The sequence below is a fragment of the Ctenopharyngodon idella genome, chromosome 2 (genome assembly GCF_019924925.1).
Source record: "Ctenopharyngodon idella isolate HZGC_01 chromosome 2, HZGC01, whole genome shotgun sequence".
Lineage (NCBI taxonomy): Eukaryota > Metazoa > Chordata > Actinopteri > Cypriniformes > Xenocyprididae > Ctenopharyngodon > Ctenopharyngodon idella.
In genome coordinates this window covers 41,883,364-41,955,452 of record NC_067221.1, presented here as the reverse complement: position 1 = coordinate 41,955,452, position 72,089 = coordinate 41,883,364, and the positions used below count along the sequence as shown (strand labels likewise).

Genomic DNA, 72,089 nt, shown 5'->3' with positions numbered 1-72,089 from the left:
TCAACACTTAATCCATAATTATTTTCCCACAAGGTCTGAAGATGATCTGACTCGAATTTGGTGAAAACCGGACAAACGGTCAAGGAGGAGTTTGAAAAAGTAGGTTTTTAAAGAAAAATCTAAATGCCGGACAGGAATTTCAGCCAACTGTGGCAATATTGGGATCTGTGTTTTCGGCATGACCCAAAGAATCTATTAAGACCAGTTTCATTATAATAGGCATGCTGCACCAAATCTAAAGATACCAACCTTGTGGTTTTTGGTCAAACTGTTCAAAAGTAATAAGCAATAAAACTATTTTTCATATCTCCTGACCACTAGGTGGCGCTGTGCCGAAACTGTGCAGGTACTCTCAGGTCATGGTTGTCATAACACACACCAAGTTTGGTCAGAATATGCTTAAGCGTTGTGTCCATTTGATGTGCTCTCTCGTTATTCGAGAACAGTTTGATGAATCAACTTGAATTCCATGTTTCTTTGTCGGCTCGGTCTGAAGATAATCCAGTTCAATTATCGTGGAAATGGCAGCAACGGTCTAGAATGAGTTCGAAAAAGTGGCCAATAATACATTTATTTAGTTAGAGACTCAAGAAAAAATTCAAGATATTGCCAAATACTTTAACAGTAAATAAACAGAAGTAATACTAAAAATATAGCTGCAAGCAGCAATTAAGGGGCCAAGCACAACAGGAGCAATTTGCCATTTACTATCAAAATTTTGACACTTGGCCAATGACCTATGTTTCTGAATTTCCCATGGTGGTTTTGTCTTGATCGGACTAACAGTTTCAAAGATATTGGCTTAAGTTTTTTTAGCGCTAAATCACAATGTTGCACAAACCATTTGGTGAAACCTAGCATGTTTGGTATCGTTTAACTCGGCAAGGATTCAGTGATCCAAGAAAATGAACTCCCGTGAAAATAAGTCAACCACATCCAAAGTTATAAGCATGTATATAATTGTTTTCACCTCTAGGTGGCGCTGGTCCAACTCCTTCAGGGCATCGTGCTGATGACCCATTCCGAGACTGTAATGATATGATCATGTGTTCATAAAATACAGCATTTTACAACAAAATTCAAAATGGCTGACACCCAAAATGGCCGATATGGAAAAATTGGATATCATTCGAACTCGACATGCCGCCCCAAATCTAACGAGACCACTGATAATTTATGATTTTTGGACAAACTGTTCATAAGTTATAAGCAAAAATAGCCGTTTTTTGTATATCCGGACCAGTAGGTGGCGCTGCGCCAAAACCTCAGGTCATGCTTGTGATGACATGGACCGAGTTTGGTCTGAATGAGATAAAGCATTGCGGAGATACAGCCTTACATCTATTTTTGCAAGCGCTACGTAAAATTCGTTCACAAGTTATTCGAAAATGGTTTGACAAATCGAATTGAATTCCATAACTTTATGTCGGCATGGCCTGAAGATGATCTGGTTCAATTTTTGTGAATGAGGGAATGTGGTACGTCATAGATTTAATCGAATCGTCTTGAGCCAAGGAAACAGAAGAAATTTATTTCTAGCCCTTATGGTTCAAATGTTATTAGCTTAAATGTTAATGAAACTTTGGACAGTTGGTGGTGCTAGAGAGATTGAGTTAGAGACTTCAAATACGGTTCTATGGGCTGCCATAGACTCAAGAGCGGAAGAAGAATAAGAATAAGAACACTAATACCTCCGTCCCGTCAGAGCTGATGTGAACCACTGACACTTTCAGTCTGCGTTATGAGGCTTGAAATGAGCCTGTGAGACATTTGTGCTCATTGTGTAATTAAAGTAACAGGCTTTCAGTAATGAGTTCATGGTCACGTTCCGGTATCAGCCGAATTATAAAATCACCAGAATTAGGATGCAGTGAACGTTGGCGAGTGACCAAACATCACTGTGTATGTTATAATCCCATCCAAAACTGAAACACACTCACTCGCTCACGCTGTAGATGAATTGTGTTATTTACACGCGCCCGTGACACATCAGGTAATTATTCTGAGACCTAAACAAATACCTTCTCTTCTCTTAATCTACAGCACACACGCAGCAAACGCCTGCTAATAGATCAGCGCTGACAGCTTCATTAGACTGAACATTAGCAGAGACTTTAACAGCGACTCTATCAGCCAACATGAGCGCGACGAGGAACAAGCTTTATTATAAAGCACACATTATTGAAAATAAGACTGATTAGCTTTATTTTAAATAAGGGAACAAGGAGCCATAAATGTATACAGGCGTATGTGTCACTTTCACAACACTTCTTTTTGTTCTTTCCCTGAAGTCCAATTATAATCTTGATCATTTAGTTTCTCAAGTTTTCTCACTGATGGTTAGAATAAAACTTCGGTAAAACTTTACTTTTTGTATGATGCATTACAAAGGTATTCATGATGTATGTTATAATGCTTTATATCTTTTCATAAATAATTGTAATTAAAGTTAAAATGCACTATAATATTTACAGATTCCTTGTTGCATCTGAAATTGGTTGTTTGTCATGTGTTTTAATGCATTATACATTTTTTTTAAAGCGTAACATAAAATAATGTATTATAACTGCTCGGTAAAAAAATTATTTTCATGATTTATCAAAACATTTTTTCTTTTACCAAATCAACTTAGATAATTAATGTGGTTCAGATAACATAATATTTTGAGTTTCTGTTGATTAAACCAATCACCTTTGTTGTATTAACTCAAATTTTTATTTCAATGAACTAAAAATTTTAAGGCAACCAGGCAACTTAACTTTTTAAGTTAAACCAACAATTCTTTTTTTTTTTTTTTACAGTGTGTGGTTAGAATTATTCATGAGATCATACAGTGCATTATAAGTTGCGTTATAAGGCATTAAATAAAATACTTTTATAATGCATTATATATAAAAGCTTTAAGTAAAGCGTTATTTTAAATGTAAATGAGCTCTGTTGTGATTGGCTAATCTCTGCATGCTGTCATTTAGACAAGGTGCTTCATACTAAATGTAAATGTTGGCCAAATATATATGAGCTCATGATTATGATATATATATATATATATATATATATATTTTTTTTTTTAAATTGAGAGATGACAGAAAATGATTGGGAAAAGAGGATGCAACAGCGTTGGGAATGTGCAGGGAACGTTCTCATAACTTTGGCTAACATTCTGGCAAGTTTCTCAACAAATGTCCAGTAACATTAATAGAGTGTTTGTTCAATGTTATTTAGTCTTTAATAATGTTTTTAAAAGGTTGTTATTTATACACTGTTTGTAGAAGGTTTTTTTAAATGTCAGAGAAAACGTTCTTAGAGCAACATTTCTTTAAACATCCTTTAAACATTGACACCTAACTTCAAATGAATAAGGTTTTGTGTGCTGTTTTAATAAGAACATCCTTGGAATGTGAGGAAGTTTTGTAGCCTGTCCCTAGAGTTATTGTTCCAAACTTTTCTCTTAAATTCATGAAGATTATGCAAGTGTTACAATTAAAACCTTTCAAAATAATGTTCATGAAATAATCACATATTGTCTTAGTATTTGATGAATGTTCTCTTAATGTTGTCAGAAAACATTATTTGAACAACATTCTTTGAACGTCCTTTAAATATCAGAATGAGCTTTATTTGCCAATTGTGCGCAAACACACAGGGAATTTGTTGTGGTTTCCAGGAGCTTTGGGTACATACATGCATACATACATAACACAAAAGGATAGAAAGAACATTTAAATAAGATTAAGAAAAAAAAAAAAAAACATTTTAAAAGAGATTATATCTGGATCAGAAGAATAATGTACAGATGTGTGCATTATGTTCTGTATATACAACTGTATAAATAAAAATATGAGTCACTAACTTTCTGACTTAAACGATGGCTTAAGGTTGGATTCTTTACAGCAAAATTTCATTAACACAACTCAGTGTGATTATTAGTGAAGACAACTGAAGTTAACAAACAGAATCACTGAAGGAAAGAGGAACAAACATTTGAAGTCACCATTGTGGTGATTTATGTTTCCTGTAGTTCTTGACCCTTGATAGTTTTATTAGTTTTTCTCTGACTTCAGTATTAGTGTGTTCAGAAAACACATTTACTGTGTCAGAAGAATATGAGGCAGAAAAACACCAGTAGATGTTGACTTTTGATTAATGGTGACATCAGGAAGTGGTCTGATTCACTGACCACATCTGAAATCTAATCACTGATCAGAAGTGTGTTTTGTTATTAATTTGTTTAAGTATTGTGCTACTGACCATGTGGTACTATTGTGAAAACTTTTTCTGACAAATAAAAACATGTTGTGAGCATGAAGTTAATAACTGTGCTACTTGTACACTCACAGACATCAACAATCAGAATATGAAACTATTGTCACCATTGATGAGGTTTATATGATGAGTGTTGATATCTAAGTGTGCCTCAACTATTACACAACAGCTGAATTTCTACTTTTTTTCATTAATGCTTCAAATCCAGAATTATTTAATTCAGTCATGAAACTACAGAAAAAGCAGTTCTTTAAACCACTTTAATGCAGACATTTGACTGCTATTAAAACAGACGTGTTGATCTGCCTTTTCTTCAGTCTCTTCCTTCAATGCAGAATCATTTTCTGAAAACCTGCAATCACTGAAAGAGAAATAAACTAAGAAAAATCCAACTAAAGTAAACACTGATCAGCAGTATGGTGACCTCATACAAAACATTTTCAACCAAACATCAACATCTAAACCACTGTAAATTCTCAACAAGAACTTTTGTATATGTATGAGAGAAATAAAGTCAGTCTGGTTAGTAATAAGTGAAGCTGGTAATGCTGTTTGTGGAGTTGTTTAATTCTCCTCTGCTGAGATCTATAGAGATTTAGGGCCAGATTTGCGCCAGCGCAAAACCCTCTTTTGGCGGTAAAAAACTGATTTACTGAAGACACACAGTGAAAAATTTGCGCTGAAAAGGTATGGACAGGGTTATTTTTGTGGCTGATCTTATTGCATATGCATTTGTAGGAGTTTCCCTTTCAGATGCAAAATTTATGGGAGGAGAATATTTAAATGAATCACGCAAGGTGATTTACTAAGGTTTGTGCTAGTCAATTTACTGGTATTTGCACCATTATTTACTGCTCAAAAAAAGCATGTCTTAAACCAGACGCTATTTGCCCTGTTCTTGATAGATTGCGTTGGTCATTATGGAAATTATCCGGCTGCGTCTGTGTTCTTTAATTTGCGTGTTGTCAGTAGATCACATGCAGAATTTCCACTCCCATCGGTGCTTTTTTGGGGTTGCGCTCTCACACTAATTTGCCTTGATTAGTAAATCTGGCCCTTAATGTCTTCTTCAGTTGATTTCAACTTTTCTGTGGCTGGAAGTCAGTTGTAGTTTCTGTGCTTGTTCCTTTTTCTAAGAAAATAGCAATGTTTGGGAGTAAAGATATATTCCATTTTTTTAATCAGAATGTGTAATTATCTCAAGATCACACACAGTTTAATCTTGAGTACATCTAGAGTAACAATGCATCCTTCATATCTCCGAAAAGTCTTTAGTTTTATCATATTTATAAAAGATATATAGGCTAAACCGAGTCTTTCTGAAAAAAGCCGAGCTCCTGGAGGCGTGCCTGCCGTCAGTGCCGTGGGCGGAGCTAAAGAGTTGAACGCACTCACCTTTTGTGTAGAGATCATCTGCTAACTGTGACATCATTATAAATAAAAAGGGAACAAAAACGTTTACATTTTATGCGCCGATTGCCAACAAAGCACAGATATCTGATGCAGCTTTACTCACTGCCCACGATCTGCAAATCCAGCGCCGAACTGTATAGAGCCAGAAATATGACAAAATGATCTGAATTTGAATTGTGTAAATTTGAATTATTGACAAGTGCCATTTTATATAGATTTGAATTTGAATTTTTTAAATGAATCCTGGACATTTGAAATTGAATTTTTTTTTATGGCATAATTTTCTACATATGTATTGTGTATTTTTTGTTCTGAATTCTTAGACTGCAAATATATTCACTTCTTAAAAATACAGCTTCAAGTTTTCAACATGAATAACAAATTCGAAACACCAAATTCAATATATTCGAAAATTCAAAACGCAGAAATTCAGATCGTACTGAATGTAGGTCAAAGGTCCAACTTAGCAGACCCCCAGAGATAAATGTCTCGCATACTGAGAATTATTGCTGCTCTGTAATTGGCCAAAATGCAATGTTCGACTTTTCCGAGATCCTCTACTCTTCCCTGTGGAACCCGGGCCACTTTTTGACCTACTTTCAGTACGATCTGAATTTCTGCGTTTTGAATTTTTAGAATATTGAATTTGGTGCTTCGAATTTGTTAGTCATGTTGAAAACTTGAAGCTGTATTTTTAAGAAGTGAATATTTGCAGTCTAAGAATTCAGAACAAAAAAATATGCTGTATGTAACAAAAATACATATGTAGAAAATTATGCCATAAAAAATTTCAAATGTCCAGGATTCAAGTTTCAAAAATTCAAATTCAAATTTATATAAAATGGCACTTAATATTCAATTCTGTTAAATGACACTTGTCAATAATTCAAATTTACACAATTCAAATTCAGATCATTTTGTCATATTTCTAGCTCCATAGAACTGGGACTTGTTTACAAAGTATTCATCACCGAAATCCCGGGAACAAACACACATACGTGCACAACTCTGTTGCTGCCCCGGAAAAACAAACTTCATCCTCTGTTCCCTTAACGCTGGGTTCTTTGGGAAGCTGAAAAAGGTAATCTTTCCCTCACAACCAAAAACACACTCCTTTGGTGACAGGAGCTGCGTCTCATTTCGGAGGCTGCGTCCTTCAGAGATCGCATTTGAAGGCTGAATACTTCATCAAGGATGTCATATTTAAGAAAAGTAACTGTTATAAAATTGACTGATATTCATTGTTGCACCTGAATTGGGACACAGCCATTGTTGAAAAATCTCTCGGCTTCCGTATTCCGAACGAAGCGTGTTGATGGGCGTGCTCTTCCTCTTGTTCTGGGTGATGTGTGTGTGCACACTTATCAGGGAGAAGTGCCTATACAATTAATTCTGCTCTCTTTTGACGTCATACAGGACACACTCGAAAAAACTCTTTGAAACCGGAAGTAGTGTATTTGGCACAGAAATACTCCGTCATTCATCCAACTCGTGTTTTGAAACTTTGGCCATGTTTAGCATGAGAATGACACTCTTTAACAGTGTAAATAAGTCAGAATGCATAAAAAAGCATTACACCCCCCCTTTAACAAGAGCAAGTTAGACAGAAATTAGCATGATAAGAAGATATAATTTTTGTAGTTAATCATAATAACTGTCCTATATTCATAATTTTATTTTTGCTACTGCTGCTTCTCCTGCCACTTCTACTACTTTTGCTGCTGCTCCTGCTTTTACTATTGCTGTTGCGGCTCCTGCTGCTGCTGCTGCTGCTGCTGTTCCCACTCCTATTAGTGCTGTTTTTCCATAGCCTATAGTTTTTTGTTTCCAAGCCTCCCATTCAATCTTTTTCTGGACTTTTTCATACATCTCATCAGTGTAGTGCTGTCCTCCATTCTCCTTCACCATCTTCTCAATCTTCTCCAGCAGCTCTGTGACCTGAGAGCGGTTCTCCATGTCTTTAGTGTTGAATGAGTGAAATCTGCCACCACACTCATAAAGAACAACCAGGAGATCTTTACTTTCACTGATGTGTGTAAATACTGATTTCTCCTCTAGTGTATCAGCGTGAGTGAACAGAATGATGGTGTAAGGAGCAGCTTTTCCAAAGGTCTCCTGAATCTGTTTCACTGTGTTTTTCTCTTCATCTGTGAATTTGACATCTAGTTTGATGACCAGCAGAAACACATGAGGACCAGGGAGAGACATGTAGACACATGTTGCTATTTCAGCTTTTATTTCTTCTTGAAGAATGAAGAAAAACTGCAGCAAAATGTTGGTGTTTTTTTTATGTGAACTCAAAGTTATACTTGGATGTATTAGACTAAAATTGTCTACATACTGTAATCCCAAAGCAAGTTATAGCCATTTATTACAACATTATTATAGGTTCTTTTCAGTGGAAAAACCAGTACACTGTAAAAAGTAATACGCTCTATCTACTCAATAAAATTGTGGCAACAGATTACAAGCAATATTATTAATTAAATTCTACATATAAGAATTGAGTTAGAACTAATCAAATTAATTCCTTAAAAGTCAACCATTTAAAATGTAAAATTAGCAAACACCATTACAAAAACCACAAACTGACATAAAAAGTAAACAGTCAAACTGTCCAACTAAATGAAACACTGATCACCATAATAGTGACCAAACATTTTCAATAAAATCAACATCAACATCTAAACCTCTGTTAAGTCATACGTTTTCTTTCCTTCAGTGATTCTACTTGTTATCTTCAGGTGTCTTCAATGTTGGCTAAATAAATAAATAAAGAGTTCTTAATTCATCTTTGACGTCTGTCTGTTATTCAGATATTTTTGTTTAAATTTTACTTAAATTTTACTCGTTTTAAATGGTTGACATTTAAGGAATTAATTAATTCTAACTCAATTCTATTTGTTTAATCTAATTAATGATATTGCTCGTAATCTGTTGCCAAAATTGTATGGAGTAGATATAGCGTATTACTTTTTACAGTGTATAATGTACAAACCTGATTCCAAAAAAGTTGGGACACTGTACAAATTGTGAATAAAAAAGGAATGCAATAATTTACAAATCTCATAAACTTATATTTTATTCACAATAGAATATAGATAACATATCAAATGTTGAAAGTGAGACATTTTGAGATGTCATGCCAAATATTGGCTCATTTTGGATTTCATGAGAGCTACACATTCCAAAAAAGTTGGGACAGGTAGCAATAAGAGGCCGGAAAAGTTAAATGTACAAATAAGGAACAGCTGGAGGACCAATTTGCAACTTATTAGGTCAATTGGCAACATGATTGGGTATAAAAAGAGCCTCTCAGAGTGGCAGTGTCTCTCAGAAGTCAAGATGGGCAGAGGATCACCAATTCCCCCAATGCTGCGGCGAAAAATAGTGGAGCAATATCAGAAAGGAGTTTCTCAGAGAAAAATTGCAAAGAGTTTGAAGTTATCATCATCTACAGTGCATAATATCATCCAAAGATTCAGAGAATCTGGAACAATCTCTGTGCGTAAGGGTCAAGGCCGGAAAACCATACTGGATGCCCGTGATCTTCGGGCCCTTAGACGGCACTGCATCACATACAGGAATGCTACTGTAATGGAAATCACAACATGGGCTCAGGAATACTTCCAGAAAACATTGTCGGTGAACACAATCCACCGTGCCATTCGCCGTCGCCGGCTAAAACTCTATAGGTCAAAAAAGAAGCCATATCTAAACATGATCCAGAAGCGCAGGCGTTTTCTCTGGGCCAAGGCTCATTTAAAATGGACTGTAGCAAAGTGGAAAACTGTTCTGTGGTCAGACGAATCAAAATTTGAAGTTCTTTTTGGAAAACTGGGACGCCATGTCATCTGGACTAAAGAGGACAAGGAACCCAAGTTGTTATCAGCGCTCAGTTCAGAAGCCTGCATCTCTGATGGTATGGGGTTGCATGAGTGCGTGTGGCATGGGCAGCTTACACATCTGGAAAGGCACCATCAATGCTGAAAGGTATATCCAAGTTCTAGAACAACATATGCTCCCATCCAGACGTCGCCTCTTTCAGGGAAGACCTTGCACTTTCCAACATGACAATGCCAGACCACATACTGCATAAATTACAACATCATGGCTGCGTAGAAGAAGGATCCAGGGTACTGAAATGGCCAGCCTGCAGTCCAGATCTTTCACCCATAGAAAACATTTGGCGCATCATAAAGAGGAAGATGCGACAAAGAAGACCTAAGACAGTTGAGCAACTAGAAGCCTGTATTAGACAAGAATGGGACAACATTCCTATTCCTAAACTTGAGCAACTTGTCTCCTCAGTCCCCAGACGTTTGCAGACTGTTATAAAAAGAAGAGGGGATGCCACACAGTGGTAAACATGGCCTTGTCCCAACTTTTTTGAGATGTGTTGATGCCATGAAATTTAAAATCAACTTATTTTTCCCTTAAAATGATACATTTTCTCAGTTTAAACATTTGATATGTCACCTATGTTGTATTCTGAATAAAATATTGAAATTCGAAACTTCCACATCATTGCATTCCTTTTTTATTCACAATTTGTACAGTGTCCCAACTTTTTTGGAATCGGGTTTGTAGAAGTAAATAGAAGCACTGTTATATGAGAACAGAACACAGAACATATATATGTCCTCATAAGACCTGTCTTAAATGAGTTAAATAACATCTTAAATGAACTTAGAGTTGTGAGAAAATGAGATGCGCGTCAGATCCGTGTCACGTTCGGCAGCGGCAGATATTAAAGTGACAGCAGCCTAATAAACCAGTTGCTGTGATGCAATTCATTAATGTTCATCAAAGAACAATGGTGACAGAGAAAACTGTAGCTTTAATAATTTTTGCAGTGAAGACTGTAAAGTGTTTGATAACGATCCCACTTTATATTAGGTGGCCTTAACTACTATGCACTTACATAAAAAATAAGTACAATGTACTTATTGTGTTCATATTGCATTGCAAAACACTATTGCTGCTATTGAGGTGGGATATGGGTAAAGTTAAGGACAGGTTTGGTGGTATGGGTAGGTTTAAGGGTGGGTTAAGGTGTATGGGACAATGGGTCAATAGTGTAGCTATAAATGAAATTACAGAAATTAATTGCAGCTGTAATTACATTTATTATAATGCACTGTAAAAAGTAATATGCTATATCTACTCCATAAAATTTTGGCAACAGATTACAAGCAATATTATTAATTAAATTCAACAAATAAAATTGAGTTAGAATTAATCAAATGAATTCCTTAGATGTCAACCATTTAAAATGAGTAAAATTTAAACAAAAATATCTGAATAACAGACTTCAAAGATGAATTAAGAACTCTTTGTTTTTTATTGCCAACATTGAAGACACCTGATGATAACAAGCAGAATCACTGAAGGAAAGAGAAACACAAGAATAAACAGAAGTTAAATGTTGATGTTGATTTTATTGAAAATTGTCACTATTATGGTGATCAGTGTTTCATTTAGTTGGACAGTTTGACTCTTTGCTTTTTATGTCAGTTTGTGGGTTTTTGTAATGGTGTTTGCTAATTTTACACATTTTAAATGGTTGACTTTTAAGAAATTAATTTGATTAATTCTAACTCAATTTTTATATGTTGAATTTAATTAATAATATTGCTTGTAATCTGTTGCTACAATTTTATTGAGTAGATAGAGCGTATTACTTTTTTACAGTGTGGGTTTATGTGAAGATTGTTTTAAAGTTCACTTAAATTAAAAGATGTATTTTTAAAGCCTAATAAATGTTGAAATTGAAATTGATTTCTTGCCATAACTTAAAAACATCAACCCAACACATGATACATTTCTGTAATACTGAAGACGTTACCTATGCATTTGAACAGGTAGAAAGTTATATTATAATGAAAGGATTCGTGACATACACTTTTATGTAAACTGAATGCACAAACCTTTGATGGAAACATGATTTACGGTGTGTTACTGCAACAACATCATTAAAAAATTGTAACTACTATTTTTAGAATTAGGTTTTATTTTAGCAAAATCCAGCTATTTCAAGAATATTTTTGTGGTTAATTAGGGCTCACACAAACAAAGAGGTTGAAAACCACTGATTTAGAGCATACAGAGCATATATAATGGTTCTCTATTGCAAGGTTATTAATTTTGGGGCGATTGGGACCCAAAATCATGCTGACAGAATTAAAATGAAAATGGAAACATGATATTAACACATTTTACTGATTTTGTTGCAGTAGTGCATCATGTTTCCACCAAAGGTTTGTGCAATATAGTAGCTATGACAGTTTTAGGACCTTATTATGAAAACTAGCTAAAGCTTATGTCCTATCCTTACTTTGTCCTCACTGGGTCAACTTCCAGTTGTATCCCTGTCCCGCCCACCTACCTGATGTCACACCAATGAGGGCATCCAGTTTTGATTATCTTATCTAGGGCTCAACAAAAAAGTTTTTTAATTTCACTCATCAGGTGAGAGAATAAACTCTGTATAGTTATACACTGTCCCGTTTGACCTCATGTCCCAATCACCCTTAATTCACCCTATATATAATAGTGCAGCAAGTAGTGAAAACAATTGTGAAAATTGTCTTTTGCAACACAAATACAAATAGTGCAAATTATTTTCACAAACTATATAAGAAATATTTACATAAATGGAACTCGTGGCTGCTTTGTCAGAGATTTGCTCTCGTGGAAATCTGTTATTTTGCATCTGTTTTCTTGCACACAAATACGCACATACACGCACAACTACTTTCACTTTGGCCCTGTCCCAAATGGCACACTTCATATACATTTTCGGTCTTGTGGACTTACAATGGCTGCCATGTACGCATGTCCATTAAGTCCATGAGGGTATCCCATTTGTCAATTTTAGGTTTCAGAAGGATACTCGCAAGATCAATATGCACCCTCGATGCGCACTTTTCGCTTCAGTGCGGGCTCGGCAGCAGACTTCTTCCTGACAGTCAAAGCGGCATTACTGTCACAAAAGTGCGGTCTTGTAAGAAGACAGCGAGTGTTTAGGGTACCATTTGGGACAGGGCCTTTGAGTTTGTTCAAATTTCCAAAGAAACATGCTAATTGGTTGTTCAAAAGACCAAAACCTATGTTTACTGGTTGAATAGATAACAGTTCAAAAATCAACAATTGTTCCTGTTTGGCTCAGAGGAACAAACCGCATGGGTTTCTTTGATGAATCAATGCTGTTCAAAACTTGACGACATAATCACAATCACTACAGAGCCTCTGAACGAATGTCTGACTGAGACAAACATGATACCACTGAAAAACTGGGAATCTCCTCTTTACAAAATGCATACAGATTGGATTACTTGTATTAAACATTTAAGAACAATAGTTATTTTTAGCTGTCCAAGCGAAAAATATTAGACCATTCACAGCATTTGATAGCAATCATAAACGTTAGCCTGGTGTGTATGACTCTGTTTGGCAAACAGGTACACTATGTATAGTGGGCGTCCATACGGGTTTTACACAAAAGATTAACATGACGGCACATGCTAGTGGATGAGTTGAATCAACTCCACAGCAACTACATAAATTTATCCACTAACCATTCAGAAACGTCTAAAAGTTGTAACTTCTTCCTGAGTCTCTCCATCAGTGTCGACTCCGGTTTGAACAATGTAAGGCTGAACACCGTTACTGACAATCCTCATTTTGGCTGCGTGAGATTCTCCAGCTTTGTTGTTGTTGACTGACCGAAGCGTGAGCTGTTAAAGCTCCGCCCTCTTCTGGAAAGGGGGCGGGAGCAGCAGCTCATTTGCATTTAAAGGGACACACACAAAAACGGTGTGTTTTTTCTCACACCCAAATAGGAGCAAATTTGACAATCTATAATAAATGATCTGTGGGGGATTTTGAGCTGAAACTTCACAGACACATTCTGGAGACACCAGAGACTTATATTACATCTTGTGAAAAGGGCATTATAGGTCTCCATTAAATACGACTGGCGATCTGGACGAAGGCTTGAGTGGAATATACAGTACCCTTTAATGTGTAACATAAAATACAAATACAAATGTGTGTGTGTGTGTTTCAGGCCCTGGGTGGATCACACTGATTTTAGCTCCAGAATGAGATCACTGCGATCGGACCGAGAGGGAACATTCATAACTCTGGATGATGCATTTCCACTGTGAGGTCAAAGGCCACAGGACTCGAGCGTGTGACTCACTGTCAGAACGGTAAAAAGAAACCACACAAAACAGAAAATGACTTGTTTCATGTTTGTTCAGATGAGCTCTGGAAGTATTTCTGAAGAAGAAAGAACTTTTCTGGCTTTCACATTTGTGTGTGTGTTATAATGAATTATTAAAGAAATTAGTACAAATAAAATACTGTTTTGTGAAAATGAAAAGATATTTACTATATTAGGTCATTTATTATTATTCTTTTATTTCATCACATGACACCACAGGTGTGAGATGACGCTGGAATCTGCTGCATGTTTCATGTGCCTCTTACATGCATTTATGGCAAATCTGAAATTCAGAGAACTTCACTGGAAACATCAGGAGAGGCTGAATTATGTCTGATCTGAGGAAACATCAGGCCTCTAAAACCTCAGAGACCAGCGGAAAACTGAGGATAAGAGAGAAGTTATAGCAGGAGGAAAGAATTTTAAAGAGCATTTTTATCATTTTATGTCAGTTTATCATGCTGGTCAAGGTTTCTTGCACCTCACAGATAGTTATAATTTAGTTTTTATAATATTCTTTCACCCTTTGCAATTAAACAGGCTGTTTTTGCTCCTGAACCTTTAAGACCTTCATTGAATTATAATTATTGAATAATCTGTTTCCGTGTGACATGAGTTACAGCGCTTACTGCAGTTGGACATTTCAGTTCCATTTTTAGTTGGCTAATAAAATATTTCTGAATCTTTTTTGCAGCTTGCTTTCAAAAGAAACCGAGTGAGTGCAAATATATATATATGCATTTATTTATAAAGAAAAACATCTTTCTCAGCGAACAAAAATATGTTCTAAGAACGTTTTGCTATTGTTCTAATTAACTTATGAAAACATTATTTCTGAATGTTCAAGAAGTTTTTTCTTGGTTATGCGAACATTAGGAAAACATTCCATTGTATCATTCTTCAAACATTATGGGAATGTTATTTTTGAATGTTCTCTGAAGTAGTCACGTTTGAACACAGCTGTCAGTCTGAGCTGACCGATGTCATCCTGACCCCTGGCTAAAGCTTACCTAACACTGTAACTTAACTCAGTTCTCCTGTCCGCCCGTGAGACCTTCCCCTGCGGCAGCGCTGTGAATCAATAGACCCTCTGACCTCAGACCTGAAGGCATCATCTATCTGACCCTGTTAAAATGTGTTGGACAGAGAGAAAGAAACAGACTGAAAGAGAAATTTATAAAGTGAAGCGGCAGCAGCAGCAGCCTCGGGCTCTTCAACGCTGCTAAAGACTGAGAAACACTGTGTGGGAGGACAAACACTGACCTACATCAACACTGAGAGTGTGTGTGTGTGTGTATTAGTATGTGTGAGTGCGTGTGTGTTATTGATAATAATCATAAATGTTTCTTGAGCAGCAAATCATCATATTAGAATGATTTCTGAAGGATCATGTGACACTGAAGACTGGAGTAATGATGCGAAATGCTGAACACACATGAACAAGATGAATAAATGAATATCATACAGTCTGACACAAACAGTGCTGATGACACACCGTCTGCCTTCATGAACGATCTCTTCTCATGACATCTGACAGCAATCGTTGTCTCACACATGAGCACACGGCTTGACAGCGAAGAGGCTTCATGTGTGTTTGAACAGAACCGCACCTGTATCGGGACAGCAGCCGGAGCTCAAAACACGCTGTAACTCTGGGATTAAATGATCACTGAGTGCAGTTAAACATCTCGTTCAGCAGAGCTATCTCTCACACGTCACATCTTCATCCTGAGCTTATTAGCAGAATGAAGGAAGATGAAGCTGTGCTGCTTTGCACCAGTAATGAGGAGTAACTAATTAAAAACAATGATACTGTTTTGTTATAAATTCATGTTCCTCATAATCTTGAATCAGAATAACTTCCCCTTCCTCTTTCAGTGACATCTCTTCTCTGATGACGAGGGCGGGGCAACCTGTCACTCACATGAGATCCACCAATAGCAAACCACAACCATCCAATCAATTCCCCACAGACAAAATCAAGCCCCGCCCTACATTTGTTCTTGTTTGAGAAGCATTTAACTCTGATATACGGCACAATAGAGCAGAAAATACTAGCGCAACTTCCCTTTCATGATGACTTTAAGCAGCTTATCCGACTGCTCTTTCAGAAGCACCTTCAGTAGCAGACACACGTGTTGTGGACTTACACCCTGCCAAGTTACCTCCCCAAAAAAGACTACATTAATGAAACAATTAAACATTTAATACACGAGCGGATGACATTTATCTCGCCCTCAGCACATTGCCGAAGCTCTTTTCTCCGCCAGTGAACCGGCCTGTTGTTAGGGCACATTTTATAGCTCAATACGGGATCTCGGCCAAGGATTCTGGGAAAAGAGCTGTATGCCAAGCGTAATGAAGACGCGGATAAATGCAGCACAGCGGAGGGTGGTTCTGGCTGACGGCACGTTTGATTGGGCAGAGGGACGTGATGTAGTTCATGAGTTCTTGTGTTCATATATGTAGAAGAGGAGAGAGACGAGTTCAGCATGACAGTGTCTCTCTGGATGTTTGTCGTTCAGGAGGCTGATTTAATTTGCCTGCCATTAGATTTTAAAATGTTGAAATTCAATCACTAGAATTTTCTTAACACAAATGCACAATATAATCCATTTCATTTTTATTCTTCTGTGTCCCTGTACTGCCAACAGATCCAGCAAATATTCATGAAAACAATCCAGCAAATATCAGTCAGCTTTCATCCTGAAGGTCGTCTTTCTGTATTGCTTGCTATAATTTCAACATTATCCCAGCTTAACAAAAAAATTGTCTAAAAACGTTTTGCTAATGTTCATAAAATGTTATTTACGAATGTTTAAAACGTCCAGTTTTTTTAATGTTTTACAAACGTTTTTTCCGGGTTATTCAAACGTTAAAGGAACATTCCATTTTATCATTCTTCAAACATTATGGGAATGTTACTTTTGAATGTTCTCTGAACGTTCCGAAACAAGTAACATTTAAACAACGTTAGACGAACATCAAACTAAAATGTGAACGATATATAAATAATGTTTTTGTGCTAACATTTTGAGAACATTATTAAAGATAACACTGAACGAACTTTTTATTAACGTTACTGGAAGAACGTTTGTTCATAACTTTGCCAGAATGTTCTGAGAACGTTCACTGTTAGCTGGGATACTGGCTCTTATTACTTAATAATAAAAATGCTAGTCGATGAGTTGAATCAACTCCACAGCAACTACATAAATTTATTCAGAAACGTCCAGTTTCTTTCTAAAAGTTGTAACTTCTTCCTGAGTCTCTCCATCAGTGTCCGACTAAAGTTTGAACAATGTAAGGCTGAACACCGTTACTGACAATCCTCATTTTGGCTGCGTGAGATTCTCCAGCTTTGTTGTTGTTGAGCGACCGAAGCGTGAGCTGTTAAAGCTCCGCCCTCTTCTGGAAAAGGGGGCCGGGAGCAGCAGCTCATTTGCATTTAAAGGGACACACACAAAAACGGCGTGTTTTTGTTCACACCCAAATAGGGGCAAATTTGACAAGCTATAATAAATGATCTGTGGGGGATTTTGAGCTGAAACTTCACAGACACATTTTGGAGACACCAGAGACTTATATTACATCTTGTGAAAAGGGGCATAATAGGTCCCCTTTAACTTAAAATCTCAGGGCAACTTGAAGTAGATATTTTAGCTCAAAGGGATTCAGCTGACAAAAAATTTGGGAATCCCTGGATTACATCACTCATCATGATGCATGAATATGGTAATCGTAAATATGGTAATAAGGTTAAAAAAAAAAGCTTAACATTATGAATTTGTATGAAATGATTGCACCGTCTAATTGTGGTTGACAATAGAACTGAAAAACAACTTGCTGTAGTTTCAATTAGTTCTTTGTCTGATTGAACTGACACACATTATGTGAAGAAAAACAACAGAAGATTGAATCCAAACCTCATTCAACCCAAATAATACCTTGAAGCGTTAACTTCTGCTCTGGTTTTCTTGTTTCAGCATTCAAGAGTCAGAAGTGAGGGAAAAGCTGAAACGCTCCCAGCATCTTCAACTTGATTTTTCCCTTTCGAAAGTGTCAACAAGCTTCCAGCTGCTTCAGGAAGGGAACGTTTTACCAGCTCAGCGGATGCAAAAAAATCAGGAACAGCAACTTGAAATTGTCCTTGAGGCGTTTGAGTTAGTGATGATTGATTGGTTGAAAATAAACACAGCGGCCTAGAAAGACGCTCACTTCTGCTGCCGTCTGCGAAGGGTGAATGTACACTTCAAAACATATTTCTGTGTATTTGAATTGCATATAACATTTACATTCATTTGGATTACACAGTTTTAACACAAACTAACAACTTAATGTGATGCATATTTGTCAGTCATAAATGAAATGCATAGTTTATTATAAATTATTTGATTTAAATAACCATATTTTCAAAATGCACATTTTTATAGGACTTTTAAAGACAGAATCTCAACGTAGAATGTCAAAATTTTGACTTAAGTGGAAATTTCGACTTAATAATTTTGACTTAAGTCATAATTTTGACTTTTTGTCAGTTTCGACTTAATAATTTTGACTTTTTGTCAATTTTGACTTAATTTTGACTTAAGTCATAATTTTGATTTTTTAATTCAGTTTCGATTTAGTGTCATAATTTTTGAATTTTTGTCAATTTCGACTTAATTTTGACTTTTTAAGTCAATTTCAATTTAGTATGTCATAATTTTAACTTTTTTCAATTTCAACTTAATTTCAACTTTTTTAAGCCATAATTTTGACTTTTTAAGTAAATTTCGATTTAGTATGTCATTATTTTGACTTTTCATCTCATATGACTTATGTACTGTATGTCATAATTGTATATCTTATTAATTCTAGTTGATGTGGCTAGCTGTGGAACAAGCCATTTGAAAATGGCTGGATGGAAATTTTGAATGCAATTGAATTTTGCATTTATATTATTTTGTGTCCACCGTTTCCAAGTGTCAAATCCAGGCTTCCCTAACGATGGTCTCTATGTTTCCCATAATACCACAGCCTCCAGCCCTGGATTACTGTTAAACCGGGTTCAGTGCTCCTCACAGGGCAGGTGCGTCAGGAGCCGAACGGATCTCGCTGTGGGAGGTGGAGAAGGCCCGAGATGGGATTTTCTGTCACAGCCTCCGGTGGAAATGTTGAAGACGCAGCTACGCCTGAAGTCTGAGCGCACGGATAAAAGCAGAGCTGGATGGGGAAGTCAATAGTGCGGGTTGTTATTGTGTGTCAGCACTGAGAGAGGAGCTTCAGTGCGACTGTGACCTATATTTACTGCTCGAGTGCATTTCACTCTTGTTACGCTGTGAGAGACTCTGGACAGAGAGACACGTATGAGACAGAAAGACATCTGGTTAACCGCAGGATTCACGCATGACTGGAGCTACGGAAGCTCATTTCCAACACATGAGGAAAAACATCATGCTCTGGTAAATCATCATTATGACATACTAAAGCAAAATTATGAAATACTAAGTCATAATTATGAGATGAAAAGCTGAAATTATGACATACTGTCGAAATAGACTTGAAAAGTCAAAATTATTACTTAAGTCAAAATTATGACATACTATGTCGAAATTGACTTTAAAAGTCAATTATAAAATAAAAATAAATTATGACTTAAAAAGTAAAAACTATGACATATTAATTCAAAATGATGACAAAAAGTCAAAATTATTAATTAAAAAGTCAAAATTATATTTCAACTTTTTCACTTTAAAATTATGACTTAAAGTTGAAACTAGATAAAAAGTTGAAATTATGACTTGAGTCAGAATTAAGTTGAAATTGACAAAAAGTCGAAATTATGAATTTAGAAGTCGAAATTCAGACTTCAGAAGTCATAGTTATGAGATAAAAAGTCGAAATTGACTTAAAAAGTCGAAATTATGACATTAAAAGTCAATTATGAGATAAAAAGTCGAAATTACAACTTAAAAGTCATAATTATGACATATACTTTTCATTATTTCAACATTTTGTCATAAATGACTAAGTCATTTTGACTTTCTAATCTCATAATATTGATTTAGTATGTCACATTTTTTACTTTTTAAGTCATAAGTATGACTTTTAGACAATTTCAACTTAGTATGTCATAATTTCGACTTTTTGTCATAATTATGACCTTTTAAGCAATAATTATGATTTTTTTTTATCTGATAATTTGACTCACCAGAGCATGATTTTTTTTTCTTATGGGCTTTCATACTAAAACACACTGAAATGCACATTACATCAAGCCATTTAAAAAATCAATAGCACTTCAAAATCCACATGCAATCTGTAAATTTGTGGATAAAATGAGGTTGCATGAAAGTTGCACAGAAGATAAATGATGTGCACTATAACGAGATCAGTAATTGGCTCATTCTTTCACTCAGAGGAACAATTTACTCAATTTGCACAAACCCGATTGAGTTGTTTGTCTGTCTGACGGCGGCTTGTTTGGGGAAATCACTGCTTTAATGTCATCATTAATTTACTTCATAAAGCATTCTGGAAAATAAAGATGTTTAACTTGAGTTATTGAAGTCCTGCATGAGACGAGCCTCTTGAATAAATCATCCCATAATGATCATTGTCATCATTTACTCGCCCTCGTGTCTATAAAATAATATTAACAGATACACCTTTTGATTTCAGTAATGTATTAGTGATTGTTGAAATTACTATTAACAATGATTCATGAATGCTTAAAAGTATTATAGTGCACTAATGTTAACAAATGGAACCTTATTGTAAAGTTACAAAATAAATTTGACTGAAAACATTCTGCTAAATATCTCCTTTTTTGTTCCACAGAAGAAAGGTGGGCACATTTTAATTCTTGCATGAGCTACTCATTAATTTGTGCAGCATCTTTTGCGTCAGACTCCACAAGTCTAGTCAGAAAACAGTAAATGTTGAAGACTGTGCTAAAGCCTTTACTTCTGTTCGGTTTCCTTTTGAGACGATTTGAATGGGTAGATTTACAGAGAAGCACTGCGGTGCACACATACACACAGAGCAAGCTTTTAGTGGCAGCTGAAGTGAAATCCAATTACAATGTTAACGCAGCGAGACAGTGAACCGGCGCTCGGTCCACCTCCCTCAGAGACTCGTTCTGTGCTGCTGTTACACGCACAGAATCACAGACACACAGATTCTCCTGTAGAGCTGCACAAACACTTCTCCAGCCTTAAAAGATGCATTTATGTGCATGATGGTGAAATACAACAGAACATTTTAAAGTCAACGTGAAAAAGCATTTTGTTTCTGTGCAACAAGAAAAAAATGAATGTGGTGAGTTTATTTATAAAGCATCTCTAAATAATATAACATAGTGTCATTGAGTTCAGTTATTCAGCGACCTCTTTTAATATTATCAGGTGGATTGTGTCTGAAGGTCAAGTTGCCAGTGGTAAAGCTTATTTTTTCTGTTAAATTAATAAAGTTAATCAGCATTAAATTACTGTATTAACTATTGAGGACAATTTAGAAAAGCTGCATAAAATATGGGTTAAATAGATTTGTGACTAAAATTAACATTGTCTAAATTTAGAGGTGGAGCAAGTTATTGTATTTTGATTAAATATCTTTTTTTTTCTTCTTTTGAGTAAGGTGCACTATTATCACAACACCAGGAAAATAAAGTTGTACCTTTGACCCTGTTATGGGCCTTTTTCAGGATAAACAGACTTATATTTAATGTGATGCCAGTGACAACAAGTCTGAAATTGACACGTAAACATTAGAAATACACCTTTTTGGAAAATTTCACCCGCAAAAATCATGGGTTGTGAAAATGAGGGTGACCTTGAACCTAAAAACATATTGAACAGACTGTCTAGAGGCTTAGGGATCGGCTCTTTTGATTGTCCTTGCAACCATATTATCCACCTTATTTTGTACTTTCTGTGAATGTGTTGGACTAACAATTAATTAATTAGCCTCTAGGTAAATAACTAGAAGAATGACAAAGTGAAGTATCTGCAAAACACAACAGTTTGTTTATGCCTACAATAATAAATTAAAATATGATAACAGAGAACATTCTCAGAACTAGCAAGGTTCTTTCCAAGTTATGATCCAGGAACATTAATAGAACATTCGTTCAAAGTTATCTGGTCTTTAATAATGTTCTCAAAACGTTGTTTATACATTGTTCATGGAACTTTTTACCTGAAACATTTTAGTTGGAATTTGTTTCAGAATTCCAGAGAACATTCAAAAGTAACATTCTCATATTAGACTCATACAGAAGCTCCTGCTCTTACGGTAAAAATAAGTTGGATAGCATTGTTCTAAAAAACACTTTGAACACCCTAGCAACTTTATTACTTTTTTTTGAGACACTTACAGTGTGTCTCAAGTATTATCCCAGCTAACAGGGAACGTTCCCATAACTTTCACTAACGTTCTTTAAATGTTATGTAAATGTTAGGGCAAAACGTTCTTAAAGTAATGTTATGGAACGTTCTTATAACGCAATTAATAGTTAATATACGCTCTCATAATGTTGAGAGAAAACGGCCTTAGAATAACTTGATGAACATTCTCATAACATTGAGAGAAAACTTTCTTTAGACATTTTAAGAACTGGACATTTTGAACGTTGAGAAAACATCCAGAAATAACGTTTTCATAACTTTTTCAAAATGATAAAATGGAATGTTCCTCTAACGTTCACATAAACCAAGAAAAAACATTCTTAATTCGTTAAAAAAATCTGCCTTTTGAACGTTCAAAAATAATTTTTCATAACTTAATGGGAATGTTAGCAAAACATTCTAAGAACATTTTTAGCTGGGATATAGCAGTTGAAATTAAGGCTGTTTTCTGGCTGATTACAGGGATTCTGGCACTGCTTTGGGCCAGTTATGGCTGATTTATGGGGACGTTGTGGGTAAGTTTTGGTCTGCTTTAGGCATGGATCTGGTTTACTTTCAGCAAGCAGCTTTTGGGCCAATCTTGGGCCGTAACTCCATGTGGTATGTTAGCCAAACTCGGATCTTAAACTCAACCAGATTTGGCCCAGAATCAAATGGATATTGTCCTCCATAAGCCACCACCCAGAATATAATTGCAATTGCTTAGCATCATATTAAAGGGGATCTATAATGCCCCTTTTACAAAATGTAATATAAGTCTCTGGTGTCCCCAGAATGTGTCTGTGAAGTTTCAGCTCAAAATACCCCACAGATCATTTATTATAGCTTGTCAAATTTGCCCCTATTTGGGTGTGAGAAAAAACACGCCGTTTTTGTGTGTGTCCCTTTAAATGCAAATGAGCTGCTGCTCCCGCCCCCTTTCCAGAAGAGGGCGGAGCTTTAACAGCTCACGCTTCGGTTGCTCAACAACAACAAAGCTGGAGAATCTCACGCAGCCAAAATGAGGATTGTCAGTAACGGTGTTCAGCCTTACATTGTTCAAACCGGAGTCGACACTGATGGAGAGACTCAGGAAGAAGTTACAACTTTTAGACGTTTCTGAATGGTTAGTGGATAAATTTATGTAGTTGCTGTGGAGTTGATTCAACTCATCCACTAGCATGTGCCGTCATGTTCATCTTTTGTGCAAATCCAGTGTTGAATTGACCCTCGTTTGTGAAGCAGTCCGGCGTAAAATGACGGCATGTCAACAACACTCTACTACAACAACTCTTCCTCTTCTCTAAAGCAGCCCAACATGGCCCCGCCCCCTTTGTTGTGTGTTCTCGGGGGAGGGGTTTGTGTACATTTTAAGGTTAGTGATGTCACTAACCCTGGAAGAAGCTTGTTGTAGTTCCTACAAGCTGTTTAAACAGCAAATTCTTTTAAAGAAAATATCTCCCTTTGCATTGAACTTTGAGTGTTGTAACTTTGCAGATGTTGTTTATGCTCAGACTAACTAAAGTTAAAAAAGTGAAATCATAATCAACCACCCCTTTAAAATACTTTTTGAATTCAGAAAATGTCAAAATGTTTATCACATGTAATGCATTTTTCTATGAAACGATGTGTATTGTAAAAATCGCTATACAAAAACGCGAATTGCACAATATGTAATTGAATTATCACGATCCCTCAGCGACGCTACGTTTTTGCTCCAGTGCTGCACTTGTGAGACGCGCCCTGAGTGTGTGTCAGCAGCAGCGAAACCAAACAGCAGCAGATAGACAGCGCTGGAGACAGAAACAGAGACAGTGTGTGTTCTGTCTCTCTCACACACAAGCACGCGAGCGAGTGCTCGCGCTGACACACTCTGGAAGAGCATCTCTGATCGTGCGTGTGGAGGAAGAGGATTGTATGTGTTCGGCGTTTCTGATGCCAGCAGCTCAGAGGTAAACAGCTCACACTCACACACTCTCTCTCTCGGGCTTGAGGACACGTATGGACGCGGTCGTGTGACTTATGGACAGACAGGAGAAGGTGACGGCGAGCAGGAGACGAGGAGAGACGCGCACGCTCACGGACAGACAGATGAGGACGCAGCCGTCTCACTCCAGACCTGGGTGAGTGAACTTCACAGACACACACTAACACACACAAACATACACACACAGGGCAAGAACAGGTGAACCCTGAAGCCGCACTACCTGTGGAGCGCGTGGGCTGAAAACACTGAGGTTATGCAACATCAGCTGGAGGTTTTTCTTTGCTGGAGTGTGTCGCTTTCATCCTGGATGCTGAGGAAACATTTAAAGTTTGTTTGGATAAAGTGCCGACTCTCATCCAGGCTGTGTGATGTTGTTCAGTCCTGTATTATGGCTTTATTTGTTTTGAGACAAAATTGAAGAGTCTCAGAGTCTGTCTCAGTATATCTGTTTCTATTCTAGAAATCAGAACAAAAGCAAACGAGACAGAAGGTTGTCGCCCGGCACACATTTCATGACCAGATTGTATTGACTCAAAATTAATTTTCACACTAACTCATGTGCACTGGTGTCAACAAATAGGCTTTCTGTCATTTATGCAAAGAACAGACTATAAAAAAAGATAAAATCAATATAGATAAAGATAAAAAGCCACACAGAATAAAAGTGTGTGATAGTATTAACATGTCTTGTAAACATTTATCTTTTCTGCTTTAGGGATTTTAAGTCCAGACCAGTATGATTCAATGCTGTCTTCACGTGCTATCGGATTTATCTTAAATACGAGTTCCTAGTGGGAAATTGGAGATGAATGCCCTCTCAAGTCATATTTTCTATTTTACTGCCCAAGTTTCCGTGTTGAGCGTGCCATAAACTTTAAACATGGCTGGAGAACGATTGCTTCTGCGACTGGTATTCTTTATTAGTTTTTTTCCACAACAGCTACATCACCTTGTCTTGCCATTAAAGACAATATTTACATTTATGTATAAATATAAAGCATATTGTTTGTTTTATAGACAGCGAAAATTGCCTGTGTTTTAGGGCTGCACAATATTGGAAATGCACGGTATCGATTTTGTTTTTCTGCGATATGAAAATTTCAGCAGATGACTTGAATAGCTCTATTTGGAAAGAATTAATCATTCTTGAATGATTGGGGTGATTTTGTAGTGGAGTGAATCTGCATAGAAAATAATAAACACATTATAAGCACTGATAAATACAATAGAACAAAGATACAAATGAAATAAACAGTGCTTTATGTTTTTTAGGTAAGTCTAACAGTATTCAGGTACAGAAATTGAATGATCAAATGCAAAAATAACACTGCATAGTCTTCACTGTATAATTTAAGTATAATTAATCTTGGTTAAAGCCACAAAAGTGATTCCTCTTTGTATTTTGTCGTTTGATTATCATTAGTGACACTGTCCGTTTTCTTTCTCAATTGTTTACATTCGTGTAAGCCATAAGTGACTGTGTTTATGAGGACACTCGAGAAGGCCATTTTGACATAATTTTGCATGTGTATATGTCCTTTCAAGCACAAATAGATGAGGAAGGGAACAGAATTCGGTGTTCGCGTGTGTGCACTCACAGAAAACAGCGTGTGAGATTAGAATTGAGTTCTCTTTCGCATCTTCTTGCACTTGAATGGTTTAAATCTTTTGAATGTTTAAACTGACTTTCGCTCTATGATGGTTAAACTTTGCAGTTAATCTGAGAATCATGTGCACTTTGAATTGTGGTGCCTGATCCATACGGATCAACTACGATCCCTATACATGACATCACACATGCGCTCATCGCGATATGAATGCTAAAACGATAAAACTGTATTTGACTGAAATTCCAGAATCGTCTGCAAGCTGATTTATCTAGATTGCTCGTGTATGTTTATATGGTTGTCAACTAATGAATTGCTTCATTTTATTCAAAATCCTTTGGATATAGATTAAATATCTTCAATACATTTTGGCTTTAATAAGATTTCCCCAAGAAATAAGAGAGAATAATCCTCCACAATTCCAATTTTTTCCAACAACAAAGCACTTGAATGTGACAAGCTCGTAATCACGAAGTGGGAAGTTGGAAATTTCCAATATGTTGTGAAGGCAGCATAAGATCTCGTGCTGGTGTTGGTCTTCATTCGCTGGTGTTGGATTTTTCAGACTCATTTTTTTTGTAATTTTTTTGTTGTTGTATTTTTGCACTGTTGATTAGTTTTCTAGCCACTCGCTCCCTTGGAGAAAACACCCCCAAATGAAAGTTATTTTATGAGACACCCCAGACGAACATTTTATTGCTCTGAGACTTGTGTTTCAAATTTGGCAGATCTTAGTTAGGTTTCAATTAGATATCAACTTTGTCTCAGATGCCAAATATTCCTCTGGCGAAATAAAAGCGGACACAAATGAGTCAATATTTGTCATTGAGTAAGAGTTTAGAATTATAAAACAAATCTCTTCAGAAACCCTAGACGAGACATATGATATTACTGGAGTCATAATTTTATAGAGTCAGAAAAAAATCTGATTTGCAAGCTCTATTCTAGCGTTCTGGGATTGACTTCTCTGTGCAATACTAGGTTTAGGAACATAGCCCTTTATATCTGTATGGTACAATCAGGCAAAAACAGAATGTGAGATAAGCTTATGTATATATATATATATATATATATATATATATGTGTGTGTGTGTGTGTGTGTGTGTGTGTGTGTGTGTGTGTGCGTGCGCGCAGCGTGTTATCTGCCTCTCTCCAGTTCGCAAGTCCAGGCCATTATAACAGAAAGTGCTTCTGACAGGCGCGTTACCGTGTTGCCCGGGGCCATGAGGGTTTTAAACAGGCTACAATCTCAAACCGCCAACGAGAACGTGAGAAAGACGGAGCATGGAGAGATGGAAAGAAAGAGAGAGAGAAATGAAGCTATAATATACATGGCATGCATGTTCGCATCATTCTGTTTCCCATGTCCATGTGAAGGTGAATCAGACGGCTTCGTTCAGCAGGAATGTAATCACTCTGGCCATTTGGTTTCTGTGTTAATCAAGCAAAGAACCTGAACAGAAGCAACAAAATAATCTTGATTATGGCAGAATGGCACATTAGCTGGTCCACCGGGTTGACAGTTATGATTAAAACCAGTGAATTAGAATAAATGCATTGTTTGTGCTGATCAGACTGCAGAGGATTTTTTGTACGATGCTTCCTTTTGATTAAGTGCTCATTTGCATATGTTAGGCGTACATTGAATTTTAAATGAGCAGCATTAGTGCTGTTATCTAAGACAAGCGTCACTGTTGCTGTTGCTCATACTCTGCGAAAAAACAAACCACTAACCTTGAACTACACCATGAATGATTCCTCAAGTAGGTGAGAAAATCACACAGATGCACATTACATTTTAAATGAAATGCAAGAAGTGAAAGGCTTTTCCTCCTTATCGTGATATTCAGTATATCCGAGTGAAATGCTTCTCAAACAAGAACAAATGTAGGGCGGGGCTTGATTTTGTCTGTGGGGAATTGATTGGATTCTTGTGGTTTGCTATTGGTGGATCTCATGTGAGTGACAGGTTGCCCCGCCCTTGTCATCAGAGAAGAGATGATGTCGCTGCAAGAGGGAGGAGAAGATATTCTGATTCAAGATTACGAGACACAAACAATAATGTGCGCGATAATTAATTTAGATTATATACTGCAATATTCCATAAATATAAGAGTGGTCAATTTTGATTTCATGGTGACTTTAAAGGACCAGTTTTACACCTTTTACATGTTTAACATTGTGCATTTCCTGTCTGGATGTCCTGTCACGGAAAGGCAGGTTCCCTGTATCCACACCGGTTAGCCTGTTTGGCATCAGCGGTAATGAACGCTCCTCTAACGAACCCAAATCAGTGCTGCCATCTGTTTTTACTATCTGATTGTGTAGAATGAATTAACGAGAAACGGAACACATTTGACGAAGAAACGAGGTAGCAACAGGAAATGTTTGTCATGTTTGTTTTTGGAAGTTTCCATTAGTGGAGTGGATCCATGTAATTAAAACTCGGCGCACACAATGGTGTTTTTATTTGTTTTGTTCCCTAAATGCTCCCAGAGGGAAATTTTATGGCTCAAAGGTTGCTCTTTAAAAGCTCAGGAAACTTAATGGAGTTCTTAGTTAAGTATTCGTTTTAAATTCCTCAGGAGAAAAACAAACGAGTCACTAGTTGTCATTCAGTAAGAGTACAGAGCTATAAAATGAATTTGCAGCAGCTCAGATCGTTTGATCTTGAGAGAAACGTTTGAGATCGTCTTGATGGCTTTTGAGTGAAGTCTTTGGTTTCTTGGCAAATCTGAGCCCAGTTTGAGATGTTGTTGAGATCTCTAGAACAGGGATTCCCAAACTTTCTTCTGAGTCATAATTTGTTTTAGAATTTGAAATATTTCAGTAATTTATCAACACATTTACATGTTCACAATTCTCTGATGTCGGTTTATGGTCACATGACATGCAGGTAAACAAATAAAATATTTTCTCTTTTTTTAGTAATTGTTAGTAGCTATTGTATTCGTTAGTGTTCTTATTATTCTTCTTCCTTCCATAGAACTGTTTGCCGTACAATTATGAAATTTGGCACGCAGATAGAGGACTGGTTGAACATTAAGCACAGCAATTTTGGAGTCTCTAACTCAATCCCTCTAGCTCCACCGTAATTTTCTGTCAATTTTCCACCATTTTGAAATTTCCGAAAAACTTTTTCAAACTCGCCCTACACGATTTTCACCAAAATTGGCTCGTGTCATCTTTAGAGCATGCTGGCTAATAGTCTGTCTACACGACTAAAAACGTAAAACTTTGTATGCGTTTTGGCCGTTCATTTACACGACAACAGCGTTTTGGGTACCTGAAAATGCAAACTTTTGAAAACAGGTTTCAAAGTTCAAGGTTTTGAAAACGTTCTCCACATAAACAACAAAAATGCGAATCTGCGAAAATGATGATGTCATGCACATGCGTATTACATGTTTAGTCTAAAGTGTTTCATCGCCATCTAATGGCCTGCCAGCAGAATACAGCATTTATAATCGTTTTCATAGATTCGTGTGAATGGGGATCATGTTGACAAGGGTGTCGTCTGTATGTGGAAAACTCAAAGGAAAATCTTCTCCATTTTAAGCATATCGTTGTCGTGTAAACGTACCCTAAAAGTTATTAAAAGCTTTTTGATAAAACAAACCGTTCTCGAATAAAGTGCAAATGACTTGGATGAAGAGCATGTCAAAATGGATGTAAGGCAATATTTCCGTAAAAACTTAATGTATTCAGACCAAACTTGGTACATGTTATCACAAGCATGACCTGAGGCTACTTGCAGTGTTTCGGCACAATGCCACCTACTGGTCACCTACTGTTTTTTTTATTATAATTTTACATTTTTAATCAATTAAATAATTTCATACACTTTCAAACCCCAGTTTTAGTCTATGAGAAACAATTGAGATATTAAAGAGATTGCATTTGTGATTTCTTTTTCGTTCCTTTTGTATGTGATCTGCCAAAGTCATTGTTTTGAATCACATCAGCAATTTTATTTTATTTATTTATTTCTTTTTGGGGTGGTAAAGGGTTCAAAAATGCATATGATGTTACTGGAAGAAAAGTGACTTTTATTTTTAATTTATTTTTTGTATAAATGGCGTGTAAAACAGTGTGATTCTGTAGCAGCGGTGTTGAACAGACGTGCGGCACCTCTGACATCCTCATCTCATTAGAATTCATTCCAGAATAAAAGAACAGACATGTAGAATTATGAGATATCTATTATAAGACAAAGACTGTCTGCTAGAGACCATATCTGACTGATGAGACAAAGAGAGACCGGCTTTATGAATCATAAGTCATTTTGAAAAAAAAAAATCTGGCTAATAGACCACAGGAAGAGTATTAGCAGGTTTAAGTTAAAGGTGCACTCAGTCATTTTTTTTTCCTTGTTAAAAAGTTTAAGGAAATGAGTACTTTTTAAAGTCACATGATCAGCTGAATATTACTCACGTTATCTCTGGCACTTTTGCAAACAGAATAAACTAATAATAGTCATCTGTAACTGAAAAAACTTGTGCGATGCTGCATGCAATTTCTATTTCTTTAAACCAAAATTAATACATTTATTCAGCAAGATCACATTAAATTGATCAAAAGTGAAAGTAAAGACATTTATAATGTTACAGTTGATTCTATTTCAAATAAATGCTGTTATTTTGAACTTTCTATTCATCAAAGAATCGTGAAAAATAAATTACATCACCATTTCAACATTGATAATAATCATAAATGTTTCCTGAGCAGCAAATCATCATATCAGAATGATTTCTGAAGGATCATGTGACACTGAAGACTGGAGTAATGATGCTGAAAATTCAGCTTTGATCATAGGAATAAATTACACTTTACTATATATTCACATAGAAAACAGTTATTTTACATTGTAATAATATTTCACAATTTTTACTGTATTTTTTGATCAAATAAATGCAGCCTTGGTGAGCAGAAGAGACTTTCAAAAATCTTAAACTTTTGATAGTGTATTATAGATCTATTTTTATAGATACATTTTTTCCTCTTGCCCAACACAGCAGACATGAATGATAAACAAAGAAAAAGACAGATTTATTACCGAAGGCTAAATTGAATTAAAATCATATCAGTGCACCCTAAAGCTTATTGTGGCAATAACTTCATCAAAGAGATGGATACGCACGTCTGTTTAACAAGTAAAGTCCAACAGGTTTCTCGCTCGATCTGTTCAACCCTATGACAAATATAAACTGACCTTCTGGGTGAAAACTGCAATCATCGTTCATCTCTTCTGGACATCGCGGAGGGCGTCTGTACTTGTTTATGAGATAATTACATTAGTGATTCATTTAAGTGCTGAGGAAAATTCACACAAGAGTCCTCATGTTGCTCTGAGGTGATTATGACGGTAGCGTGAAGGTTAAACCATGAGATCTGGTTTGGATCTGCTAGCATTAATCTCTCTCAGACAGCTGGAGATGCACAACGTCTGTCTTCATGAGTTAAATCCACTCGTTTGGAAATTCAGAACTGAATTGAGAATGCTTTTTGAATTCCAGTATGATTCCTGAATTTAAATCGAATTTGATTTGAGGTAGCAAACAGGAATCTGAAGTGCAATGTGAGGAAAAAATTCAAATTAATTAAAATTCATATAACTAATTTTTTAACTAGAAAAGCAAAGTTTGTCAAGATAAACTTGAATGTTGATTTGGTGGAAGGATGGATGGATGATGGATGGATGATGGGTGGATGATGATTGATGATGGGTGGATGATGGGTGGATGATGATTGATGATGGGTGGATGATGATTGATGATGGATGGATGATGGGTGGATGATGATTGATGATGGATGGATGATGGGTGGATGATGGATGGATGATGGATGGATGATGGGTGGATGATGATTGATGATGGGTGGATGATGGGTGGATGATGGATGGATGATGGATGGATGATGGGTGGATGATGATTGATGATGGGTGGATGATGGGTGGATGATGATTGATGATGGGTGGATGATGATTGATGATGGATGGATGATGGGTGGATGATGATTGATGATGGATGGATGATGGGTGGATGATGGATGGATGATGGATGGATGATGGGTGGATGATGATTGATGATGGATGGATGGATGGATGGATAGACAAATGGATGGATGGATGATAGATGAAAGGATGGAATAGATGGATGGATAGACAGATGGATGGATGAATGGATGGTTGGTTGTTTGTATAGATGGATGAATGGAATAGATAGATGGGTAGGTGGATGGATGGATGGTTGGATGGATGGACAGATGGATGGACGGATGGATGGATGATAGATGGATGAATGGATAGATAGATGGATGAATGGATGGTTGGATAGATGGATGGACAGAGACGGATGGATGGATGGATGGATGATAGATGGATGGATGGTTAGACGGATGGATGGATGGATTGTTTGTTCGGATGGATGAATGATGAGTGGATGATGGATGGATAAATGGATGGTTGGTTGTTTGTATAGATGGATGAATGGATGGATGGATGGAATAGATAGATAGACATATAGATGGATGGATGGATGGATGGACAGATGGATGGATGATAGATGGATGGATGGATGAATGGATGGTTGGATGGACAGAGACAGATGGACGGATGGATGGATGGATGGATGGATTGTTTGTTCGGATGGATGAATGATGAGTGGATGATGGATGGTTGGTTGGTTGGTTGTATAGATGGATGAATGATGGATGGAATAGATTGATTGATTGATTGATTGATGGACAGAGACAGGAATGGATGGATAGACAGATGGATGGATGGTTGGAAGGATAAATGGATGATGGATGGATGGATGGATGGATGGATGGATGGACAGAGACAGGGATGAATGGATAGACAGATGGATGGTTGGATTGAGGGAGGGAGGACAGATGGATGGATGGTTGGTTGGATGGATGGATGATGGATGGATGGACAGAGACAGGGATGGGTGGATAGACGGATGGATGGATAGTTGGATGGATGGATGGATGGATGGAGGGAGGGAGGACAAATGAATGGATGGATGGTTGGATGGATGATGGATGGATGGACAGAGACAGGTAAATGGATGGATGGATGGTTGAATAGATTGAAGGATGGATGGACAGGGACGGATGGATGGATGGATGGATGGATAGATTGATAGACAGATCAGGCTGGAAGAACACTTCAGTTCATTTTCAATTCAGCTTTCGTGTGTCCAGTTTAAATCAAATTCCAAACAATGAATATAAAGGATCCATTTCTTCCGTTCAGACTTTTGCACGATGTCGTTCACAGCAGCCATTTCACTGTCTGACCATCAACATCAAGATGCAGTTAAAGCTCCTCTTGAAGCTCTTTAGTCTGAACTTCATCCTAAACCTTCTTAGAGTCTGTTTCTCCATCTGGAACCCAAAGCTGTCTGATTCAGATCAAACTTTCATCTGAATTCACAGAATCCACCGTTAAATCATTAAATTATTACATATTTTTAAAGATGCATTTGATACAACACGTACTTCTTGAAGTTTCTTCGCATATTCGTGGAGATTGTGTGTGTTTTTAGACACTGTTTCATATATAACTTTTTTTAGATTCCTGAAACAGATGTTAGAGTTGTAAATGACCCTCTCTCTCTATGACCGCCCATAAATCTGGACGCAATCTCAAACTGTCATATGGCTCTTATCAATATTGCATTTTAATTAATGATTTACAGATCAAACGGGCAGCTGCTGTGCGGAACTCGATCGATGCAGAGGAAATTACAGACCCGTGTTCGTGTTATGGGTTGAATCCAGGGTTTATGTCTGCAAGATTTATTAAATTGATTAAAGTTTGATTACCCACCTAAAATAGCTCGACTGGTATTAGAAGGGCTGGTATTTTGGTCTCATATCAAAATGACTTTCCATCCTTTCAGGAAACTGTACAGAAAACGAGAACAGACTTCATTCAATAACCCTGGTGTGCAGACTTTCTTTAACCATGTGAATTAAACGTGATGAGGTAATTAATGATTTTTCAAAAATACGAAGCGTGCAGTATATATACTATTGCAGTACACAAGTATTCAGTTCCAAACACTGCCTGTTCCTCTGTTCATCACGATCAGCTTCCTATCGGCTTCTGATTAAGGCTCAGGTGGACCAATAAATTACATTAATTAGACAATTAATTATTGAGAAACGTCCATCCTTGGCCGCTCCCACAGCTTCATCAATAACCGTCCCGTGCTCAGTTTGTGAGAGACAGTAAATGTGTGCTAAATGTTCTCTGAAAGTGTTTTAAAAACTTTTTTGGTTTTGTGAACGTTAAAGGAACATTCCATTGTATCATTCTGCAAACATTATGGGAACGTTACTTTTGAATGTTCTCTGAACGTTCTAAAACAAGTAGTAACATTTAAAAAATGTAAAACAGATGTCCAACTGAAACATTCCATGAACGATGTATAAATAATGTTTTTGTGCTAATGTTTTGAGAACATTATTAAAGACCAGTGGAAAAAAATGAAGGTTTTTGAGGAAAACATTCCAGGATTTTTCTCCATATAGTGGACTTCACTGGGGTTCAACGGGTTGAAGGTCCAAATGTCAGTTTCAGTGCAGCTTCAAAGAGCTCTACATGATCCCAGACGAGGAATAAGAGTCTTATCTAGAGAAACCATCGGCCACTTTATAAAAAAAAATAAAAATTATATACTTTTTAACCACAAATGCTCGTCTTGCACTGCTCTGTGATGCTCCACGCATTACGTAATCATGTTGGAAAGGCGGAAGTACTGCAGTAGGGTGAAAAACTCTATCTCATTTTCTCCTCCAACTTCAAAATCGTCTGACATCGTTGTTTTACCTTTTTTTGTAAAGGCCGTTTCACTTAATCTTTGAATGTTCGCTTTGTAAACACTTGCTTTGTACGTCCACCTACGTGACCTTTCCAACGTGATTACATCATGCGTGGCACATCACAGAGCAGTGCAAGACGAGCATTTGTGGTTAAAAAGTATATAAATTTTTTTTTTTTTTAATGGTTTCTCTAGATAAGACCCTTATTCCTCGTCTGGGATCATGTAGAGCTCTTTGAAGCTGCACTGAAACTGACATTTGGACCTTCAACCCGTTGAACCCCAGTGAAGTCCACTATATGGAGAAAAATCCTGGAATGTTTTCATCAAAAACCTTCATTTCTTTTCCACTGAAGAAAGAAAGACATGAACATGTTGGATGACATGGGGGTGAGTAAATTATCCGGAAATTTTCATTCTGAAGTGAACTAATACTTTAACACAGAGAATATACATTTTAAATATTAGTTTCAAAAGTTTAAAGTTTGCATTTATGCATTTTGTTGACACTCCAAAGTGACTTGCATTGCATTTCAAAGTAGGTATAATTGCATCATCAGTAACTTGTCAATATTGTTGTGTGTTAATCACAGTTTACAGATGTTTTTAACAGCATGTTTTCAACATTAATAATAATCATAAATGTTTCTTGAGCATCAAATGATCATATTAGAATGATTTCTGAAGGATCATGTGACACTGAAGACTGGAGTAATGATGCTGAAAATTCAGCTTTGATCACAGGAATAAATTACATTTTACTACATATTCACATATAGTACATCACTATTTAAACTGTAATAATATTTCACTATTTTTCTGTTTTTGATAAAATAAAAGCAGCCTTGCTGAGCAGAAGATGCATGTTTCTTTCTCTTCGTTTTCTTGATAAATTGCAGTACATGCGTGCTGGTGAAAGCAGATGGGTGATATTTTAATAGTCATTGTTTGACTCATTAATCTCTGTGTCACTCAAAGTGGGTGTGAAACATTTTGTCACGAATGTTTCTGAAGAGCTCTATGAGTCTCTGCTGCTGTCGGTAATGTTCACTTGAGACGCAGATGAGGGTCAAACTCTCTAGAAGCTGTAGATGATGAAGTGTGTGTGTGTTTTGCACATGCTGTTGTGAGTCGTATAATCGTGAGCGATTCTGAGCCGCTTTGACAGAGATTCATCAAAGACGCCAGCGAGGTGCCATATAGTGAATTACTATGGCAACAGGAGTGTTGGGTATAATGAAACCCGACTGGCACAGAGACGCTGGCGCCGTTCCATCATACAGACAAATGCTGTACAGACGCTGTTACCTGTGAGTGTGAAACTGTTTAGAAGAGAAACGCTGCTGTGAAAGTTCAGGATGACGTGAGCAGACATTCATTCACTGGCATGCTAAACATGATGACTGAATTAACTATAGTATATATTTTATATATAATTCACCACAAAATGTCGTTCCAAACCTGTATGACTTACTTTTTTCTGCAGAACACAAAATATATTTTGACTAGACCAGTGTGATATTATTATAGTTATTTATATTTTAAATCAGTTTTTATTTTTTATATTTTTCATTTTAATTTCTGTTAAAGTTTTAGTAATTTTGTTGTGTGTTTTTGTCATTTTCAATAGTGTTTTTCTTTATAAATATGTCTATATACACTCTAAAAATGGGTTTGGGTTTGGGTCACTGGGTTTGTCCATTTTCAACCCAGCTTGGGTTGTTTTTAACGCAGCATTTTTTAGAGTGTAGTGTAGTTGTTGCTTTTTTTTTTAGTTTTAATTATTAGTTTTAGATATTTTAGTACATCAAGTTAAACTAAATTAAAATAAGAAATGTTGCTTTGGTAATTAGTGGAAATAAAATACGTTTAAAATAAGTTTTTTAGAATCAGAATCAGAATCAGAAAGAGCTTTATTGCCAGGTATGTTTACACATACTAGGAATTTGTTTTAGTGACAGTGAAAATATATTGTTTTATATTTATCTTCAGTTAAAGGGGTCATGAACTGCGTCGTATTATTGTTTTAGAAAGGTTCCTGGGGTGAACTTTATAATGTTAGTTTAATGATTAATAATGATTTTTAGATCAAAAATTGTCATAATTTAGAAATAAAAGGCATTTTTCCTACCCTGATTTTATCCTCTGATTTGAACGCTTTGTTTTAAGGGGCGTGTGTAAAGATTATGTGTTATTTATTTTAATCAGGTTAGTTAATAGTGTGATTGAATGCTGCTAGTTCATTTGCGCAACCATGTATTTGCTATAACAATGAAAATATTTGAAAAACAGTTATAAACAAGTAATGATGCAATCCTTTAAATCTTAATTCTTAAGTGTAGCAGAATTCAATGGCTGTAAAATTATTATCATGTCACATATAACACATTTTATTTAATGTGACAGACAAAAAACAGTAACACCAGTGACGATTTTCATAAAAAATGCATTTTACAAAATGGCTGCTGCAAGGTATCAATTCCCTAACAATAAAGTAGGTCATACCAGTGACTTCAACTAAAAGCTTCATATGAAATTATGATTTTCTAATTAAAATTTCTGATAACTGAAAAGAGATAGTGGACTTTCCATTGGCCTTTCTTCATTGATCTTCAGGAAATAGGAAGAAGGAAGTCAAGTGATGTCATCAGTGTGATTTTTTTATTTTTTATTTCAAAATAAGAGATTTTTGTTAAAGTTAACACCGGTGACACAACTCCAGGGGACCACTACGTCTACTTTCATTAAATATTTTATAAGATTTATTCAGCATTTGTTTTTTTTATGTCATTTACATCATATATTTGATAGTTATGTATAATTATTGTATTTTAAATGGTAGAAAAAAACTGTTTCTGACCTCAAAATAAAGCACTTTCCCTCTGTACATGACTGTGGGGACGAGCACTTCTGTGGCGCTTGGAATTTTTATAATTAATTAAAAAACAAATATTGCCACATTGATGGCTCAAGAAGGTTTAATTGTTCAAATAACATATTGTTTCATTTTAAAATATAAAAAAATTGTAATCCTAAAGTGTTTTTTAAGCGTAATATTTCTGTAAAGGCTAGGGACAGAAAAGTGGACGTTTCTGTAGAATGACCCATCTATGGCATTATATTGAGATCGTGGCATGAAAGGTTGCAGTGATGAACATTGTAGTCGATCACAGACATGTTGTTGAGCTCATGAAAGCAGTGATCTCATCATTACAACTCAATTTCTGCACACTAACCAATGCTTTCATCATAACTAACAGTGTAAATGTGATGTAACTAAGAGATTCATTAAATAAAATGGGAGTTTTGGCGTGAGTCCAGAACTCAGACACTGATAAACTCGCGCTGTTTGATTGACAGCTCCAGCGATTGTAAAGGGAGCGTTCTTTGATCGATTTCTATATATAACTTAATCACAATTTAAATAACAGATTATTTTCATCCTACTAAGAGAAACAAGGTGAAGTTGAGCGTTTAGTCACTGGTTTGATTTACTGACACACAGACAAAGATCATCTGACTGTACATGAATCATTAATATCAGATCAGGCATCAGAATGAACACAGTTACTGACATGTTGTTGCATTACTGTCGAGTCCATGTCGTAAAAGTCTGATAATGCCGAAATGCGATTGATTTAGCAAAGAATCCACAGTGAAATGTACCGAATGCAAATAAATAAAGCTTAGCTGAGACATTCACATTGTTGAAAATAAATAACCATATTCCTAGCATTATAGGATCGTTATTTTTAGTCCTGTATCGCTCTTCTCTCCTCCTCATCTCACTAACACACCAGTGGGCGGGGCTAACGCTGCAGTGATGAAGTAGGCGTTGATTTCTTCTGCGGAGGAAGAGATTCACCTATCTATGTCATAGATAGACACAGTCCAGGATCAGTCATTCGCTGGGCAATCGACACATGCATTAGATCTCATTCAGTGACATTCAGATGGTTTATTAACCTGCTGCAGCAAGTGTGTGAATATTACTTGTTCAACAATGACAAATGTGTAATCTCAGCCTCCCACAGACACGCTCAGGCTCCGTTCCGTCTTCACCTGCGCCTCGTCCTCTTCACCTGTGCAGCGTCTCTCATCTTCCTCCAGACGCTTACAGTAAAACAAAGAGCGAGTCTGAGGGCAGATGTGACGGATCTCTGCTTTAAAATAGCTCAAATGGCACCATGAACAGACTCCATGATCATAATTTTGAGTGAAAAACCACTGAATTATTTATTGCGAACCATCGGCATGCATGAAGGGGACAAAGACACCGAATCAGAGCTGGGTTTTGAGTCCCATCATAAATTCATGACTCACAGAGGAGGATCTGGAACAGCCTGGCGTTTCTCTGGGAAAGAGGAGAGTGACACATTAAAGACGGAGAGAATCCGCAGATGAATCTTCTTCAAGTCTAAAACATTCACACGGATTCAAGGTAACATGCATTCTTAAAGTCGCCATGACATCAAAATTGACAATTCTGTTTTCTTATGGAATATTGTGGTGTTTATTATGAATGATTAATCATTCAAATTCATTGAATCATTCACTCCCTCTTGCAGCATGATGAGGGCGGGGCAACCTGTCACTCACATGAGATCCACCAATAGCAAACCACAACCATCCAATCAGTTCCCCACAGACAAAATCACGCCCCGCCCTACATTTGTTCTTGTTTGAGAAGCAGTTTAACTCGGATATATGTCACAATAGAGAAGAAAAGAATAGCACTTCTCTTTCATGCTGACTTTTTAAGCGATAATTCACACAAAAATGAAAACTCACCCTCATGTCGTGTATGGTTTTCTTTCTCTAGTACAAGACAAATGGTGCTGTTCATCAGGATGTTCACGGCATGCTGCTTTTTTCATATAATGACTGACTATTTCAGTCTTTCTACATCAAAATGTCATGTTTAATTCGTTGTTAATTTCTGTTTCATTAGTATTATTTATAATTTTATTATTAGTGAAAATAGTGTCAAAAGTTCGGAATAATTACGATCTTTTATGTCTTAAAAACAGCAATTTTGCCACTAAATGTCATGTTATGTTATGTTATGTTATGTTATGTTATGTTAATTTTAACAGCATTTATGTAAATCATATGGGCCTATTTTTTTAAATAATGTTAATAACGAATAATTTAATTTTTTTTTTATGTTTTTGAAAGTCACAAGTCTGCATTTATTTGATCAAAAATACAGTAAAAACAGGAATATTGTGAAATATTTGGATTTTTTTTTTTAATAACTCTTTTCTATGTGAAAATGTAATTTATTCCTCAGTGTATTAGAATGATTTCTGAAGGATCATGTGACTGAAGACTGGAGTAATGATGCTGAAAATTAAGCTTTGATCACAGGAATAAATTATATTTTAACATATATTCATAAAGAAAACAGCTGTTTTTAATTGTAATAATATTTCACAATTTTTACAGTATTTTTGATCAAATAAATGCAGCCTTGGTGAGCAGAAGAGACTTCCAGAAACATACATTTTTCCAAACTTTTGCCTGTTTTTTTTTTTTTCTTTCTTCATTTCAATTGCATTGAATTCACACTGAAATATTGTTTCTGGTCAAATATGAGTTTATTCTGAAGTGAGGCCGGTGTGGATCTGAGTGTGAGTCCTTTGACTAGTTTGATGCACAGTCGAGCACATGATCCAGCTCAATTGTGTTTTAGAAACGAACGATTCATCCATGCAGAAGTGTTCTCTCTCTCTCTCTTTCTCTCTCCTGCACACACAGTTTGTCCTGTAATTCTGTTGTTTCTCTCAGGAGAACCTGTAGTTCACTCACTGACAGATGTGTTTTTTACTGTCGTGATGCGAGGCTTTTCTCGTCGTGTGTAAATGCATCTCTGCTCGTATGTGCTCGGCCTCTGAAGCGTAATCAGTTCGATCACATGCCTGACGTTAAGCCTGTTGCCATTGATTAATCATCTGATCGTGGTTATTCAATCTGATCACAGTTATTATTGAGATAACCCCAATGATTGTGCAGTTTAAATTTCAACCACATTTTGCCATTTTTGCCACAAAATTTTTGCCTTCTTTCATACAAAATGAAAGTTTGTGGGTTTTATTATATTATATCATATTATATTATATTATAAAAGTAAATCACATGGGCCTATTTTATTTAAATTTTTATTATTATATTACATACGATTCCAAGTTTAAATAAAGCATTAGTCTTACACTGTAAGTGACATGAACAAAACAGAATTAAATCATTAATTGCAGTTATTTGTATGACAATTAATCATCAGCACAAAGTTCATGTTAGTGACGGGCCTGACGTCTCTATTAGTCTAAAGAGACACCAGCGTTATTTACTCCAACTCTGTCTCTATTAAAAGTGTCGGCACGTTTAATTATTTATGAGTGTTTATTCAAAGAAATGGCTTTGGGAGTCCCTGCGTCTTCTGTTAGATCTGGTCTGATGAAGAAGCGTCTGCATTCTTATATTGCATATGCCGTGAATAATAGAACAAAGCGAGCGTTCGCAATGACAGCAGCTGTTTCGCTCAGTCTGTCGCTCCTCCAGAGGCAGAACAAGGTTTATCTCGGCTTCAGCTCCGAGTCTGTGAGGAGACGCGCAGCGCCCGGTGAGAAGGATTGCTCAGATTGGAAAGGATCACAAACTTATTCTGACTCTAATGGAATCGTGATTTGCGGCAAGTGCATTTGAATCCTGAACAGGTGTGTGTTTGCTGAGAGCTGGAAGAACCTTTAGGTCCCATTTTCCTGAAGCATCATAAACCTGAAGTCAAGACATACAGTAATGAATGCATAAAAAAAGAAAAATGAATAAACACATCATCAGTGACAAATGATGTAAATTCTGTAACTGCACATCAGGTGGTTCAGGAGCTCACAGTGTGGAAGTAATGGGGCAGGATGTTTTTGAATAAAGAAATCTCTTCTGCTCACCAAGGCTGCATTTAATTCATGAAAAATACAGTAAAAATAAGAATATTGTGAAATATTTTTTACAATTTAAAATAGCTGTTTTCTATGTGAAAATATTTTAAAATGTAATTTATTCCTGTGATCAAAGCTGAATTTTCAGCATCACATGATCCTTCAGAAATCATTCTAATATGATGATTTGTTGCTCAAGAAACATTTATGATTATTATCAATGTTGAAAACAGTTCAGATGTTTGTGGAAACCATCATACACTGATACTTACTCAAATGTTTGGGGTAAGTAAGATTTAAAAATATATATTTTTATTAATCAAGGATGCATTAAATTGATCAAAAAATGACAGTAAAGACATTTATAATGTTACAAAAGATTATATTTAGGGGTTCAAGAGTGTAGCTCTGAAACTCTACTGTAATTGTTAAAATTTCCAAATTTTCATACCACCTACAACGTCACCAAGACTCGCCCTGATCGGCCTGATGGGGGTGCTACAGCGGTCAAAAGTACGAAATGGCTCATAACTCCTGAACCGTTAGGCGTAGACTCTAGTGAAATTTTCGGGTATTTTGGGTTTTTTGAAAAACCTACTTTTGCGAACTAGTCCTAGGTTTTTGACCCAATCAGAACCAAATCAGTGCAGAAATGTTCTCTGGAGTCTGATTATCATTAATTTTTTTTAAAAAAAGTTGCAAGTTTGATTCACGGTCGCTAAGGGGCGCCAAAACGTACGATAAGGGCGGAGCCACTTTTACTGAAATGGCTATAACTTGAGAATGAAATGAGATATCTTCACCAAACTTGGTACACATTTGTACGGGCTCAATCTTTGGTCACGATAAAAAAATTGCGTCGATTGGAAACTAGGTGGCGCTATAACACGAAAAAAACTTGAAAACGGCTATAGCCACGTGACTGTTAGTCCGATTGACTTGAAAATTGGTATGCAGTGTCTTGGTCATTGGCCGATGGCGGCCATGTTTTTTGAGATACGCTAATGTCCTCATAGACTATCATGCCCCCGATAGAGGACATTAGCGTATCTCAAAAAACATGGCCGCCATCGGCCAATGAAACTTGAGCACCTATTAGACAAGGTTAACGGAGGCCGATTGAAACGAAACTCGGTGAGTGTGTTCGACTCATGGTCCTAGAGGTCTGTAACAATTTTGAAAGAAATCAGCCACTAGTTGGCGCTAACAAGCTTTACACCTCTGTAATCACGTGGTGTTTCACAGATCCACACAATATGCACATCATTTGATAGATCTCCTCATGCTGAACAACTTTGCCTCAAGAACCATTGCTGTCAATCAAATTGTTCATTAATTATTCGTGAATAAACCTACTTTTGTAAACTAGTCCTAGGTTTTTCGCCCGATCGGAACCAAACCAGTGCAGGACAATTCTCTGGACTCTCTAGATCAATAATTATCAAAAAAAAAAAAGTTGAACTTTACCCTTTGGGTCACTATAACAGGGTCATTTATTAAATGGGTGTGGCAACATATACTCAAAAGCCTATAAATCCTAAACGAAAACTCAGAACTTCACGAAATTAAGTAAGCACATGCAGCATATGACTCTAAAGAAGCATGCCAACTTTTATGGAGAATGGCCCATAGTTGGCGCTATAACTGTTAAAAAGCTTTAAAAACCGTATATTTTCAATGGTAAATTGCCTGTTTTGGCTGAAAATGGTCTGTTCCTTCAATGATTAAAGTGGTTACATGATTGCTAAATAAAACTTTTACACATATTTGCTTTAAAGCCTTAAATGCTTAAACCCAGATAAATGCTGCTTGCAGCTTTAATTCATATAAATGCTGTTCTTTTTCAACTTTCTATTTACCAAAGAATCCTGAAAAATAAATTGTATCACTGTTTCAGCTGTTTCCAACATTGATAATAATCATAAATGTTTCTTGAGCAGCAAATCATCATATTAGAATGATTTCTGAAGGATCATGTGACACTGAAGACTGGAGTAATGATGCTGAAAATTCAGCTTTGATCACAGGAATAAATTACACAAATTTTAATAATATTTCACAATTTTTACTGTAATTTTGTAGCACCTAATGACCAGCATCTCTCAGTTCTGTCATCTCATGCAAAATTCAGAAGCTAAAAAACAGAATGTCTTATTTTAACACTGCCATCTTTTCGTACACAATATCTTCTTTGTGTGTTTATTCGGATGATGTTGTCACTTTGGTTGCGTCGGGAGTAAACATGTCATCTGTGACGGGCGTCCGGCTGTAAGTGTCCTTTCATTGGATTGTGTGATGGAGGAGGAATTGATTCTGAAGTGTGGAGCGTTTCATGACGACTGTTGACAGCTGTGCTCTCTTCGTCTGTGTGGTTTTGTCGTCCTGACGCTGTCGAACACTCTGTGTGTTTGTAAACTCCGGCCTCATGTGGAGCGAGACAGATTCAGGCATGAATATCTCTCTCTCTTCATCATAGTGTGTAACTCCCTGCCGTTTCTGCCCCGCACAATCAATCAGTCTCAAGCATTTATAGCACCAACAGTTGAGCTCTTGCAGTCTAAACCACTGAGAACAACAGTTATATTTACATTTAATGCATTTGGCTGGTGCTTTTATCCAAGAAACTTAGTGTGTGTTCCTGGAGATCGAACTCATGATGTTTGTAGATAATGTATTTTTTATAAAAGTGTTTTGTTCTATTATAAATAATAAATGTAAACCTTGAGCCAAACCATCCAGCTCTATTTGATTTGAAGTAATAAAAAGGTACAAATCAATCGTTTTTGTCTTGATTTTCAGTAAAAATATTCAAACCTCTTTAAAAATTAGATAAGAATCAAAGTTGCATAAAATAGAACTTGTTTTCAGAGAATGTTTCTTGAATTGAGTTTATTTTCCTTTCTTTTCTTGTTTTATTTGTAATGAAGTGCAATTATTGAATTAAAAATTTCAAGTACATTTATAATGTTTAGATGTTTTTTTTCTTTCTGGAAAACAACATAAAAGTACTAATATATATATATATATATATATATATATATATATATATTAGTAGACCTAAGTGTTCTATTTTGATTTTCATTTATTTTAAATCATTTATATTAATTTTACATTTTTATGATAAAATTTTTAGTTTAGCTTTTTTATTTTGATTTGTTTTATTTTAAAATCTTTTGTTAATTGTATGGTTTTTATATTGATTTTTAGTATAGTGTTTTATTTGTTTTATTTTAAAATAATTCATTTTAATCTTGTTTTTATGATTTAATTAATTATAATACATTTTAGTAAGTGTTCTTATTTTAAAATAATAATAATCATTTATTTTTAATTTTTTTGAAAAAATTAGGTTTTTTTAAAGTAATTTATTTTAATTTTACATTTTTATTTAAGTAATTTTTAATTGACCGAATCCTTTAAACTAGGATGAGGTGCTGTTTTTTCTCTCTTCATGGTTTTCCTGCTGATGCTGAGCTTGTATTGTTTTAATAAGAGACGAGAGGCTTTAATTCTTTCATTCTCCCTTCCGGACTCGCAGCGGGTCACATAATCATTCCTGTCCCTCCATCTTTCTCGTCTCTCGCCTGATCTGCTCATTTTCTCCTCCGTCTTTCAATCACTCCTCTCTTCCAGCATATCCCTCTGTCTGTTTTGTTCTGAGCAGTAAATTAGCTTCTCCAGATGTGTTGTTGTTTCCTCAGAGCTGCCCGATGACAGTCGCAGTCAAACGGAACATATTATTGTATTATTGTGTGTTCATGGCCTCGAGCTTCATACGTTTCTGTGGTTTTCATGGGCTACATTCACACAGCAGCAGAAAACGGTTGTCATTCCTATATTTTAGGATGCCAAATACATTACATTTTGCTTACAAACCACGAACTGTACTGAGACTAGAAAAGGTTATTCCTTCATACTGTTACAATTTCTCTTGTTTCCCCTGTTTTGTGTTGAAGGACTCTTATGTTGAAATGTAGTTCCAGTCTTTCACGTCCTGTCTTTAGTTCCTGTTTGCTTTTGTTTCCATAGTTACACTTGTTTGCGGCCATAGTGATTCATTACTCACACCTGTTCCTCGTTAGGCCCTTGTTATCTTGTGTATACAGTAAAAGCAGTTGTCAGATTCAAACACTCACTGTAGCGCTTCATGATTAATCATTAAAACATTGCGATTTTGATTCAACCCCCACATGATCTTATTCCTAAATGCCATTAATTAATTCAGCTCTGTCTATTAAACATTCGACAAGTACGATCACAGCGAACATTTAGATCTGTGTTCTGAGCCAAAGAGAGCCGTTGTCATGTATAGATATGAAACAGCTTCACAGTCTTTTCAACCACACAGTATCATTATATAGTCTTACAATATAGTCATTGTATAGTCTTACAAATATTCAAATTATCACAGAAGTATAAAAGTTTATAGTTCGGATATAAACATTGATGTCTACAGTAATGATCAAAATAAAGTAAAGCACCTTCTGAAAGTAACCAGTAGATGGCTATAAGTGACTGTAAAAAATGTATTTGTCATTGAATCATTCATTCAAGAGATTCCTTCAAAATGCTGATTCATCCAGTAATGAAACAGGTGAAGTCTTTATGAGTGAGTCATTGAATCATTCATTCAAGAGATTTGTTCAAAAACGCTGATTCATCCAGTAATAAAACAAGTGAAGTATTTATGAGTTAGTCATTGAATCATTCATTCAAGAGATTTGTTCAAAAACGCTGATTCATCCAGTAATAAAACAAGTGAAGTATTTATGAGTGAGTCATTGAATCATTCATTCAAGAGATTTGTTCAAAAACGCTGATTCATCCAGTAATGAAACAGGTGAAGTCTTTATGAGTGAGTCATTGAATCATTCATTCAAGAGATTTGTTCAAAAACGCTGATTCATCCAGTAATAAAACAAGTGAAGTATTTATGAGTTAGTCATTGAATCATTCATTCAACAGATTTGTTCAAAAACGCTGATTCATCCAGTAATGAAACAGGTGAAGTGTTTATGAGTGAGTCATTGAATCATTCATTCAAAAGATTCGTTCAAAAATGCTGATTCAACAAGTAAAGTATTTATGTTCATTCAGTAATGAAACAAGTAAAATCTTTGAGTGAGTCATTGAATCATTCATTCAAGAGATTTGTTAAAAAATGCTGATTCATCCAGTAATAAAACAAGTGCAGTCTTTATAAGTGAGTCATTGAATCATTCATTCAAACCAGCTTTTTCCATTGTAATTAATTAAACATTTTTAAATAGACTGCAGCAATTAATCATTTGTCTGAACCTCTAGTAAACTGCATTATTTTATTTAGTCGTCTGTTCAGAATCGTGGGAGAATTGTGATCTCTATTTGAAACAAAAACAATCGTGATTCTCAGTTTATCCAGAATCGTGCATCTCTAACTCACTGTATAAATGCATCTATAGATGTGTAGATATTTATTATGTAAACTTGTGGCATCAAAAGTATTTTTCTTTATCAGTAAGTTTTAATCAATCTTGCAAACTCTAAATGATGCACACAAAATGTGTCCTCCTGTCTTTGTTTAGTTATTAAGTTTTGTAGCGTAACAGCCTTCTTTAACCCTTTTTGTTGCACTTTTATGCATAAACATTATTTATGTCCATGCCGTGTTTATATGGCAAATAATTAGCCAGTCTTTAATTTATTCTAAAATCATTTATTTTGATTAGAAGTCATGTTTGAGAGTGGTAATGAACCGTTTTGGTGATAAATGACCCCTGTCAACACACCCACATAATGAAGTCTTTGTGCCGCCTTTGTGCATTCGATGCTTTCTGCTGCCCACCCCTCTCATTTCATTAGTAATTTAAACAACCGCTCGTTTACAGCATTTAATTACGTTTCAGCACAAACAGCCTGCATAGACAGCTAAACGCTGTAAGGCTTGCGGCGTTTCTGCAGCTGTAGTGCGCTGGACGTCATCCAGGTATGGGATCAGAGTTTATCTCCAGCCAGCGCTGAAGATCGAGTCAGACAGTCGTATCTCCATCCTCCATCTGCTGCTCTCATCGGCCCTGTGGACGCTCATGTCTTCAGGCTTTGATAAAGTATCCGAGCGGTTAGAGAAGCTCGTCGCTAGCATGTAGATGAGAGCTGTTTTGACTGTGGCATCTGTTGCTGGAGATGTTTAGATGAAGGGTTTCAGATGCATGCCATACATTGTTACTTAAAGATCTTTGCATAGTGAATGTGAAGTCTATACTCGAAATGCAGTGAATATTTTTATTTTCAGTTTAATTTATTGACCAACTATTCATCTTAGTTTACATCGCTACTAGATTATGCCTTATAATGCATTGTATGATCTCATGAATAATTCTAACCACAATTTTAATACATTATAATACGTATGTATTTATTGAACACACCTTTAGAAAGTATAATGCATTAAAACACATGACAAACAACCAATTTCAGATGTAACAAGGAATCTGCAAATATAATAATGCATTTTAACTTTGGTTACAATTATTTATGAATAGATATAATGCATTATAACGTTCATTATGAATACCTTTATAATGCATTGCACTTAAAGGGTTTAAGTGTTACTAAATTGTTTCAGTTTTATTTAACAATGAAAACACTGTTTCTGTGATGTGAGTGAGAAACACAAGCGTTCATCTCCTCTTTGCTAGATTCATGCATTGTCATGAACTGTTTTCGGGAATCATTTGCTTGTAGTTGCATTCTGAATACAAAACTTGATTTTCTCTTTTGCATAATTCCAAATGCATTTGTGTTTCAAGTTACTATAGTAAATGTCATGCAGTTTGTGGAAGGAGGAATTTTCAGAGCGTCCTGTTGTGAAGGAGAGACGGTCTTGAAAAAAAATAAACAAATATGAATGTGATGTTTTAAAAAGTTGCACAAAAATACAATGCTTCACTTTTCAAAATAGCATTCTCCAACACTGGTGGTAAACCAGTAAGCCTTTTATAGATGCCAGTCAGTACTCTAAACGATTGACTTTTGACCTCAGCCGTCACATGACCGTCTGCATGAATAAGACAGATGGAACATTTCAGATCAAGGGTTCACGTGGATATTACCATCTCATTCCCAGATGCCAATCTACAAATGGAGAACGCTGTGACACCACAGACACTTTCATGCATCTTCTAGAAATAGATGCTGTCCGACCCAACCTGCCAATCAATGCCAGCGGAGAGCTGTAACGTCCATCTTGAGGCGTGTTGTTCTGACTGGGCAGCAGAAACTGCCATCTGTCACGGACAGATTTCTACAGAAAAACATTCTTATCCCTTTTTTTTGGTCCTTTGATTTCATGCTTAACGTCTTATTCACTGTTACACCGTGTCCTACCCAGATGCGATGCAATAGGATTCCAGTGACAAGCAATTTGTCTGTCCACACCAGATATGTGACATCAAAAATCATATCCAATTAGAAGACAGTGTAGGCGGAGTCTGAATAAATCCAAAATCACATTCAATCAGAAGAGCACATGGGCGGAGTCTCTATGCAAGCGCGCTGTAGTCGCAACCAAATCAATCCAAAACCGCAGCCAATCAGAAGAGCGTGTGGGCGGAGTCTCTCTGCAAGCACACTGTAGTCGCAACCAAATCAATCCAAAACCGCAGCCAATCAGAAGAGCGTGTGGGCGGAGTCTCTCTGCAAGCACACTGCAGTCATAACCAAATCAATCCAAAATTGCAGCCAATCAGAAGAGCGTGTGGGCGGAGTCTCTCTGAAAGCACACTGCAGTCGCAACCAAATCAATCCAAAACCGCAGCCAATCAGAAGAGCGTGTGGGCGGAGTCTCTCTGCAAGCACACTGTAGTCGCAACCAAATCAATCCAAAATCGCAGCCAATCAGAAGATCGTGTGGGCGGAGTCTCTCTGAAAGCACACTGTAGTCGCAACCAAATCAATCCAAAATCACAGCCAATCAGAAGAGCGTGTGGGCGGAGTCTCCCTGCAAGCGCTCTGCACTCGCAACCAATTCCAACCAAATGATTGATTGGCTTAAAATGATTTTTTCTAGTTCTGTTTGCTACATGCCAGGTGCTTTGTCTAGACCAGTCTGGTTCAAACCCAATGTGAGACCAGTTATCATGTGAAGCTGGTATTAGCAGGATTTTCCAGTCAGTGTTGTCTTAATGGTTCACAGTGAGGACACGTCTAACTCTCTCTTTCAGATTTCAATCCACCCTTTGCTCATGGGAGGTTCATGTTTAGTCCTGTTGACTGCAGATGACTGTGGGGTTTGGAGAAGCAAGCGTTGACGGACTTCCTAAAATATCCTCTGTCCTTCGAGGCAAAACCAGATTCGCTTTGACTAAGTGCTGGACGATATTGTCATGTCATAGTAACGGTATATATATATCACAATATAAAAAAAATAAATACATTTGCCAAAATGTTATATAATAAAATACTTTGAGTTTTCTAAAAGGAATTATTATCATTCATTCCCATTGGCAAAATATTTTTAATGGTTTTAAACAAACCAAAATTGTGCTTTTATTAGATAATTTTATATATATTTATATAAATGTATATTTTATTTATTTATGTATTTAATTAAATATATATTGCACTTTTTTTTTTTTTTTCAACAAATCCTGATATGTGCATGGAAAACTGTGTAGCACAAAATGGCCGTTGAAATGTGCGTGAACAACTTTCCATGCACGTATCGGGATGAATATGTGTGGACAGTGTTTGTACATCAGGCCCCAGATTATTCTTAACAAATATATAGTCTGTTCCGCAATAATAAATCTTCTGCTGCGGTGTAAACTCTCTAGCGGTTGACATATTTCTACTGGTTGCATGATATATACTGTCCTCAGACGTGACCCTGGCTGTCTGATCCCTGTTAGTCACACCTGCATCTGTGCGCTGTCTGCATGGCACTTATTAGCGAGCGATGTGGCTAATTAATCCCATAAGCGTCGCTTTAAAGCTGTCGGACAGAGTGCAAGAGCTCTAACAAACCCTCTGACAGCTCTGAGCGAGTGTTTGCTAATCTGACTGTAATGCCTGAACATCAGCAGTCGGCTCCACGTCTGCCGTCCTCCATGACGCTCGATCGCCTCTGTAGTCCTAATAGTCAGAAACGCGCTTCGCAAACTAATTGCATAAATCTGCTAAGTAACATTCTGCATTTGTCATCTAATTTGGGCCTGGTCCGGTGCACATATGCACGCTAATTGAGCAGGACGTTAGCAGAGGACAGGCAGCGTTTATGAATCTGTTGAGCTGCGTTTGCTAAATGTGAAATGAATGTGCTGCTCGATTCCCCACAGACAGGCAGCGCTCATTGTGTCAGTCAGTGTAGAAGTTCAGCGTCTGTGTGTTTGCGGCTGTTGGCCAGAATGACTGAAACACTGAATTGATCCATTCAAACATGTTCTTGTGTTCACAAATGGCTAGACGGAGCATAACAGAATGGAAAAGAAAGCAGAATTCCTGAGATGAAAGATGTGAAATCTGGTTTGCTTGACTAAACCAATGAGGAGAGGCGTGTGTGTGTCTGTGTGTGTGCATTTGCTTTTAAAATTTTGTTTTATTTTTACCTTTTACAGCATCATAAAACTGAGGCTCATGGCGTGAGACACTGAAAAAAACAGTGAAGCGTGATGCAGCAGCAAAAGATGTACATCTTAAGCCGTGTTCCCACTGAAATTACCCGGAACAATTTGTCCCAGAAACTTTTTCCCCCCAGACCTGTTGCTGTCTGCTTTTCCATTGCGTCTAAAGTACCGTGAAGATTAGGCAAATTAGTCCGTTGACGTAGGACTGCACGCAACGTATAAAAGCTTAATAAAACCTGAACCTCATTGTCAGTCCATCAGTCATATTTTTTAAACTCCATTGTTGATTCGAATAGCATTTATAAATATGACCCCATTCAAATGTTTGTGAACCATTGATTCTTAATACTGTGTGTGTTTACCTGGATGATCTACAACTGTTTGTTTGTTGTGTGATGGTTGTTCATGAGTCCCTTGTTTGTTCTGAGCAGTTAAACTGAGCTCTGTTCTTCAGGAAAATCCTCCAGGTCCCAAAAATTCTTCAGTTTTCCAGCATCTTTTGCGCATTTGAACCCTTTCCTGCAGTGACTGAATGATTTTGAGATCCGTCTTTTCACATTGAGGACAACTGAGGGACTCATACACAACTATTAAAAAAGGCTTAAACATTCACTGATGCTCCAGAAGGAAACACGATGCATTAAGAGCCGGGGGGTGGAAACTTTTGAACAGGATGAAGAGGTCCAAATTTTTCTTATTTTGTTTAAATATCTTTTTTTTTCATGCAGTACTGCCCTTCGGAAGCAACAGAAGACACTTAAATGTTTGCCAGAAGACAAATTAAATACAATATTCCTTGATCTTCAAATTCAAAAGTTTTCACCCCCCGGCTCTTAATGCATCATGTTTCCATCTGGAGCATCAGTGAATGTTTGAACCTTTTTTAATAGTTGTGTTTGAGTCCCTCAGTTGTCCTCAGTGTGAAAAGACGGATCTCAAAATCATTCAGTCACTGCTGGAAAGGGTTCAAATATGCAAAAGATGCTGGAAATCTGAAGAATCTGCAGGACCTGGAGGATTTTTCTGAAGAACAGAGCTCAGTTTAACTGCTCAGAACAAACAAGAGACTCATGAACAACATCACAAAACAAACAAACAGTTGTGGATCATTCAGGTAACCACACACAGTATTAAGGGTTCATAAACTTTTAAATGGAGTCATTTTTATAAATTCAGCTATTTTTTTGTTTTGTGGACTTTATGTAAACATCGTTGACATGATTGGTTACAAGGTAGTTTGTGACGTCAGAAACACCAGCGATTTTAAAGCGCGTTTTTGAGACTGTCTTTGATTCACTGCAGTTTTAAAGAGGAAATACTCAGCAATGGAGTTGACTTCTGAATTTGCTCATGGTTTGTCTTAAAGCGTATTAAAAACACCACATAGATATATAAACAACATTAAAAACTTGATTTTCACCACAGGGGGACTTTAAATATAGTTTATGGTATCACAATATATAAAATCACTTTTTGTAAAGGTTAGTAATGTCTTAATTTTCTTTTAGGATTTTATTTTAATTATTCTGCATATCATTTAATTCATTTTGAATGATTCTATTAACTTTTTGCTTATTGTCAGTCTTAGTATGAACCCTTTAATACACTAAAATTAAAACATCTATTTTTTTGAAGTTTTTTTTTATTTCTAATAATGTTTTATTTATTTTTTTTGCATCCAATTTCAGGGGTCTAGTTCTATATATTTGTTCAGACTTTTTTTTTTACACATATAAAGTTGAATATAACATGAAAACACAATATGACAGCAGACACATGGAAAGCTATGAAATGGAAAGATAATGACATTTTCTGTGAAATCTGGTTTGCTTGACTAAACCAAGGACGTGTGTGTGTGTGTGTGTGTGTGTGTGTGTGTGTGTGTGTATGGATCTGGCCACTATCTTCCCCTGCAGCCTCATTTTCATGGTCAGGTCCCTAACGACATCATGTTCCCTTTGAAGTGCACTAACCTGCTGAGAGTCACTGAACACACACACACACACACACACACACACACACACACACACACACACACACACACACACACACACACACGCACATTCACCTTGAACAAGGTGAGAAGGAGAGCTCGTTCTTAAAAGTCCTCATGAATCATTCTTAAAGAAATCTCAGAACTACAATATTACTAAAATGAGAAATGATTTCAGGTTCTAAGGTCAGTCTCTACTACGACTACACAGTATATACTGTATGTTTGTTTTAAACAAAGTTACATATATATAATATTTGAGGTCTATAGTATAACTAGTTTGTTTTTTTTTGCCAGGGAAAACTGCCATGATACTTTACAAACACCACTGATTATCATGCAATTTAAATGCTAATGAGTCTTTAACCAATCATTCCCTCATATATCAGAATGAGGGTGTGTCGCAGCGATCCCGTTAGTCTTATCTTGTTAGTTATCTCTGGCTCCGGGAGTCCAGCGGATCATCTGAGGCCCAATTCAATTCCTCATGGTTCTGAGAGATGTTAGCGCACAACACACCGTCCCCGTCTGACTCCTTCACAGCCCCTAAAGCTCCAGTTAATCACAGCCGTGTTCCTCTGAGGCGCTCGGGTTAAACGGTGCTGAAGTCTGCTCAGACGTTATCAGCTCACAGCCAGCTGCTGATGTTAGCCTGCTGTTTGTAAATTGTTTATGAGGTCCCATCGCGATCTTCACAGCGGTGGAAAGGTTAGAGCGCCTTTCTAAACTTTTGTTTTCACCTTGAAAGCTTGTTTGTAGACGCAGGATTTCATCATTGCTGTTATTATGCAGGGAGAACAGATCGTGTTTTAGAGCAAGAAGCCACAAGGTCAAGTGTTTTACAGCGACAGTCTTATGCTGCAGATAAATACTGTTACATTTAGAACTTTTTTGATGTCTTTGAATGGAATTATACAGTAAATATTTTGTGGTTATTTTAATAGCACAAAGTGGAGTACATACACTCTAAAAAACCCAGCGATTGGGTTGTTTTAACCCAGCGATTGGGTTAAATGTTTGCCCAACCTGCTGGATAGTTTAATTTCACTCAACTATTGTTCAAAAATGACTGTATTTCTTGCTTAAAATGAACCCAAAATATGTTGGAAATAAAAATTTATTAATAAGTTTAATGAATAATAATTAAACATTTATTAAATTGCTTATTAATAAATGTTTACCTTTTGATTAATATTGTTGCCTTCTGATAATTATGTGTCTGATTTTTAATTTCCAACATATTTTGGGTTCATTTTAAGTCAGCCATATAGTCATTTTTAAACTATAGTTGGGTTAAATAAAACTACCCAGCAGGTTTGGCAAACATTTAACCCAACCACTGGGTTAAAACAACCCAATCACTGGGTTTGTCCATTTGAAACCCAAATTGCAAGCATTTTTAGAGTGTAAAACACAGTGGAATACAATGTATCAAGTCGCAACAGCTGCAGTTAGAGTTTTGATGTAAAAATGTAACTGTTGCTGATGTGTACTGTAGCAACTTGATACATTCAAATATGCTGTGTTCCAATTTGCATATTATCCATCCTAAATAGTATTTGAAATTAGAATTAGTGTGACCCAAATCATAGTATGCTGAAATGAGTATCCAAAGGTATCCGTATGGTCCACTATTTCCAGACGAGGATTCAATTAGAACTACAAACAGGAATAGAAAGTGTTAAAAAAACTACAAACATGGCGGCCATCAATCAGAGATTTTCGACAGAATTCGTCAGCTCCACCCACTCTCATGAAGCACTGCGAATGACACTGCATATTTGTGCATATTTTTCAATATAAATTTTATTTATATATACACAATCAACAACTTTAAGTGAATAGTTTCACCATTGTTTTTATTCTGATTATGTCAGTGGCAGTGCTTCATGGGATTGTAGTTCTTTCCCTCACTACACAGTCTTTTTGTCAGATTTTCAAACACTTTTTTGCTTCTAATCAAAGTTTGTAATGTTGTGATTCTCCTCGTAACTCTTAAACAAAGAATTTTTAATAAACCCTGTGGGAAAAATACTTCCGGAAGCAGCGCCGCTGATACAGAATGTGCGTCACAAATGTGTGCCGACTGCAGTGTCTTTAGAAGCGAATCTGTTTGTTCTTGTTCTTGTTCTTGTTCAGTGTTGAAGTGTTTTGTGCGGTGATGACGAGTGTGTCCTTGTGATCGCGGTCGTGTGACGCTGACACAGGGAGAGTGTGTCCTCTGTCGAGGAGAAGCGCTGGCGGCTGCTGTGTGTTCAGCTCTCATGTCTAATTCAACAAGAATGACTAAACCTTCATTACAGGGAAATACACACACTGACTGCGTCTTGTTAGCTGACTTTTTTTGTGAGCTGTGTTGCATCATTGATATCATGTTTAATTCAGTGATGCCATCATTTATCATTTGGAAATAAGTACATTATTTTGCCTTTTGTAATCCATTTTGGTGTTTGCATTGAGGTGTTGATACAGATATCCATACGTGTCCTGCTTGTGTACTTCACATTTTGCCAAATGCATCTGGATATTTAATGGATGCAGAAAATGTGAGCAGTGTAATACTACAGTATGAGTAGTATGATATAAGCTGCACGATTTGACACCTCATTCATGGGTCTATGGTGCGGGACGAGTTATTTGCCAAAGTTTGTACCAAATAATAATAATAATAATAATATGTGAGAAAGTACTTCACTTTGCAAGCACCACTAATAATAATAATAATAATAAAATGTATTATTGTTATATTGCTATTATTATTAACAACAAAACATTACATTTTATTATTATTTGTATTATTAATAATAATAATAATAATAATAATAACAAATATTTTTGTTTTACAATAATACCTCATCACTAACTTAAATAAAAATGGTAATTTGTGGATTTATAATCAATTTTAGTGTAAATATTTCTTAACTTTTGACAGCTTATATAAATACCATAATTTTTTACAAAAAATTATAATAATAAATGCAATCATTTATTGTTTAAATTATTAACAATAATATTAATAATAATAATGAAAAATAATGTTTTTATCATTATCAACATGCACAATTCATAAATATTGTTGTTGTTGTTGTTATAATAATAATAATAATAATAATAATAATAAATGATAGTTTTTCATATTATTATTATTATTATAAAGAAATCACGTTTTATAATAATTATTATTATTATCAACACAACAATATATTATTATTATTATTAATATTATTAAATGTATTATTAATAATAAATTTATAAATTTATAATAAAATAATAATAATTATTATTATTATTATTAACAACATTAACAATTATTATATTATAATGATTATTATTATTAATATGATTTAATTTATTATTAATAATAATAGAAATATGATTTAATTTATTGTTGTTATTATTATGATTATTATCGATGTATTATTGTTGTAATAGTAATATTTATGAATTGTTGTTGATAATAAAACATTATTTTATTATTATTAATAATGTTATTGTTAATGACAATAATAAATTAGTTTTTAAATTGGTAGTAATATTATTTAAATTATTTAATAAATGATTATATTTATTATTATTATTATTAAAAATGATGTTATTTATTTGATTTTATCAAAAGTAAAAAAAAAAAAAAATCAGAAATCGATTATAAATCCACAAATTACCATTTTTATTTAAGTTAGTGATGAGGTAATGCGACTAAATAGCATACTACTGTTTGAAACTGTTGATTGCATAATTTGTACTTGTGGACTATTATTAAAAAAGTGCAGTAAACATTCTATAGTGCACTGAATTCAGTAAGTAATCTAGTATATCATTCTGAACGCAGCCTGAAAAAATCAATTCAAGATGAGGCAAGAGAAATGTTCGTTGTAAATATATTTGGAGGAGCACTATCTCTTTGACACACGGCTGATAGTTGCTTCCAAATCAGTCACTTGTGAGGGTCCAGTGCGGTTAGGACGCTGTCTATGTAGACATTAAATCAGCTCACTAGGTAGGCAGCAGCTCTGTTTCTCTGCTTCAGTACCTGCTCCCAGCGCTGAGAGGGTTAGTTTGAGTGTCTCTTCGTTCACTAGGGGTGATTTGTCTCTTTAGGGAGCCTCTTGGCCGAGTGCAGGACGCTCACCCAGCCTCTCAGCAGAGAAGAGCCTGTCACAATCTATTACATGGCTGCAGAAATGAGCCTGAGCTGCACCTGGAGATGTGCGTTTCCGTGCGTGACGCGCACATACCACTGGGTTAGACGGAGCCCGGATCTTGTCAGAAACCTGGAAAAGAAATCGGAGCTGAATGATAATTATTTCCCAAAACAGTACATGCTCAGTAGTGATGTTTGCAGTTTGTTTACGCCTGTCTCATGAAAAGTCCTCGCCTCTGTGTTTAGGTTGTTATAGATTCTGTTTGCTTCCTCCCACTGAATGCTTGAGAAGATCTGTGTTTGAACTGTGTGTTCGTGGTGTTTATTTATTCATTCATTTTACACTGTAAAAGTTCAGCTCAACATGGAGGAGAAAACAACTGTTTTGTAAAAAGAGTCTCACTTCCAACATCTTTGACATGAGCTGTAAAGAGCCACATGATGGAACTGTTTCAAAGAGAAAATGATCTAAATGAAGAAGTTAGTGATTAGTTACAGTTATTGTTTCTGTTGATTAATGAGCACTGTCCATCCATCCATACATACAGTACATGCATACATAAATATATCCATCCATACATACATACAGTACATCCATACATACATACATACATACAAACATACATACATACATACATGCAATCATACATACATACATACATGCATACTTACTGTACATACATGCATGCATACATACATAAATACATACATGTAATCATACAAACATACATTCATACATACATACATACATGCATTCTGTTCATGCATACATACATCCATACATACATACAAACATACATTCATACATACATACTGTACATACATACTGTACATGCATACATAAATGCATACATACATGCATACTTACTGTACATGCATGCATACATACATACATACATAAATACATACATACATGTAATCATACATACATACATAAATACATACATACATGTAATCATACAAACATACATACATACATACATACATACTGTACATGCATACATACATACATGCAATCATACATACATACATACATGCATACATGCATGCATACATACTGTGCATGTATGCATACACAAATGTATACATAAATACATACATGTAATCATACAAACATACATTCACACATACATACTGTACATACATGCATACATACATACATACATACATACATGCAATCATACAAACATACATACATAAAATAAAATATAGGCAGTTTAGGCTGTTACCAAAGAAATTTGGTGCATCAATATAAAATGTATCGGCTATTTTAAAATCAGATTTTTGAGCCCCAGTATGTTTTCTAATTTAATGTCTTGTATATTGTTGTGTTGCGCAGAAGCAGAATTCAAACACCTTGACTGCCGTTCTCACAGCTCAATCTTTTTCTGGTTCCTTTGGCATCTCATATTTCTCGCTCCATTTATAGTTGGAGTGATCGCACATTCTCTCTCTCTCTCTCTCTCTCTCTCTGTCTCTCGTGGTTGTGGTGGGTTACGGGCCCCGGGGCCGCGGGTGATGTGATGACAGTGTGCTGACCCTCCTCATAAATCACAGAGCATGAAACAGGCTCGCGGCGAAACACGCTCTCCTCCGCTGATACGCCGCTGGCCACCGCGCTTGACAAGCCTGAGGAAGATGCACAGAGAGAAATGGATTCAAATCTTCAAAAATTCAGTCATTTAATCACTCTAATGCAGTTTAAACTCTTATTTCTACATAACAGTTGTTCATATTACTCATGTGCTGTATTTCAAGTCTTCTGAAGTCATGATTCTTTGTGTAAATGAAGTTGTTGTTTTTTTTTTTTATTTAAGTTGTTATTCACAGAAAATCTTCCCTTTTAATCACAGCTAATTATTATAAAAATATTATTTTTTATATTTATTTTATTTATTTATTTATTTTTTATTTTCATTTCATTATTTTAAAATTAAATTATTATATTTTTATATTTTAATTATATTTATATATATTATATTTTCATTTTTAATTCATTTTTTAATGCATTTATTTTGTATTATTTTATTTTTAAATAATTTATTTTTTATTATTTTATTTTTATTTATATTTTGTATTTTTTTTATTTAAATTTTTTTTATTTTAATTTTGAAGTATCTTTGGGGGTGACACTCGATGTGCTGTAGTGTCACACTCTCTAGAGCTCTTTAACCTTTGACCCCACTCATTCAAACATGATTTCACTCATAACTGACCCTGGTCATGACCTCACATCACAGCAAAAGTCCTTCAAACGTCCAGAAAGCTCTTCTCACCCAACGCAAACATTCAATTCCATTTCAGTCCAATTTGAAATTCAGTTAGTGTTTCAAAATTTAATGAAGGCTTCGACAGATATTTGAATAGAAATCAGGTTTCTCCTTATCTCCTCTATTAACATAAATTAAATTAGGTCAGTCTGAGAAATCTCATCCCTGCTGGCCGTAGTGAATTCATTAGTTCTGAGCGGGTCTGAGAGTGTGTGTGGATTTATTATGAATGAGTCGACTAATTAGAATCCTGAACCGTTGCGTGTTTTTAGCATCCTCGTAGGAAGGGCTCTCGTAAACACGTTCGCTGGGGCTGCGAGACTCTGACAAACAGCCAAAAACACCAGCGGCACTTGTGTGTCTCCATGTGAAAGACCACGAGTGCGAGTCGCTCTATTTTTAGGACGTTCAGAAAACAGCCCTAGCACATTCTCTTTCCCACCTCGCTAAACTAAATCCATGGTTTCACCAAACTTCCTGCACGTCAGAGATGTTTTAATGGGGCTGATGATGACAGATTGAACTGGGCTGTCAGTTCTCTCACAGGAAACAGATGAACAGATGATTGTTTCTTTCATCAAAGCTTTTTCTCCAAGAATTTGCTCTTGTCAAAGGCACTGCATGTGGGTAGTCGTCAAATAACAGACTACTGTTTTATTTTGTAGAATCTTTTCAAATATTTTTTTAGTCTGAATGTATAAGAAAAAAATGTTTTAGATGCTGGTCTTCATTTTTATTAAAGTTTGCAACGTTTCGTCTGGCAAGTTATAAAATAACACACTGAAATGTGTTTCCTTATTATACTAATAGTGCTTTTAAATGATTATATTATTAAATTATTACATAAGCATTTATGGTTGAATTATTATGTTTATATTTATTTTTCTTTTTTTTCTTTTTTTAAATTTTATTTTATTTTGTGTTTTATTTTATTTTTTGATGTTTTTAATTTTTATTATTTTATTTTATTTTATTTTTGAAGAATCGGCTTTAACCGTTGGCCTCACTGTTTTGTTTTTCCTCCTATATAATATAATATAATATAATATAATATATATATATATATATATATATATATATATATATATATGAAGTCTGAATATATCAGAGAAAATTGTTTTATTAAGATTTCTACAAAGGTTTGCACCATTTTGTGCTTTTAAATTATTATATTAATGAATTATTGAATAAGCATTAATGGTTGTGTGTATATTTTTTTTTATTTCTTTACTTTTTTTCCATTTTTTAAATTTATTTTGTATTTTATTTTATTATTATTTTTAATTTACATATATTTTATTTTTTATTTTAAATTTATATTATTTATATTTTTTTTATTTTTATTATTTTATTTTTTGAAGAATCAGGCTTTAACCTTTGACCCCGCTCACTTTTGTTTTTGTTTTTCCAATATTTTATTTTATTTCTTTTAAATAGTTGTTTGTCTATTAAGGTTAGCGCCATTTTGATTTTAAAATAATCCTGTGGTGTGACATGATTTTTTTTTTTTTTTCATATTTAAAATAGTCCTGTCATGTGACACTTGAATATTTAAATGGTCAATTATTCTTTAAAGTCTAAATTACAAAAACAAAAAAAGTGTTATTTTCAATTAACATGCATGTATAATATTTCTTGAACTTGCTATGTTGTTGCAAAAAAAAATGTTGGCATGTTGCTAAGGAGTTGCTAGGGAGTTCTGGGTCACCGCAAGGGTGTTGCTAGGTGGTTACTATGTGGGCATTAATAAAGATGTTCTGTGTGATTTGCTAGGTTATTTTTCACCTGTTTTATTGTCTGCCAACTAAAAATCATCCGATCGATTGGTAGTTGATCTATTCGTGTGTTTTAAAGGCATGTTTCGTGTGCAGTGCTACAGTGAAATCTTCTACAGGCCTGCTGAGTCGGCTTTAGCCCAGGCTTTCAGAAGAAAGGTCATAAATTACCAGACGGACAGATAGAAACACCCCCGTGGTGGATGTCAGTTAAAAACCCTGGCATTTTCTCTTACTGACAAGTTTGTGTTTGGCCATTTTTATTATTTCAGAATGTTAGTACATGATGGCGTTAGCATTACACACACAGTTTGATGCCCGTCCTGTAAATCAGACCGCCGATACACAATAAATCACAGGCCTGTGTTTGCTGCAGGCGCTTCACTTCCTCCCACACGCGTGTCTAATGGCCGCTGACTAAGAACATGCATGCATTTGTGTCATTGATAAAAGCCCCATCAGTTTCTGTGCGTGTTCGCATTCATTTGAATGATGTTTCTTTATAATTCTGCATTGACTTTGAGTATAATAGTAAAAAGCATAAAATAAAGTATTGAATCCCACAATGCAATAGATTTGACATTCTATTCCAGCATGACAAATGAATCATGAGTAATAATAACAATAATTTCCTTCTGCTGAATTTATTTGGTCGAGCTGCAGATCCAACAAAACTGGATCAAATAACTGGACAGAATTACACAGGCAACAGTGTGGGATAAAAAAATAATCTTGTTTTCCCTTTGAATTAAGTAGATTTTTTTTTTTTCTTGTTTTAACCAATTTTCAGAAAGCAAGAATTAATATCTTGTTTTCTGAAGTCGTTTTGCTTCTCCAGTAAATGTATCTTGATTTAAAAATGTTTAGATGTTTGTAATGGAAAACAAGACAGAAATACTGAGGAGCACAGATAAGCACTTTAATTACGTTGATACAACAAATTTCCTAAAGCTTTAACCCTTTCATGCATGAATTATGACAACCTCGGTCAGGATTTTTTTCTTCTGTGTTTTTATTGCTTTTAGGGCATGAAAAACAAGATTTGAACTTTTTTTTACCCATTTTTCAAAGAGATTTTCAGATGTCTACTTGAATGGACAGTATGCGTTTTTGGTTTTAACTGAAGAGATACTGTATTAAACATAATACAGTAATAACAGCAATACTGTATTTAACAAACCAATAAATAAACAGAAATGAGCAGTGTTGGGGGGGGGGGGGGTAACACATTACAAGTAAAATGCATTATGTAATCAGATTACTGTATGTAACGAGTAAAGTAACACATTACAAGTAACGTGCATTACATAATCAGATTACTTTTTTAATGTAACGAGTAAAGCATTACAAGTAACGTGCATTACATAATCAGATTACTTTTTGACATACATGCAAATTACAATCTAATAGCACAAATACATTTATTTACAACAAAACTGCAGATGAAGTATTTTCAAGAACAACAGTCACAGTAATAGTATGAATTGTAGCTGAAATACAGATAGTGATGCATGATGTCCAAATTTAGTGGATAGATTAATTAATCAGAATTTCCTCCTAATCTAAAATCAATACTTGGGAAAATATAATAATGAGATGACTCCTTAGATGTTACTTGGTTGCAACATTTTTTTTTTTTTTTTTTTACCTGCAGGAGTCTCGGAATGGAATGGATGGATAATCCAGAGCAACTTGCCATTTCTGACTGGCCGTCGGCCATCTTGATTTTGGAGAAAAATAAAGTCCACATACAACAGCTTGCCACTTTCTGCAGTGTATAGGGCGATGCACTAGAGTCCACTGTAGTGGTTGATGTGCAACTATGCCATCATAACCCATGCATACGCAAGAAAATGCTTTTTGAATAGCTGTCCACTGTAGTGACCTCTATGCATGAAAGGGTTAAAAAAAATAAACAGCCAAACACTTTAAATAATGGAATGTTTTTTTTTCTCTTTCATTATATATAATCTATTATGACCACAGGAACTGCCTACTCCGCCCTATAACCTCTATACGTGCATCAGATGGAGGTTTAATGTGATTCTCTGGTCTTTTCAGACCCACTCAGTGTTTGACTTGGCCGGCGTGAAGATTAGACGGACTTGGCTGGAATCTTCCCTTCCATATCCAAGCGCAGTGGCTCTGCGCCCAGTGACTCAACCTTTAACTGCGTGCCAGTGCAAGAAAAAACAGAAAAACAAACAGCAACTATGTAATTTATTAGCACCCACTCCACTGATAGCAAATAACCTGATTAAATCTGGACCTTTACAGCCAGGTGATATATTTACCTCGTTCAATCTGGAATTTATCTCACTTACAACAAAATCAATCGCTTCACTAGAATATTAATACAAGTGAATGAGGAGTAACAGGTTAAATAAAGCAATGATAATTACTGAGCTGCGTGTCAGTCAACATGACAACAGATGCCTTTTTACTTCTGTAAAACTGTGACGTTTTTAAGTATAACATGATATTTAAGAAGAAAAAGAATAAAATATAAATAAAGGGGCGGGGCCTGGTTGAGTTAGTTAGTAGTGTGTTGAAACTGGCGGTTATGGTAAGGGGCGAGACATTTCCCAAACACCAATCACAACACACCGCTCCAGCCGACCAATCAGAGCACATTGTGCTTTTCAGAAGGAGGGGCTTCATAGAGACAGGAACTAAACAGAGCGTTACTGACAGACTGGGAAGAGAGGAGCTGCAACAATGGAGAATATGAGGAAAATAATCAACATTCAAGCAGGAAAACCTGTTCTAGTAGAGCACAAAAACAACATCAAGACTTTGTAAAAGAGCATAGGTCCACTATAAGAGGCTCATGAGTGAAATGCAGCTGAACAGACACTGTGTGACCCAGAAAATAACAACACAAGAAACATGTTGTTTATCTATTGTATTAGATTCTGAATGACTCAATTAATACTAGTCCATGACTCACTCATTGCAGTTAATCCGCCACCTACATTGAAAACAAATCTGGTGTAGAAACATTTTCACAAACAAGTAACACAAAATTTTGGAGTATAAAAACTGAATAGTGTTTTCATGTAAAACAATGTGTCGTACCTCCTGTTCTGCTGTGATAAAGATCAGTCTGACGTGAAGGAAAGCAGCGCAGTGTTTTCAGAGTTACTTCTTGTGGCGTTTTTCAGCCTGGCGTTAGTGTTATATAACTAACCGAGAGCAATTCATCAACACTCTGTCCTATTATCAGCACTGAGCTGAACATGTGAGGATGATAAACACTGTATTAATATGCACTGTTGGCTTTTCCAGTCAATCGCATCGGTTGTTCTCTTACGTGGAGACAAAAAACTGCTGGCACGTCAAATATTAACCCCTTTTATGTAATCGAGGTTGTGCATAATCATCCACTTTCATTCAGTCAGCGCTCGCAGACTTTCAGACTTTTTTATGGATATTTCAGGGATGATTTTTTAGCCACATCCTCCAGTCTGCTGCGATTACGTGATCAGATTAATGAACGAGTGCAGTGAGATGAGAAATTAGCATGGCATATGCAGGTGTTTCCATGTTTTTAGGTCGGCAATTTATGCACTTCAGGCATACTTAAAAATTTCTGAATGTCACTTTCATATTTTATTGTTTAATGCAGTGTTATTTATAGCATATAAAGATGCACAAACACACTTCACATGCAAAATTCTTAAAATGAGATTTGCACAGTGTGAAATGCTAAAATAACAGATCTAGAGTTGAAGATGAAGACAGTAATGTGTTTATTTGTGGTTTTAGTGGATGATGTTATTTGTTAATGAGATTCTGAGGAGGTGAACTTGAGGAGAAGTAAAAAAAAACACACCAGCTGATTCAAACACAAGAAATGTGAATTTGTTTGCAGTTGTTTTGGTTTTTTAGATCAGTAGCATCTATAATAAAAATTGCATTTGTAGTATATGATGTATAGTAAAATAGCTGACCTAATTACCTTCCTCTCTCTCTGTCCTCATTCCCCTCTCTTGCTCCATCTCTGTTGTTCTCCACAGGTGTGTAGAGTGAAGTGGAGGGAGGCTCATGGCTTCCTTATGGGGCCTGGGCCAGATGTGGTGGCTGGGACTGATTCTGGCCCTGATGGCCCCTCCATGCACGGGTTGCCCACCACGCTGTGACTGCGCGGCGCAGCTCCGCTCCGTGTCCTGCCAGCGAAAGCGCTTGTCCGGCGTACCGGAGGGCATCCCGACAGAGACAAAGCTGCTGGATTTAAGCCGGAACCGTTTGCGTTGGGTTGCACCGGGAGATTTGGCTCCGTATCCGCGTCTGGAAGAGGTTGATCTCAGTGAGAATCTCATCACGACAATCGAGCCCAATGCCTTCGCCAGCCTGCAGGCCCTGCGCACGCTGAGACTCAGAGGAAACCAGCTGAAGCTCGTGCCCATGGGAGCGTTTGCGCGACTGGCGAACCTTACCACACTGGACCTGAGTGAGAACAAGATCGTCATCCTGCTGGACTACACCTTCCAGGATCTGCGTAGTCTAAAAAATTTGGAGGTTAGTGTGTAAAAGTCCCTTTAAGAAAAGTCAGTTCACTAGGGTAACAATATGTAGGTGCTGTGACCAGTCCCAGTTATTCTAGCACAGTACATGTAGAAAGGTGTTTTTTATATAGATATATAGAATAGTAAGTGTTAGTATTACTGGGACAAGTGTTGATGAGCCGTTTCTTGAAAATGGCTAAAGACTCAGCAGCTCGGGTTGAGTTAGGCAGGTCATTCCACCAGCTTGGAACAGTCCAGGTAAATGTCCATGAAAGTGATTTTGTCCCTCTTTGGAATGGCACCACAAAGTGCTGTTCACTTGCAGAACGCAAGCTTCTGGAGGGCACATAGGTCTGAAGTTGTGAGTTTAGGTATAGGGGTGCCGAGCCAGTGGTTGTTCTGTAGGCAAACATCAGTGGCTTGAATATGACGTGAGCTTGCAACCAGTGCAAGCTAATAAAGAGAGGTGTGTCATGCTCTCTCTTTGGCCCGTTAAAGACCACACTTGCTGCAGCATTCTGGATCAGTTGCAGAGGCTTGACAGTACATGCTGGAAGGCCTGCCAAGAGAGCATTACAATAGTCCAGTCTGGACAGAACAAGAGCTTGGACAAGGAGTTGTGTAGCAGGCTCTGATAGGAAGGGCCTGATCTTCCTAATGTTGTTTAAGGCAAATCTGCAGGACCAGGCAGTTCTAGCAATGTGGTCTGTGAAGTTTAACTGATCATTCATCAACCACAACTCCAAGGTTCCTGGCTGTCCTGGAAGAAGTTAGGGTTGATGAACCTAGCTGAATGGAGAAGTTGTGATGAAGTGTTGGGTTGGCCGAGACCACAAGCAGTTCTGTCATCGCAAGGTTGGGTTGAAGGTGGTGGTCCTTCATCCGGCAAGAAATGTCTGTCAGGCAGGCTGAGACTCGAGCCGCTACTGTCGGATCATCTGGTTGGAATGAGAGGTAGAGTTGTGTCATCAGCATAGCAGTGATAGGAAAAAACATGTTTCTGAATGACAGATCCTTGTGATAACATGTAGATGAGAAGCGGTCCAAGCACCGAGCCCTGAGGTACCCCAGTAGCTAGATGTTGCAACCTCACCCCTTCAGGACAGCCTGAAGGACCTACCTGAGAGGTCAGACTTGAACCATTGGAGTGTGGCTCCTGAGATGCCCTTCATCATGAGGGTTGACAGGAGGATCTTGTGGTTAACTGTGTCATAAGCAGCATACAGATCCAGCAAGAAGAGTACTGAGGATTTGGAAGCTGCTCTTGCCAGTCTCAGAGCTTCAATAACTGAGAGCAGGGCAGTCTCAGTTGAGCGTCCGCTTGTTGTCCAGGAAAGCATTGGCTCTATCAAATGTCATTGGTTCTATATCATTGGTTTTTCTACCTAAAAGGCAGGACTTCCATTCCTTAAGTGCATTTGTATAGATGGTCCGTCTCCGTCCAAGTGCTGTGCTTTTTGTCAAACATTTTGCTTAATAAAACCACTTTAATTGTAGTCATAATAATGATTTTGTCTTTGTTTTCCAGGTGGGTGACAATGACCTGGTCTACATCTCTCATAAGGCTTTCTCAGGATTGATAGGCCTGGAAGATCTCACCATTGAGAGGTGCAACCTGACTTCCATATCAGGCCAGACCCTTTCCTATTTGCGTAACCTCGTCACCCTCCGACTACGCCACCTTAGCATCTCTGCTCTTGAGGACCAAAACTTCCGCAAGCTATCTGCGCTGAGAGGTCTTGAGATTGACAACTGGCCCTACTTGGAGTACATCTCGCCGCTGAGCTTCCAGGGGCTCAATCTCTCCTGGCTTTTCATCACCAACACCAATATCACCTCCGTGCCGTCCGCATCCTTCCGAAATCTCGCCTACCTGACGTCTCTCAACCTTTCCTACAATTCCATCTCCGTGCTCGAGTCCTGGGCCTTTCGAGACCTGATCAGGCTTGTTGAAATATATTCTCTTTGTTTACCTGCATCTCATGTGACCGTTATTGTTTATGTGAATTCTAGTAAATATTGTCATTTAAGTAAATTTTTTAAGTCTAAGTGGTACAGCTTCAGTAAAGTACAGCTTCATCTACTTAAATGGGAAAAGACTCTGAAACTGTCAAGATTGCATAAATAAAATGTCAAATTAGCACTAAATTAGGTTTACGCAGATAAATAGTGCCATTTACATTACATTTTAACATTTAGACTTACAAAAGAGGATCAAAAGCAATTTGTCAAAGTGCCAACATTATTTGTAATATACAATTCCAAGTTTATTAGACAACAAAATTAAGAGGTCAAACATTTTGCTCAGTAAAACCACTTTAATTGCAGTCATAATAATGACTCTGTTCTTGTTTTCCAGGCTGAAGGAACTACACATGGTCAGCACCAATCTGCTCACCGTTGAACCTCACGCTTTGGGAGGTTTGCGGCAAATCCGAGTCCTCAATTTGTCCAACAACGACCTAGTCACCCTCGAGGAGAGTTCGTTCCACTCGGTCAACAGCCTGGAGACCCTTCGGGTGGACGGGAACCCATTGTCCTGCGATTGCCGGCTGCTTTGGATCCTGCAGCGCAGACGTACCTTGAACTTTGATGGAAAGATGCCCGTGTGTGCCGGACCGGCGGAGGTTCAGGGATATCTGTTGAGCACCTTCACCGATTCGGCGTTGTTTGATTATTTCACCTGCCAGAAGCCGAAGATCCGGAACCGGAAGCTGCAGCAGGTGACGGCGCACGAGGGCCAGCCGGTATCGTTCCTGTGCCGTGCCGAGGGCGAACCGACACCGGCCATCATCTGGATCTCGCCGCAGCGGAGAAGGATCACTCCGAAATCCAACGGCAGGATTACGGTGCTCCCGGGCGGAACGCTTGAGATCCGTTACGCCCAGGTCACGGACAGCGGCACATACATCTGCATCGCCAGCAACGCGGGCGGCAATGACACCTACTTCGCCACGCTAACCGTAAAAGGCCAACCGGTGGACTCGCCGCTCTTCTCCAACCGCTCCTTATATGCGGTGGACTTCAACGACACCGGGCTCAACAGCACGCGTGTTTTCCTCAAGTTCACGCTGGATTTAACCACCATCCTTGTGTCCACAGCCATGGGCTGCATCACTTTCCTGGGCGTCGTGCTCTTCTGCTTCCTGTTGTTGTTTGTGTGGAGCCGTGGCCGCGGCCAGCGCAAAAATAACTTCACAGTGGAGTATTCCTTCAGGAAGACAGAAGGACCGGCCACCACCGGGGCATCCGGAGGAACGCGCAAGTTCAACATGAAAATGATATGAAACAACGCAGCCAGGGGCCACCTGGGAGACGCATAGACGCCCAACGCTGACACACACAGTGCTGATTCGCAGAAATACACATGCCAGCTCACAATATGATCTTAGAAACATGACGGCCTGCAATGGTATTTTACTATTATTAATATAGTATTATATTGAGTTATCATGTTAACTAAAACTATTAAAAAAGGTACATTAATTGAAAAAAAAATATTCTAATTTTCTTTTAAAGTAGAAATACCAAATTAATAAAACTAAAACAGAAATTAATTAAACTGAAAATGAAATAAAAAATAATAGAAACTAAATAGACATACTATATATATATATATATATATTATGTTTTATTAGTTTTATTTTAACTTTTTTATTTAATTTTTGTATTTTTATTTCAATTTTTTAATATATATATATATATATATATATATATATATATATATATATATATATATATATATATATATATATATATATACAGTGTACTTAGTATATATCAGTATATTCAATTATATTTATTAAATGTATAATTAAATGTCAATGTTCTAATTTTTTCTGTTTATATATATATATATATATATATATATTCAATATGTCTATTTATTTTATATTATTTTTTATTTCAGTTTTAGTTTAGTTATTTTCAGTTAGTTTTATTATTTTAGAACTACTAAAGTAAAGATCTACTTTAAATGAAAATTAGAAATGTTTTATTTTATTTTTATTAATGTGCTTTTTTATAGTTTTAGTTAACAATAATAACACTATTTACACAAACCAGGTCTTGATATAATCTTGACAACCTTGTTCTCATTGCCTTTGGAAGCACGTCGCTATTTCTATTGCAGCTGATGGTTAAAAATACAGTAACAAATAGTGACTTTTTGCACTTTTAGGAGCAACTTCAATTGGGAAATCTCAGATTTGCATTTATTAATTTTATTTGCATTTAAGACTTTAATAGGTTTCCTTTAAACAGTTGGATCAGTGACTGATAAACCTGTTTCACTGCTCAGATCTGGTTAACCATGAGCCACAGTGTCGTCCTGGTGCTGAGTTTTATGAAAAGTAATGGCATGTAAATTTGCTCTTTAGAGTTGCTAATTAGCATAGTAATTTAGAGACAAATAAAGCAGGGCCAATTTCCATAATGCGCTCTAATACAACGCCCACTTTCACAAAGCCACAGCTGAGAGGAGAAAACAACCGGCGCAGAGACAAGGAACTAAATTAGACGTGAATCTATTGAATTCACAAATTGTAATGTTTGATTTGCTCCTAACAGCAAACAAACATGCAAAACACCATAAAAGGAATCATTCCATTGGCTTGGCGTTCTGCGATGAGCATCTGTGTGAGTTGGGTCAAACACACCGGCCGCATCACTGTAACTACAGTGAGTCCAATCGCTGTCAGCCAGAAGCGCAGGGTTTAGGAAGCCAAACCTTCGCTTCTGACTGCAGTTTAAAGTGCCTAGACCAGGATGACGAGGGGTCGGATGAGTTCAGCGTTGCTGCTTACCCACAATCCCCCTCGATCAGCCTAGGTTCACGCACATGCCGACAACCCACTGGCCTTCATGGGGGGAGGTAGCCTGGGTGTCGAGTCCACTAGACGTCATGCACAGAGAAAAACATGCACACAAACACACACTAAAGCCATATATTTATATGAGGTTTACAGCAATAGATGAATAAATACTATAACAAATGATTTGCTCATTGTTCATGTTAGTTAATGCATTAACTAATGTGAACTGCCACCATATTATTTTTCTACTCTGCCTATGTAGAGTCATTTTAATCCATAAGTAATGAACTAATAAGTCATTCATTTATGCACAGTTATTGTTTATTCATCGTCGCTAGCTTGGCTTCACTGTGAATTCATTTTTCACTTGTTTCGCAAGCATCGCCACTAAATGCTATAGAGTGAAATTGCACATAATAATAATTTTGTATATAATGTTAGATGCATCACTTCAGGATATAGATTAGCTTGCACTAAACATTTCCCATGATTCAGCACACATGCATGGTTTTCTCTCATCCTGACAGTCTTTGTTTGGCGGCCGGTGTGTTAAAGTCTCTGCTTCTCCTGCCCAGTCCGAACCCCCCCATGATGTCATTTCCTTTCACCCCCGACTGGGTCTCAATGAGGGAGGGTCCCTGGCTGGTGACCACGGATGTACATGAAGTCATGTCGCCCATCTAGTCCATGTGTCTTTGACTGTAGAGGGTATTATATATATCATTCATTTCAAATGTTTTTTTTGACTACTTTGAATTGTTTCTTTTCTTTAGTGTTTTAAAAAGCGTCAACAGAAACTGTAACAAAATCTGTTCTCAACACCGCAGACGCTGAAGACGATGAGCCGTAAAGGTTTATTGTGATCTTTTAAATAATCAAATTGACCGGCAGCTGGTGTTGAAAACAGATAAGTTAACCAATAAGCTACAAGAGCCATAAACGAAGAATGTTCTAAGGTAAACTCACCTGGAGTGTGTGCAATATGACAAATACAGTCAAACCTGCTGGATGTAGGATTTACGTTGAAATTATTTGTGAAATTTACTTGCAATTTATGTGTGGAAAATATTTCAAAGAATCGTGTTGAATCAAATGTAGAAAGACTTGAAAAATACTCCAATAATCTGTTTTATTTACAACTTTGAAAAATCATTTTTACATAGATTTTATAAATGGTACACTTCTTATTATCAATTAGGTATTATTTTCAAGTTGCATTGTTGCACTGTTGTCTTAAACTGAATCGACCAGACCCTCAAAGGCTTTGGAAAGAAAAAAGATGATTTTTTTGATGCTCCGTTGAGTTTAACTTACATAATAGACTAAGAGCAGACACTGTTGCAAA

The 72,089-nt window shown here is 36.4% G+C and overlaps 2 protein-coding genes across 2 annotated transcripts; one reads left to right on the top strand and one right to left on the bottom strand.

Moving 5' to 3' along the window:
- Positions 1 to 7,341: 7,341 nt before the first annotated feature.
- On the bottom strand, positions 7,342 to 12,507 carry LOC127502145 (GTPase IMAP family member 9-like). The gene is made up of 2 exons (XM_051874758.1): positions 12,496 to 12,507; positions 7,342 to 7,938 (listed from the first exon to the last, which is right to left on the bottom strand). Exons 1-2 carry the CDS (start codon positions 12,505 to 12,507, stop codon positions 7,342 to 7,344), a joined length of 609 nt encoding a protein of 202 aa, XP_051730718.1.
- Positions 12,508 to 24,018: 11,511 nt separating this feature from the next.
- On the top strand, positions 24,019 to 69,501 carry LOC127505315 (leucine-rich repeat and immunoglobulin-like domain-containing nogo receptor-interacting protein 3). Its single transcript, XM_051880784.1, has 4 exons — positions 24,019 to 24,398; positions 65,442 to 65,943; positions 67,459 to 67,874; positions 68,290 to 69,501. Exons 2-4 carry the CDS (start codon positions 65,470 to 65,472, stop codon positions 69,215 to 69,217), a joined length of 1,818 nt encoding a protein of 605 aa, XP_051736744.1. The 5' UTR covers positions 24,019 to 24,398; positions 65,442 to 65,469; the 3' UTR covers positions 69,218 to 69,501.
- Positions 69,502 to 72,089: the final 2,588 nt, after the last annotated feature.

Excerpts from the sequence above, each read along its gene's own strand:
- LOC127505315 (XM_051880784.1), top strand. The coding sequence starts at position 65,470 with ATGGCTTCCTTATGGGGCCTGGGCCAGATGTGGTGGCTGGGACTGATT. Across the intron at positions 65,944-67,458 it reads GTAGTCTAAAAAATTTGGAG|GTGGGTGACAATGACCTGGT; the intron begins GTTAGTGTGTAA and ends TTTGTTTTCCAG. Across the intron at positions 67,875-68,289 it reads GCCTTTCGAGACCTGATCAG|GCTGAAGGAACTACACATGG; the intron begins GCTTGTTGAAAT and ends CTTGTTTTCCAG.